The sequence below is a fragment of the Cavia porcellus genome, unplaced genomic scaffold, assembly GCF_034190915.1.
Source record: "Cavia porcellus strain 051 isolate PalLab524CR breed Dunkin Hartley unplaced genomic scaffold, mCavPor4.1 scaffold_5, whole genome shotgun sequence".
Classification (NCBI taxonomy): Eukaryota; Metazoa; Chordata; class Mammalia; order Rodentia; family Caviidae; genus Cavia; species Cavia porcellus.
Window position 1 is genome coordinate 92602695 of NW_026947488.1, and position 54329 is coordinate 92657023.

A 54329-nucleotide genomic window follows, 5' to 3' on the forward strand; every position below is an offset into this window, starting at 1 on the left:
GGTTCAAATCAGATCTCCTCTTTTGACATAGAATGCTATATTTAGGACCCAAGAACTAGTAGTGCTAAAAGTGACTCAAAAATCTATGAAAGATGCCAGCATTATCCTAGATTTGGATAAAAATGTCTGTCTCAGGGGTCTGGGATATAGCTCAGTGGCACAGTGCCTCCTTGAAAAGCATGAAGTTCAACTCCCAGATCCCCCCCAAAAAAATGTGTATCTAGTGAATACTTGAGTCTCACAAGGAAAACTTTGTGGACTCGCCAGGGCTCTACCTGCATAGAATGCCATTTTAAGGGACCAAGACCTAATTGTCTCTCTTCATAGGCCCCGAGACAAGCCATGGGAAACCTCATGAACCCCCTGCAGATTCCACTGACTTTGATACTTGATCAAAGGAAAAGGTTTTACCCTACCTGTGTTAGTTACTGTCTCATTGCTGATACAAAATGTTCAACATCCAAAATTAAAGGAGGAAAGGTTTATTGTAGCTCACAGTTTTGGAGGTTTCAGTTCATAGTTCTCTGGCTCTAGGTTAGGGTGGCACAGCAGAGGGACATTGAAGAGGAAAAACAGGTCATGATAGGCAGAAGATAGCAAAGCAGTAAAAGACTGAGAAGCAGTGACCAGCAGTGACCATAGCAGCCCTCTTTCTGTTTCTTATATTCTATCCAGGCTATCCACCCTTGGGGGGGTAGTACTCATACCCAGGATAGGGCACCCTTAATCCTAGCATCGCACTACAAATCAATCCCAGCACTATACCATGAATCAATCCCAGCATCACATTCTTAGTCCCAGCATCACCCACTCTAGAGCTTACCACTTCTGAAAAGCTCTACCTATAACTGCATGAGATTGTGAGGGGATATCTAGATACAAGCCATAACACTGCAAATTTAAAAAGAATACCTTACCTATTATTACAATACAGGTTGGATTCAAATGAATTAGCAAGTGATAAGAGATGGTACAGGATGGCAGTTTAAATAAATACTTTTAAAACAGAAGTTGAAATCTCTTATGTTGAAGTTTTTGTGATCCTTTATCTCAGGAAAAGTCCAGAAAGCATGATATTTAGAGTGACCTCTAAAGAAAAATGACATGTATTTAATGATCCTGTCCTCATATCCCCATCCGTCTCTCAGAGAGATATGGGTCTCTCCCATATGTTTAATGAAGAAACTTCATTAGACCCCATACCCTGACATGGCTTTGTCTATGTTGAAAAATCAGGATCTGGGGGAGAGTCAAAAGACAAAGACTACTTCTCTGGAAGTTACCATTGTCAGGCTCAAGGTGACTCCTAGTCAAAGATTCTTTACTCACACTAAGATGTGTCACTTTGAAGGCCAAATGTGCATGAGTTTCTAAACGTCCAACAATGTCCTACACCCTTGCTAGGAAAATTTAATACCAAAATTGGAAACATTTCTCAAATTCCAAAAAAGAGCAAAGCGTATTTTACTCAGTGGGGCTATACCAGGTCTCTCTGATCTAATTAGCCAGCAGGAGGATCCTGTTGCCTAATATAGTGGAATGTCAAGGAAATCCTTATTCCTCTACATTTCAAAAAAGAAAGGATTTACTTTGAGCAACATGACTAGGACAATAATCCCACCCAATGACATACTTTTCAAAAAGTTAGACGGAGATGCTGCCAGAGAGCCACCCTGCCTGAAGGCAATAGCAGCTACAACTATGGTAACAAAGACTTAAGGACAAAAACTAGAAGTTCTGCCTCCCTATCAAATCAAAGCAATTTTTGAGACCAAAGATTACTTATGGTTAACAGTGTAATGGCTTACCATGTATCAGGCCATCCTCTTAAATATCCCTGAAGTTGTTATAAAAGCTTGCACCACTCTTAATCATGCCCCTTTGATGGCTACATGCCCAGAAGTTGAACTCTTGTGAACAAGTCATCTCCCAGACCTATGCAAGTAGGCAAGACATCAGTGACCTGCCCCACCAAGACCCTGAGGATGTGTGATTCACTGATGGCAGTAGCTTTGTGTAAGAGGGACATTTAAAAAACCAGTTATGCAGTTGTCAATTCACCATAGATTACTCAGACCAACTTTCCCAGAGACCTCTACTCAAAAAGCAGACCTCGTAGCTCTTACTTGGGTATTGGTACTAGGAAAAGGTAAAAAGCTAAATATCTATGCAGATTCCAAATGTGCCTTTCTGATGCTACATGCCCATGCAGCAATCTGGGAAGAAAGGGGGCTTACTAATTAATAAGCAATCATCTATCAAGCACAAGTAGGAAATTCTACAACCCTTAGAGATAGCCTACCTCCTCAAACAGGTCACATGCCTTGTAAGGGATCTCAAAAGACATATCTAAAGTCTCTTTAGGAAAATCAAAAGGCTGATAAGGAGGCAAGAAAGGCAGCCATGCAGCTCCTCAAGTTCCTAGCCTTATTCAGAGTTCCTGAGGAACCATTCTGTTCCTTCCTCAAGAGATGTTGCAACACGCTATGAAAATACGATACAGGAAATGGTCACTAAATTCTCACAGGACCACGAAAAAGCTGTTCCTGAGAACCTGAAGGGCCTGGAAGGTCTTCTGGAAGACCTGAGTCTCCAGAGACCAAGACTCCCTTATCGCTCTAGGTACAAATAAGTATAGTCACAAATAACCCTAATTCACCACAGTTTAAATGAGCACCTGCATAGAGATGCCCACTTTTAGTTAGATACACTATGTGGGTAATCTTACTAAGGCTATGGCTCTTGGGCTTTTGATAATTTATCTAACCTCCTTTGTCATAATTTTTCTCTACAAGAAGCTTGCAAATCTGACCTGCTTCTCATACTTGGATTTTATATTCCCAAAATAATAAAATCACTTTCTTTCTCCCATAAAACAGCCCAATAGTCATTAACTCTTTGCTTATTGTCTTCTCACAGGGTTTTTTTTTCCTTCAAACCAGCCAGTGAGTCACAACATCCCAAGGTAGTTGGAGAGCACTTACTCCCCAGAAGGTAGGGTCTAAAGCCCCTTCTTGCTGGAAGAAGCTATACAAAATAGACTTCCCTTCCCTCAGCAAATATGGAGTATGTGTAGCTCTTGGGAGAAATGAAATAGAAGATTAGGGCATGGCAAAGCTGGCTGGAGAAGTAGAAAATATCAAAGTAGGGTGGGCCCACACTATCCCCCAAGCCCAGCCTGTTTTGCTGCCGCGCCTGGCCATCGGTGTGCAGAGGAAGAGCTGGGCGGATCTGGGGTGCCTGCATCGGCCTCTCCATGTGCCTGGAGGTCTGTGGATATCTCGGCCCAGACTGTTTTGGTCCCTCCAGGCTTCCAGGTGCAGTGAAGGGGAGAGGTGGGTTTGAGGCCTCTACATCCGCCTCCCCATCCCGGTTGCACTTGGAGAACTGCTGAGCTCCCAACGGGTGGGCAGGCCCACACTATCCCCAGAGCCCAGCCTGTTTTGCTGCCGCGCCTAGCCATTGGTGTGCAGAGGAGGAGCTGGGAGGATCTGGGGTGCCTGCATCGGCCTCTCCGTGTGTCTGGAGGACTGTGGATATCTCTGCAAGCAGGGAGGGATCACAGGTTCCTGAGGCACCGCGGCCTGTGGTGAGTACCCTAACCCGGCTGCGATTGAAGAGCTGTGGAGCTTCCAAGGGGCAGGTGGGCGCACAGTGTCCCTGAGGCCCAGCTTGTCTGGAACTGTGGAGTTCTGAGCAGGCAGAGGAGGGCCATTGGTTCTGCAGGCCCAATGGCTTGGGGTAGCGTGGTGCCAGAGTCTCAGTAGCTCCAAACATAGAAGGGGATTTTCAACAGATCCTGAGGAAGCTTTCAAATAACACTTGAAACACAGAAATATAGGAAAATGACAAAACGAAAGACCAAATTACAACCTCAAACCACCAGCCCATCTCAAGAAACCCTAGGAGCGATGTATATAGAAGAAAATATATCCCATCCACCTCATATATCGGACACAATAGCTACTGAAATTGACAAGCAACTCCAGGAAGCTTTAAAGAAATTCAAAGTCGAAATAATCTCCCAGATAAAAGAAGAAATGATAAAAGAAATGAAAGAGATTCTAAATATATCTAAAGAAAACACAGATTAAAAATTGGAGGAACTAAACAAAAAGATAGAATCCCTAGACGAGCAATATAAGAAACAAACAGAATACATAATGCAGATGCACAGAGATATACAGGATATAAAAAACTCCACTGAAAGTTGTAAAAACCGCCTTAATGAAAGTGAAGATAGAATTTCAGACCTTGAAGACAGGATTGCAGCTAGTGAACAGGAAAGGAAAGATCTTTTAAAAATAACAAGGAATCAGGAAACAACAATTCAACAACTGCAAGATGATGCAAAGAAGAATAACATAAGAATGATAGAGATTAATGAAAAAGAAGGAGACAACATAAAGGATGTCAAGAGGATATTTAGAGAAGTAATAGCTGAAAATTTCCCAAGCATGAGATCAGAAACTGACATTAGGATCAGTGAAGCATACAGAACTCCAAATAGTCATAACCAAAATAAAACTACACCCAGACATATAATAATCACCATCCCAGAAATCCAACACAAGAATAGATTATTAAAAGCTGTCAGAGAGAAAAGACAGATCACTTATAAAGGAAAACCTATCAGAATCACAGCATCTTCTCATCACAAACAATAAAGTCAAGAAGAGCATGGAGTAAAGTATTCCAGATCCTAAAGCAAAATGATTTCCAACCTAGATTGATATATCCTGAAAAACTATCATTCAAAATAGATGGTGAAATATGATACTTCCATGACAAAGAACAGCTGAAGAACTTCATGAAAACCAAACAAACCCTGCAAAAAATATTGAAAGACAGTTTAGATACACAAAGGAAAAAACCACTAAGCAAAGCAAATAATTAAACAGAACAGAAAGATAAAGATGCAACAGCAGAGAGATAACATTCCTACAATTAACCAGCATTTAACAGTAATAACCATTAATGTAAATGGTCTCAATGCACCAATCAAAAGAAACAGACTAGCAGAATGGATCAAGAAACAAAATCCAACCATATGCTGTTTACAGGAAACCCTTCTAACCCAGAAAGATACTCACAGACTGAAAGTCAAAGGATGGAAAACAATTCTTCATGCAGCAGGAATCCAAAAAAAGGCAGGAGTAGCCATTCTGTTTGCAGACAACGTGAACTTTAAACCAACAATGACCATAAAGGACAAAGAGGTCACTACATACTCGTAAGGGGAAAACTCCAAGAGGAAGAGATAACTATCTTGAATATATATGCACCAAACTCCAGAGCACCCAGTTATATAAAACAATTATTAACAGAAATGAAAACTCAAATTATCAGTAACACAATTGTAACAGGAGACCTTAATACGCCATTGACACCAAGGGACAGATCAACCAGACAGAAAATGAGCAAAGAAATAACAGAACTGAATCACACCTGTGAACAAATGGGTTTGATAGACATATACAGAGTGTTCCACCCAACAACATCAGAATACACAATCTCTCCCTTATTCTTTAAAAAAATTATTTAGTTATTTCTTATGTTTGTTTTAATTAAGGGTAAAAATTTTTAAAATTAGGATATATAATAGTAACTCTATTTGATTTCCTATTAACTTGTTTTGAAGTCCTGTAATACTCCCATGATCTTGTTTTGACTGATGAGACTCTGTTCCATTCTGTATGATAGTATCAAGTTTGAGGATATAGGCAACTACTTTGAAGGCAATAAGATTCACTAAGATGCCCATTCTAGTTTGACTATTGTCTCCTTTGGAAGTCCTGTAATGTTTACAATGCCTAAGTTTTATTGGTCTTGTTCTCTACTGTTTTGTCCAACTTTATAATATCTAATGAGATAGACAATGCTTTTTAGGGGCTGGGGATTTAGCTCAGCGGCATAAGTGCCTGCCTTGCAAGCAGGCAGTCGTGAGTTCGATCCCTGGTACCAGTAAAAACGAAAAAGAAAAAAAAAAAGACAATTCTTTTTAAGGAAACAAGAGACAATGTTGATAACCATTGTTGATAACCTTGTACTCTGTTCTACATCATGTGCTATGTCTATCCTTGGTTTTGACTGACTGCTTTGTTTTGCCATATTTGACTTTATTCTCTGCCCCCCAAAAAATTAATAAGAACTAAGGAGTAATAAAACCCAAAATGTGTAAATTTTGTTGTAAAAAAGAGAGGGGAAAACAAAAGAGCTCTAACGGATATAACAGCAAGTGTGTTTAGGGGTGTTAAATAGCTGACTATATTAATGTTTTTGGATCATTGAACACAGCTGTTTGCAGTCTCTCTGTTTGAATGTCCACTTTGTATTCTTTGATACTGTGATTTGAGCAACTATTTCCAAGATGATAATATGTAATCTATTAACTGGTGGTTTCTTACTGTTATGTTTTTTTTTTTTGTAGTTCTGTATTACGTGTACCCTTATACCGCTTTGTTTTGTTTTGTGTTTTTCTCTTTTTCCTCTTAAATAAAATTTTTTAAAAAAAGAAAGAAAGAAAATATCAAAGTAGGAAATATGCACAGAACAGTTCCCAAAGGACTGTTTCACACGGACTTCTTGTGGGAGCTCCAGTGTATTTTTAACACGATGGTCTACACTTGATTTCAGTCTGAGGCACGGGTGATTCAAGAGTCCGCACTGAGTTTTGGCCACTGTGTTCCCTCTTGCATGGTGGCACTGCCATGCTGTAGGGTGTACTTTTCCTACTTTTACTTGGCCTAAACTTATTCTGCAGAGAATTTTTCTTTTCCTATTTTTAATAAAACTTTGCTACTTTTTTAAAACTTTATTTAAAAGGAAAAAGAGAAAAAACAAAACAAAACAAAGCGGTGTAAGGGTTTGTAATACAGAACTACAAAAAAAAAACAGTAAGAAATCACCAGTTAATAGATTACATATTATCATCTTAGAGATAGTTGCTCAAGTCACAGTATCAAAGCATACAAAGTGGACATTCAAACAGAGAGACTGCAAACAGTTGTGTTCAATGATCCAACCAAAAACATTAATACGGTCAGCTATTTAACACCCCTAAACACACTTGCTGTTGTATCTTTTAGAGCACTTTTGTTCCTTCTCTTTTTTACAACAAAATTTACACATTTTGGGTTTTATTACTCCTTAGTTCTTATTACTTTTTTGGGGGGGAGAGAATAAAGTCAAATATGGCAAAACAAAGCAGTCAGTCAAAACCAAGGATAGACATAGCACATGATGTAAAAAGAGTACAATGTCTCTTGTTTCCTTAAAAAGAATTGTCTATCTCATTAGGTATTATAAAGTTGAACAAAACAGTAGAGAACAAGACCAATAAAACTTAAGCATTGTAAACATTACAGGACTTCCAAAGGAGACAATAGTCAAACCAGAATGGGCATCTTAGTGAATCTTACTGCCTTCAAAGTAGTTGCCTATACCCTCAAACTTGATACTATCATACAGAATGGGACAGAGTCTCATCAGTCAAAACAAGATCGTGGGAGTATTACAGGACTTCAAAACAAGTTAATAGGAAATCAAAAAAAGTTAGTATTATATAATCCTGCTAATGTTTTTTAATTTTTCCCCTTAATTAAAAAACCATAAAAAATAACTAAATAATTTTTTAATGAATAAGGGAGAGATTGAGATAAAAGAGGACATAACAACATAACAATACAGGTCAAAGCATGACTGTTTCAGCAACCTAGTGCTTCATCATCAAATAACCTGACTTAATAGTAGTTACCATAGTGTCTGTCTTTTTCCTTGAAATATTTGAGTAAAACTTCATATACTATAGCTTCAAATATTTCCATATCAAGAAGCCCAGAATAAAGCCTTTCAATTAATAAGTGAAAACTTTATAAGGCTTCAAGGCCACATAATGGGGAATCATGATTACCACATATTTTTATATATTTGAATCATTACTTACATTAGGGAAACTATTTGGTATTCATAAATGTGAGATTGATTTATTTCACTTATGAGTATGGTCTCAAGCTGCGCCCATTTATTGATAAATATCTCAATGTGATCCTTCTTTATAGCTGAGTAATACTCCATTGTATAGAAATACCACAACTTTTTTATCCATTCCTCAGTTGATAGACACTTGGGTTGTTTCCAAGATCTGGCGATTACAAATTGTGCTGCTATAAACATAGGTGCACATATATCACTGTGGTATGATGCCCATTTTTGGATTGGATCTTTGAATTTTGGGGGTCTGAGTTTTTTAATTCTTTATATGTTTTAGACAAGAGTCCCTTGTCTGAGAGAGAGTTCACTAAAATCTTTTCCCAGTTTGTGGGTTTTCTTTTCACTATGCTGGAGATTTCTTTTGACATGCAGAAACTTTTTAATAAGAAGTGGTCCCAGTTATTGATTCTGGGAAGTATTTCCCGTGAAGTTTGAGTCCTGTTCATGAATTCTCTACCTACTCCTATGTCTTCAAGGTTTCTACCCAACTGGTCTTCCAATAGATTTAGTGTTTCTGTTTTAATATTCAGATCTTTGACCCATTTAGATTTTAATTTAGTACATGGTGATAGACATGGGTCTAGCTTTAGTTTTCGGCAAATGGAGAGCCAGTTTTTCCAGCACCATTTATTAAAGAGACTGTCGTTCTTCCAGTGAAGCTGCTGGTTCCTATTTGCCAATATTTTATTGAGGATTTTTGCCTCTGTGTTCATTAGGGAGATCGGTCTATAGTTCTCTTTTTTAGTTGGGTCTTTCTCAGGTTTTGGTACTAGAGTATTATTTGCTTCCAGGAATAACTTAGGAAGGATTGCTTCCCTTTCAATTTCATTGAATAGTTTGAAGAGTGTCGGCATTAGGTCTTCTTTGTATTTCTTGTAGAATTCTACAGTGAATCCATCTGGGCCTGGGCTCTTCTTTCAATTTCATTAACAGAAATTGGATTGTTCAACAGTTTTACATCCTCTTAATCTAGCTTTGGTACTTCATATGCTTCTAAGAATCTGTCTATTTCTTCTGTGTTATCAAACCTTTGAGAGTAGAGGTTTTTGAAATAGGTGTTGATGATCTTCTGTATTTCTATTGGGTCTGTAGTGATTTCACCTTTTTCATTTCTTATTGCATGAATTTGAGCTTTTTCTTCCCTTTTTAAAATAAGGTCAGCTAGGGGCTTATCGATTTTATTTATTCTTTCAAAAAACAAACTCTTTGATTCATTAATTCTTTGGATTGTATTCTTAGTCTCAGTTGCATTGATTTCTGCTCTGATTTTTATAATTTCCTCTCTTCTTTTCGCTTTGGGCTTGACTTGCTCTTCTTTTTCTAGCTGTTTGAGGTGTAGCATCAAGTTGTTTATTTGTATTTGTTCTGATTTCCTGATGTGGGAATTCAGGGCAATAAATTTTCCTCTGAGGACAGCTTTCATTGCATCCCACAAATTCCGGTAAGTTGTTTCTGCATTTTCGTTTTCTTTTAGGTATTGTTTAATTTCTTCTGTGACCCACTGATTACTCGAGTGTGTTATTCAGGTTCCATGTGTTTGCAGGATTTTTGCAGTATCTTTTATCAATAATTTCTAATTTCAGAGCGCTATGATCTGATAACATGCAAAGGATGATTTCAACTCTTTTGCATTTGTTTAAATATGTTCTGTGAGTTAATATATGGTCTATTTTAGAGAATGATCCATGTACTGCTGAGAAGAATGTGTATTCTGATGTTGTTGGGTGGAACATTCTGTATATGTCTATCAAATCCATTTGTTTGCAGGTATGATTCAGTTCTATTATTTCTTTGCTCATTTTCTGTCTGGTTGATCTGTCCCTTGGTATCAATGGCGTATTAAGGTCTCCTGTTACAATTGTGTTACTGATAATTTGAGTTTTCATTTCTGTTAATAATTGTTTTATATAACTGGGTGCTCTGGAGTTTGGTGCATATATATTCAAGATAGTTATCTCTTCCTCTTGGAGTTTTCCCCTTACGAGTATGTAGTGACCTCTTTGTCCTTTATGGTCATTGTTGGTTTAAAGTTCACGTTGTCTGCAAACAGAATGGCTACTCCTGCCTTTTTTTGGATTCCTGCTGCATGAAGAATTGTTTTCCATCCTTTGACTTTCAGTCTGTGAGTATCTTTCTGGGTTAGAAGGGTTTCCTGTAAACAGCATATGGTTGGATTTTGTTTCTTGATCCATTCTGCTAGTCTGTTTCTTTTGATTGGTGCATTGAGACCATTTACATTAATGGTTATTACTGTTATATAGTGATTTATTTCACTTATGTGTATCTCTAGTTGCATCCATTTACCTGTAAAAGTATCAAGTTCACCCACTTTTATGGCTGAGGAGTATTCCTCTGTATAAAAAGATTGCATCTCTTTTTATCTGTTCCTCAGTTGATGGGCATTTGGGTTGTTTCCAAGATCTGGCCATTACAAATTGTGCTGCTGTAAACATGGGTGTGCATATATTGCTGTGGTATGTTCTTAATTTTTCTGGAAAAAAATATCCAGATGGTGGAAGCTAGGTTGAATGGATGTCTAATGCTATTTTTTTTAGGAATCTCCACATCAACTTCCAAAGTGGTTGTACCAGTTTACACTCCCATCAACAGTGGAGAAGTGTTCTTTTTTCCCCACAGTTCCGCCCGCATTTGTTATTGCTTGATTTCTTGATAATAGCCATTTTTTCTGGGGTGAGACGGAATCTCAGTATGGTTTTAATTATTTATATCTCCAATTACCAGTGATGTTGAACATTTCTGCATATATTTATTTGCCATTTGTATTTCTTTATCTGGAATTGTGTGTTCATCTCAGATGCCCATTTTGGATTGGATCTTTGAGTTTTAGAGATCAGATTTTTTTTTTTTAGTTCTTCGTATGTTCTTGATAGTAATCCTTTGTCTGAAGAACAGCTAGCAAACATTCTTCCCTACATTGTAGGTTGTATCTTCCATCTGCTGATGGTTTCTCTTGCTATTCAAAAGCTTTTCAATAAAGTATTAAAGAGGCTATCTTTCTTCCAGTGAGTGTGATGAGCACTTTTATCAAGGAGGAGATGGCTGAGTATGTCTGGAGTTGTTTCTACATCTTCTAATCTGTCCCACTGAACTTCATGTTTTTATTTTATTTTATTTTATTTTTTGAGACAGGTACTCACTTCAAGCTGGCCTTGAGTTCACTTTGTAGCTCAGGTTTGTCTCAAATTTGCAATGCTGCTCCTACCTTAGCCTCCCAAATACTGTGATTACAGACATGTGCCATCATACCTGGCTAACCATGATTTTTTTTTAACACAGTAGTTTTATAGTATAATTTCAAGTCAGGTATTTTGATGCACCTGCCTTGCCTTTGTTGCCCAGAACTGCCTTTGCTATTCTAGATCTCTTCTGGTTCCAAATGAATCTTAGGAATGTTTTCTCTAATTCTGTGAGATATGCTTTGAAATTTTGATTGAAATTGTAATAAATCTATGTAAGTTCTTTTGAGTATGGCCACTTTCATATTGTTGGTTCTTCCTATCCAAGAGCAAGGGATATCTTTCCATTTTCTGATATCTTGTTCAATTTCTTTTTTCAAAGTGCTGTAGTTTTCAATGTAAAGATCTGTTACATCCTTTGTTAGATTAATTTCTATGTATTTCATTTTTTGGATGCCATTGTGAGAGGTGTTATTTCCCTAAATTTCTCTTTCAGTGAGTTTTTCTTTTGTGTAGAGAAAGGCTATTGATTTTGTATCCAGCTATTCTACTAAATTTGGTTATTAAATCTAGCAATTTTTAGTGGAGTTTTGTGAGTTTTCTATATAGACTATCACGTCATCTACAAATAATAATAATTTAATTTCTTTCTTTCTTATCTTTTCTTTAGTTCTTTCGCTTGTCTAATTGCTCTAGCTAAAGTTTCCAGAGTACTACTCAGCTATAAAGAAGAGTAAATGCAAGGCTTTCATAAGTAAATGGATGCAATTAGAGATCATACTCATAAGTGAAATAAATCAGACTCATGTGAACATCATACTGGCTCCCTTGTGTAAGAAACTGAAAGAGTAAATGAAGTTCAAAAGATACCTTAAATATTGTGAAAAGGAATGAAACTGCTCAAAAGGAAAGAACAGGTCAAGGATTTAGCTCAACTGCTCAAGTACCTACCTGGCAAGCACAAGGTTGTGCATTCTGTCCCCAGTGTTAAAAAAAAAAGGAGGGCGTTGGCTCAGCAGCACAAGTACCTGCTTGGCAAGCGCAAGATCGGAGTTTGATCCCCAGAACCGAAAATAAATAAATAAAATTTTTAAAAATGAGAAAAGGTGGGGCTGGGGATTTAGCTCAGCGGCACCTGCCTTGCAAGCAGGCAGTCGTGAGTTCGATCCCTGGTACCGATAAAAACGAAAAAGAAAAAAAAATGAGAAAAGGAAAGAACAACTAGAATGGAGAGAAAAGAGAAAAGAACAAAGGTGAATACATATACATATATATGCACATATTTACATATGATAGCTAAGATGATTACACTACTTTACTCCATTGTACAAAAATACCGCGTTTTTATCCATTCTTCAGTTGATGGGCATTTGGGTTGTTTCTAAGATTCAGCTATTACAAATTGTGTTGCTATAAACACAGGTGCACACATATTGCTGTTCTGGGAAAATACCTAAAAGGAAGATATCTGAGTCAAATAGGACTTCTAATTCCGGTTTTCTGAGGAATCTCTACACTGATTTCCACAGGGGTTTCACCAGTCTACACTCCCACCAACAGTGGAGAAAAGTTTCTTTCTCCCCTTGACCACTTCAGCATTTGTTATTGGCTGATTTCTTAATGATAGCCACTATTTCTGGAGTGAGATGCAATCTCACTGTTATTTTAATTTGCATTTCTAAAATTACCAATGACGTTGAACACTTTTTCATGTATTTCTTTGCCATTTGTATTTCTTCATCTGAGAACTCTGTATTCTTGCCCATTTTTGGATTGGGTCTTTGAATTTTGGGGATCCGACTTTTTTTTAATTCTTTATATGTTTTAGATAGGAGTCCTTTGTCTCAGTGATATGTGGCTAAGATTTTTTTTCCTAATTCATGGGTCTTCTTTTCCCTCTGTTGTTTATTTCATTTGGCATGCAAAAACATTTTAATAAGATGGGATCCCAGTTGCTGATTCCGGGAAGTATTTCCCATGCAGTTTAATTTTTGTTCATAAACTCTCTACCATACTGTATGTCTTTAAGATTTCTACCTACTTTGTTTTCCAGTAGATTTAGTGTTTCTGCTTTGATATTCAGATCTTTGATCCATTTTGACTTTAGTTTAGTGAATAGTAATAGGTATGGATATAATTTTAGTTTTCAGCACATGGAAAGCCAGTTTTTCTAGCACCACTTACTAAAGAGGTTGTCTTTCTTCTAGTGAACATGTTTGTCCCCTTTGTAGAAGATAAGGTGCCTGAGTGTGTTTGTAATTATGGCTGTGCCTTCTAATCTATTCTTTCAATCTTCATCTGTTTTGGGTTGTTTGCTTGTTTATTTGTTTGTTTTTGCCAGTACCATACTAATTTTATCACACTAGATTTTATTTCTCTGTCTTGTCTAATTGCTCTGGCTAATGTTTCTAGAACTATATTCAATAGGAGTGGTGATAATGGACATCCCTGTCTTCTTCCTGGTTTTATGTTGAAGGATTTCCATTTTTTTCCATTTAGTCTTGCACATGTGTGTTGCTTAACTTTCAGACCTCACTTGCGAAACTCTTTCTTGGGTCCCCCGAGCAGACTGAGCATAATAAAGAGAAAGAAAGACTGGGACCAAGGCTCAATGCTAAACTGCTTGCTTAGTATGCAGCTGGTCCTGGGTTCAAGTCTCCAGGAAAATAAAAATTTTAAAAAAAAACCTTTGGTCAGCTCTGTAGACACATGTTTGTACTCTCAGCACTCAGAAGGCCTTGTAGAATCTACTTCCTCATTCATTCAACAAAAATTTAATGAGCTAGGCACTGAGGATGTACAATCTGTCATTCACATCTTCATCGGGACAAGTATTAAACCTTCATGTCCCAGCTCATGTTCACTGACATTGCCCCCCTCCCCGTTCCATCCTCTGCAACAGAATTCAATGCACTCATCTGAATTTTTTTTAAAAATTTGAAATGGTGTCTTCCTTAGTTGCCATGAGTGGGCAACTAATTGTTCTAATTTTCCTGCTCAGCTGCCCAAGTAGCTAAAATTACAGGTATACACCATTTTACCTGTATTAATTTTTAAAAATACATATTTATAGGATATAGTGTGATAATTTTACACATGGAGACAGTACATTGTAATAAAATCAGAGTAAACAGTGTTTCCATCTCCTGAAACATTTATCATTTCCTTATGTGAGGAAATTTCAAACTCTTCCTCTCTAATTCTTTATAAAATATATAATAAGTTATTATAAACTGTAACTGTCCTACTGTGCTGTAAAACACTAGTTTATTCCTCCTATTTAACCGTATTTTGGTATCTGTTCTTAGACATCCCCCTATCACCTCTCCCTGTGACCCTTCCAAGTCTCTATTGTCCACTATTCTACTCTCCTGTTTTGTTTTGTTTTGTTTTGTTTTGAGCAAGTTAGGGAGGCATCTATTGAAAATGTAAGAAGAAAAATAAGCCAAGCATGGTGTGCATGCCGATAGCTCCAGCCTTTGGGAGGCTGAGGCATGAGGACTGCCAAGAGTTCAAGACCACTCTGGGCTATATAATGATACTATTATAGGCAGTCAGTCAGACAGGGGTAGGCCCTCAAGGAAGTCAGTGCAGAGGTTGAGAATGCATTACATCTGCTGGAGACCAGGCCAGCATGCCTCTCTCAGGGATAAACAATGTATGGAAGATTATACTCACCTAGTCCAATAAAGTCTAAATAGACATCCATCACCCCAGTAGGTGACTAGGATCTCCTGACCCACCTCTTCCTAATAAGGTCCTTGTTCTTTCCATATGCACTTGCTACATGATCTGCTTCCCCATTAGATCAATGTTATCTAAGTGACTACACTTGTAATCTTTTAGTTGATCATAGTTTTAATTTACCTTGTAACTACCTCATGATTCTACCCTATAAAACGCCCTAAGAAGTAAGGTCTGTGGTAACCATCTCTGTGTCCTCTCCTTTCTCAGGAGATATCTCTCTCAATAAGTTTTTCCTACTCTTAACCTCTACTGATCCTTAAAATTCATTCTTCAATTTTGGGGGACACAGCTCAGCATGTCTGACATCTAACAGAGAATTACATTTATTTCCCCTATATCACAGTGGCTGTTATCACAAACTTGTGATCATGTGATTTATGTACATGTGATGATCTAATTGATACCTCTTTTTGCTAAGAAACTGACTATTCACTAACTCCCCAAAACAAACATCACTATTCTGAATTATAAGCATGTGTGAAGAAGGAGGAGGAGGAGAAAGAAAGACAAACGAAAGAAGGAAGGAAAAAGAAGAAAGAAAGAAAGAAAGAAAGAAAGAAAGAAAGAAAGAAAGAAAGGAAGACAAAGAAATTGTTAACCCCACGCAGGAAAGAAGGGACACAAACACAACAGTCTAAGCAGATCTATCAATAAACCTGAGAGGGACCTATATATTTGAGCAAAACACAGCAGGTGTCTCTTACAGGCTAAGAAGCTCTGTTTTACAGCATTCATTGGCAGGTTTTTGAGAGCTGAATTGGAGAAATAGAAGGCTTGAAGCTTGCTGATGTGTGCTCTGTGACCTGCTGATGTGTCCGCTGGAGACTGCTCATGACCTAAATATAATGAAACCTAGATTTCTCTAAGATGGTGGCAGGAGGGAGGGTTCATTTGAACCAGCGGTGTTCCTGTTCAGGTTCTGTCAAGTACAGTGTAGGAAAGGAGGGTCTGTTTCACTTCTCCACAGTGTCTGATACGTGATTGATACCTAACAAAAACCTGTTGAATTAAGAAGATACATATTTCTGGCAAACATAACAATCCTGAATGTGTGGTTAAACAATGTTTACAGCATATTTGTGTTACAGAATCCAAAGAGATCAGAGAAACTAATGGGGGGAAAGGAGGAATTATTTCCCAGATGTTAGATGCACATCAACCTAGCTGAACTCACATCCAAAGGAGAGGTTCTAGTTGTATACATTCAGCTGAGGGGTTTGGTCTTTAGAAACTGGCTGGGGGGGGTACAGAAATAATATGAAGTAATTAATACTTAGTCTTTAAAGAATACAGAGCCTTATGAAGCCTGTGAGAACAAGATGACCTAAACATTAATTACAAGACATACTTGCCAACCTTATATGTACCAGAACAAGAAATTATAGCTGTAGGGAAGAAGGGAGAGTTCAAGGGGATTGTTGTTCAAGTCCCACTTCATCTGAAGCTCTCATCTAGCTCACAGAGAGGGTGTTCATGATCATTTCTATCAGGTTTTCTCTTTAATCTTTAGAATCCTGTCCTAACTCCACCAGCCTAGAAAGCAAAATAGAGGCAAGGCTCCCGCTCTTACCACCATTATCATCACAATTACTAACCAGAAAGGTATTTTTAATATAAAAGCATTTAATTGAGAGATGAATTTTTTTCTCCCATCCAAGTACTAACCAGGCCCGACCCTGCTTAGCTTCCGAGATCAGATGAGATCGGGTGTGTTCAGGTAGTATGGCCGTAGACAAGGATGAATTTTTTTCTAAAAGAAAGAAGCTGTTTTTCACAGGGTATATTCTTTTTTTTTTTTTTTTTTTTTTTTTTTTTGAGAAAAGGTTCCCCTCTGCAGTTCAAACTGGCCTTGAACTTACCTTGTAACCCAGGCTGGCCTTGAACTCACAGTGATCCTCCTGCTTTAGCCTTCCAAATGCTGGGATTACAGGCATGAGCCACCATGCCTGGCTACTTTCTATTAATCAGAAGTCTATAGTTTTTATTATGCTGCTAAATTATTAGCTTTATTTTATTTATATAATAATTTTATTGATGATATAGTATATTTAACACTCATATAATTTATATGATCTATCCACGAAGCAGGCGATTAGGATATGGGCAACCAGCCAAGCAAGTGGACTTGGCATGCCAATCATGGAGATCCAGGAGATCTACACCCAAACCCTATCCCCAGAACCAATCAGAAAGTGCAATCTTCAGTTCTTCTTCAGATAAATCAAGCAAGTTTCTGATGGGACAGTTTAGACCTAAGGAGCAGGAGACACAGAAGAAGGCTGACATCAAGCTCTTGGTCACTGTGTCTTTCCTAGTGGACTGGTCTCACACAGCAGAATGCACTTCTCCTACTTTCAGTAGGTCCAGGTCTTCTCTGTGGAGCGTATTTCTTGTCCTGCCTTTAATCGACGTAAATCCTCACTACCTTTTGTGGTTGTTTTGTCCAATTCTTTGTTCAGGACAAGAACTTAGAAAGTAGTATAGCTACAAACAATGGAACTCAAAGAGTCACTCCCTTCCCCCCATTTAATTCTAAATAGTACCCTATAATTCTTCCTGATTTCATTGTCCTAAGAGGGTTAGAAAATAAAATTGCAAAAACCTAGGAGATCTCTGATGCTGTAGGTGAGAGCACATGCATGTTGGATCTCTCAGCCCGACCTTCTACCTCCTCTACTCATACCTCATTATAGGTTCATAAATATGTGATACATATCATAAACATAATTAACAACAGAGTGAATTATAGGACAAATGTGTATTGAGAGCCCCGAACATAACACTTCTCTGTCAGTCATTTCTGTCAATCACACCTAGAGATTTGGCGGGACACACCGAAGCAGAAAGTCTTGGCTTTTAAATTCCAAAACCCTGATTTATTCACAGTTTTTGTTGCTTTGTTGCTGTTGCTACTTTTGTGTGCTTTGACCTGTGTGCAGTGCTTTTCTGTCTGGGTTTTAGCTTATGGTGCCATGGATTTGCCCCAGCACAACTTATTGTGACCTTCAATAAATATATCTATCTGCTACTTAGTACTAGGTATACACTTGATAGTTCCTTCTTTGCCAGAACCTGGACTAATATCAGTCTGATCTACTGCAACAGAAAGAATCTCTAGGAGTCCCCAGCACCGTAGAACTTGGTAACAGCCAGGTATGAGCATTATTGATTTGAGTTCAATTTTTATTAACCCAGTAGAAGTAGAATTACACTTAATTGATTGAATAACAAGATATAGTAATAATTTAACACTAAATGTACCTTTTGTTGTTGTTGTTGTTGTTGGTACTGGGGATTGAACTCACAACCATGTGCTTTCAAGGCAGGCACTTATACCACTGAGCTAAATCCCCAACCCCAAATGTACCTTTCTTTAAAAAAATTTTCTTTGGTTCTTTGAGACAAGGTCTTGCTATGTAGTTTAGGCTGGTCTTGAATTCACTATGTAGCCCAGGTTGGCCTTGAACTCATGATGACCCTCCTGCCTCAGCCTCCTGAGGGCTGAGATTGTAGGCATGCATCACCACACCCAGCTCTTGTTTAAATTTTTATTTGTTCATGTTTGTAGTATTATAGGCAGCCAAGTTAGATAGAGGTTAGTATGCAGTCAGGATCTGGGCTCTCAAGGAAGTCAGCAGAAACAATAATATTGGAATTGTGACTGGAGGTACATCTGAAGACTAAGCTTCAAGACAAAGATGCAATGGCCAGGCCTGCACACCTCCCTAAGGAATAAACAGTGTTGTAGTCAGAGGTTGTGAGGAGAACAATTAAAATCGGGACATGGAATTTATAATACTATTTTCTGATGGTCACCCAGAGTTAACACAAGAAACTGCAGGAAATCTATCCACAACATTAAAGACATAGAATATTCAGCCAAGGGCCTGAATCCCACAGCAATGTCCTGCATGAGTCCAGATGAGAACTGAGAGCCCATGACAATGCCTCCCACGAGTCCAATTGGAGATCTAGAGCCCACAAAAAGGATTCATGCCAGTCTCTTTTACAGATCCACGCTGGGAAGGGCCAAAAGTCCATGTTGGAAGCCAGAAAGTCTACGCCAGCGGGGTAAAGGAACTGTGCTGGTAGATTAGGGGTTCTATGCTGGAGCCGAGAAGTCACACTCATAATAAAGACCAGGGCTGTCCTGAAAATTACCATAGCCATCCTCAGTGATACGGAAGTTTCAAGCTTCTCTGACAATAAGCACAGTTGAGTGCATACCAAGAAGTCAGCATGACGAGTTTGTCCTGGAGATTAAGTGGCACATGTCTTCTCCTCCAGAGCCAGGAAGCAATGATCGGTATAAGGACCAGAGCTCCTCCAGGAGAACCAACGGCTCAAACAGCAACACTTAGTGAAACCCACAATGCCTCCACGCCTCCTTCTCTACATCTCTATTTATGCTGGCAACTTTCCTCAGGTGGAACATCTATACTCAGTACCATGGTGATTTAATTCCACTAGCATTAAGTTGATCACCAGCTTTTAATCCATAACAAGCAGTAACTCTGAATTATACTATAATTAGCACCAACTGGTCCAGGGAGTCCAGGTAGGCATCAGTCACCCAGGTGGATGATCAAAGCATCCAGACTCATCCTTTCCCAAAAATGCCTTTGTTCTTTCCATGTATCCTTGCTACGTGACCTGCTTTTCTATTGGATCAGTATCAGCTAAGCAACTATACTTGCAGTACTATAGATTGGTTATAGTTTGACCTACATAATACCCACATTGTGACTTTGCTGTATAAATTAATTCTAATAAAAGACCTCAGTGGCAACCTGATTCTGGGACTGCTCCTTCTCTCAGGAGCTATTTCTCAATAAATTTTTCCTACTCCTTCGCCCTTTGGAATTCATTTTTCAATTTCAGGGGACATAAACTAGCACATCTGAAATCCAGTATGTTAGGAATTACACTTCTCCTGTATCAGTAGTACCTAATGATAATATTTACTCTGAGAGTAAGACTCAATTCAGACATATCTCTCCCAATACTCAACCTGTCAACAGAGGCATTATTCTGAGCCCAGCACCAGGCTGCCCTCAGCAAACAAAGGACATAGAAGAGACATGATGCAGCCTGGGATCTTTCAAACAGCCAAATATCTGAAGACACTCGGACATTTACACTGGATGCCTCGAAGACTTTGCCCACTGAGGCACAAGATGTACAGAGAACTTTGACCACTGATGTATAGTAAGATCTTCCTTTGGTAATGTCCCTTGCTTTCTTTCAAGCCCTATTAAAAAAAAAATCTGCTTCTCTTTGTTCTTACCAGAAGGTATTTTCACCCTCTACCTGCCTGCACCCAGGCACAATAAACTCCCTACCAAGTTACCTGTACACAAGCCTGGTTGTCTCTGTCTCATGCTGTTCCTTACAGTGGGGTGTTGGGACTTGTGCATGGGCAGTTCAAATTTCCAAACAGACTGCTATGTAAGACTGGTCCCTAAGTGGGTGGGGCTGTAGCACTGTATCAGGAGGCTCAGTTCTTACTCTACACTTAGCTGTGCCACCTTAACAAGTTACTTTGCCTTTCTGAACCTCTGAAAACCAATGATAAAACTGCCCTTTCAGACAAGAAAGTGCCTATACACTGTTGTTCACAACAGAGAAAGGAAGTTTCCTTCTTATGCAATCTCGGGGAGTCATGTTGACATAGGCTGTGCTACACAGACAATAACTACTTGTTTTTCTATGATGACACTGGAGCCCACGTAAGCAGGTCATGTGCTGGGTGTTTTTTGTCCCCGTTGTGCAAGTGGATTTTGTTTACCTAAGCCCTCCTTCCCAGCTTCCCTGCTCCTACTGATTAGGGGCAGAGAGAGCAGGAAGGACACAGTGCATTGGCTCTGTGCAGAGAGCAAGCAACTGCATTTATTGGAATGTGACTGGAAGTGCATCTGAAGAACACATAGAACAAGGTTAAGCACAACTCAGAGGTAGAGATGTGTTTGTGTGTCCCCTCAACTGAGTAAACTGGGTGGTGACATGATAATGAAGGCAGTGGAGAAGATTTTCAGAAAAGGTCAGATATCTGAGTATCGCAGAGAATATCTTGCCTGGGAGACTGGGAAGAAAAGAATGTAAATGCAGATGCAAGAGGTAGAACTAGTACATTAGAAGCCTAAGCAGCTCCTCGGGACCCTCCTTGTAGGTTAAGCCTGCTTGCTATCCCCAGTAGGAATGCTCAGAGATATCTTTGGTTTCGGTCCTTCTTCTACCCCACTTTACTGGTAATCGACTTATTTTAATATATGGCATTCTCTTTACAAGGATGAACAAGATTGACTCAGTGTTAGGGTCCAAGGTGTGATTTGTACAAAGTCACCTCTTTGAACTTTCTCCACAGTTGCCAGAGGTTAAGTGTTGCTATCCCCACTTTACATACCAAGGCCGAGGAACATGCTCAAAGTCATGTACTCAGTAAGTGGAGTAACATGCTCAAAGTCATGTACACAGTAAGTGGAGTGACATGCTCAAAGTCATGTACACAGTAAGTGGAGTGACATGCTCAAAGTCATGTACACAGTAAGTGGAGTAACATGCTCAAAATCATGTACACAGTAAGTGACTGTACACAACTATGTTCAAACCAAATTCATTTCCCCATACTTCCTCTCCTACACTGCTGGGTTTGTCTTCCGATTCTAACTTTTACAAACCTAGTATGAATGTATATGTTTACTGAGCTGTGGGAATTCTGAGCTACTTTTATGCTTGAGAACATCAAGACTCATAGAACTTTCAAGGAGGCATCTAATTCAATTTATTTTGTAAATAGCCTGAGGCCAAAAGAAGTGGCTAGTTTGTCTTTTCTGTAGATTTTGATATCTTAGTGCCCGCATTTTGTATTCTTAGCCTGCACCATCTACACTCACCCTAGTGAGTCTTTGCGATGTCTTCACCAAAAATAATAGCCACTCTGTGCTGAGCATTCTTCTTTAATAAATATTTACTGACTTCTATGAGCTGGGAACTACTAAAAAATGCTGTAAGGCGAAGACATTCACAACCCTGGCCTTTTGGAGTTTACATAGCGCAGGATGGGGCACAAACCAGTGAGAAGTATCCAGGTAATTTTAGATGCTAGAGAGGAAATAAAGCAGGGCAGGGATGGAAAGGCCAGGAAAAACCTTATCATCTGGTATAAGAATTTTTAATTCTCACGACAACCCTCAGAGGATTTTGCTGACAAGGAAGCTGCTGGTAACAGGAGTCGTGGGTGCACAGACAAACCCAGACGCCTAACATCATTGCTCCACCAGCGCTGCAGAACGCCTAGCGCCACAGCCCTGGATGATGAAACCCTAGGCAAGGACTACACCATCTCGAGCCCGTATTCTTGCAGGTGATGGGAGGTGAGGTTCGTGGAAAGAGGCAGGATGCGTCTCCACGGCGAACTGCAAACACTTCTAAATTGGAACAACCCAGCCCCGACAGCCCAGGTCAGACAGGCCTTGGGGCCCTTCACCCCTCTCTAAGTCCCCTTTCCACCTCCTCCAGAACAAAGAGCCCACCCAGCCCGAGCCAAACCCTGCAAGCTCGCCCGCCTCCTGCCCGGCCCCCGTCAGTTGGCGCGATGCACCATGGGACTTGCAGTCCATCTGGCCCTGCTTTGGCGGCGGTGGAGTAGCAAGCGGACTACATGGCCCATGAGGCAACGCGCGGGCCGGGTGGAGCCGCAGAGGTGGGTGTGCGCGGTGGAGAAGCAGCCTGGGGCCTCTCCAGACTCGCTGGCCCGGCGCATACTGTGTGAACGTCTGGTGCTCTGTGCGGCTGGTTCGCGGCGAAGGGGCCCCACTGCCGGGGCATGGCGCCCGTGCCCGCAGCGAGGGTGGCACCGCTCACCCGAGGAACCTTGGGCTAGGCGTGTGAGGACGCAGGCAGCTGCCGTGGGCCGTGCGCGACGCGTGTATTCCCCTTTGTGCCAAGACTCCCGGTGGCGCGCGATGCAACGGGCAGCGGTGCTGGTGCGGCGGGGCTGCTGTCCCCGCGCCGCGGGCGCCTGGGGCCGCAGTTGGAGCAGCGCACCTGCCGAGGCCCCGGCCGTGCTCCCGGTTAGGCGCGGACGCATCCTGACTCCGGAGTCCATGAACCCTCAGGTGCGCGCGGTGGAGTACGCCGTGCGTGGGCCCATCGTGCTCAAGGCTGGCGAAATCGAGCTCGAGCTGCAGCGGGTGAGCGCGGGCGGGCGCCGGGCACTGCGGAGGGAAGGCTGCAAGCGTGCTAGGCTCCCTAACCCATGGACTCTGTCCCACTCCCTGACCGGTGGAACGAGAGTACGCCCCGCCGACCCGTCTCCGGCTAGTGCCTGGAACTTGGCACAGAGTAGGGCCTTCTGATACGGTTCACTTGTTGAATTATGTCCAATTATTGACCAACCCATTCTGTTAGGAACTACATGTTCGTTGTGTGAGTTACCCTCCCGGAACCAGGATCCATTGGAGGAAAGAAAACAGCAAGCGAACCAGAGAGAGTTGACAGCGAATAAGTGATTTGAAAAAGAAAATTGGAGGAGGTGGAATACTTTTCTTGGATAGGGTGATGAGAGGGAAGCCGTGTTAGGTAGGAGGGGAAGGAGACTGAGGAGAGTTTGTTCCTGAAGCTTTTCTCTGTCTGAGGTCTGTTGGGTCTTTACTAGTTATAATTCCCAGACAGCAATGGAGTGTAGAGTAGGGTTGAAAAGAATTCCTTCTTTTAGGCCCCTCTGGAATCTTGATAGGCTGGCCCCTTTTTCTATGTGAAGACAGGCATTAGCTGTGGAGATTTAGAGGGTTGTGCCTTTGGTGGCCCTTGAACTTTCTTCATCTTGGTAGCCACATGACATCTTGGCACATGTAAAGTGACCAAACAGCTAGGGGTGATTCCTGCCTTCCTATGCCAGGTAGATTCCCTGGCTTTCTCTCAGAGGCACCGGATCAGTGTCTCCCAAGCAAAGTGATTACTCAGTGTCCTTGAGTACAGTAAAGAAGGTCTCAGGGAATAATGACATTTAACCCCCATTCCCAAGAGGACTTGCTGACTCAAACCAGTGCATTAGACAAGTCAAGAGTACATTTCTTTCTGACACCTTGCAGGGCTAAGTTTAAAGCTTGGCTCAGGAAAAACTTGGCTCAGTTTCTGTGCCTCCTGGCCCATGGGCCAGGAGCAAAGATTTCGTGTTTTTGCTCCTCTGTTCTTTATTGGTGTGTGGTGATCTGCCCCGGCCCTCCTCAAGGCAAGGAGCAAGGTGGCGATCTCCCTGCTAAAACAAATCTGGGATTAAAGTGTTCCCAGTTTATCGCAGCACAGCACAGGTCCTGATTTCTTGGTTCCAGCTCTGAGAAGGCTTGCGGGAATTATCTGTACCTTTTGTTAGACAGCAGCTTCCACATTGGCTCCAGTAAGCATAAGGAGGATGAGGACAGAGAGGGCTCTGTTGTGGGGAACTGACTGCCATATTGTTCCCTCAGCCTCTGCCTCTCCTCCCCCAATTCATTAAGTATGGTGGGATCTTTCACAGGCACAGAAAATACAGAACAATCCAAGTGGAAGTGGAGCTGTGACCAAAGACAAGGGATCGGAAAGTTCTGGCATTCAGGCAGGGAGGTGGTGCTCCTAACAGAGCTGTTTGCTGGAAGGCCTGGGAGGCAAAGGAGATGGAGGCTTGTACTCCAAGTTCCACACTTTACAGAGCCTTTGGGGGACCGGGGCAACCAAGAAATATTCCAGGCAGGGGGGACTCAGGGACTGGATGTGGACACGTTCCTTGGTCATTAGGCAGGAGGCATTCTCTGATTTCTAAAACAGGTGTTCCACACCCCGTATCCTACCCTCCAAGTTAGTTGAGTGCTTTCTGTACACCCATATTCTCTGGTGCTTTTGCTCTGGGTGTCCCTTCTGATTCTCTTCTCACTTAAGTGTCTCAAAGTGTCTTTTTAAACAGTTGCATATTGTGGATGCTCCCGCCACCCCACCCCACCCCACCCCACCCAGCATCCCTTGGCATTATACAGCTTTGAACTGTAGTGATCAAAGTTGGATTAGCATATAAGGGCTTTGATTTGGCAAGAGATGGATGGAATAGGATTTGTAGGGAGTAGAATGACCCGAGGTAGGTCCCATATCTTCTCCGGGCCTCTGTTTCCATAGTTTATGAAAGGAGAGAAGAGGCGGGTTACACCCATAATCCCAGCACTCAGGAGTGCTGAGGCAGGAGGCTTGCCATGAATTTGACGCAAGCGTGGAAGCACAGAGTGAAACCCTGCTTAAAGAGCTTGCGAGTGAGCAAGCAGGAATGCAGATGAGAGCCTAACTGGCCTACAGTGCACCCAGGTTTCACACCTATAAAAGTGGCCTGGGGAACCTGAGATGACTCCAAGTAGTACCAGCACCCTCATGCCGCCTTGTGGAATTGTTTCACCAAATGCTCTGCAAAAGGTCAGACACACACATGTGGCTCTGGTGTTTGACTTTGGGGTGGTGGCAGACCAGAGAGCCTGAAGGAAGAGGAGATGGTGGCTCAAGGGTGTGAAAGGGGTCATTCTTCTCCACCCCAGGCTGTTTGCTCTTAGGGAGGCTCTGTTTCTTCCAAGAGTAAAGAGCAGCTGTCTTAGCTTTTTTCCTCTAGTACGGCTAGGAGCATCATTTAAAAATAAGCTGCAGTTAAAGGAGTTTTGAAAAGAACTGACAGTTCCTCAACCTACTTCTTTTTCTCATTTTACTGGGGGCCAACGGTTAGGAGTTGGCACAAGCTGAGACCGAGGAATGGCTTTACTGTTTCCACACATGAGCTGGGTGGGAGTGGCAGTGAGTACCTGTAGTCCCAGCTGCTCAGAAGGCTGAGATGGAATTCTTGAGCACAGGAGTTCAAGGTCCTCCTGGACAAAATAGCAAGACACACAGGCCAAAGTGTTCAGAAATAGAGAAGACTGATTACTGCTGTCAACTTCTGCTTGTGTAGAGTCTAAGCACAAATTAAAAACAGGGTGCTACAGCGCACAGCTATAGTCAGCTAGAACTAGGATTGGTACCTCTGGATGTGCCAAGCACAGGTGAAATCACACTGGTCATTTAGATGCTGTCTCAAAGTATGAAAAATTAAAGAATAATAATTAATAAACCAAGATGAGTAAGATAAGGACAGGTAGTGTAGGCTTCCAGCAGGATGAGCCCCTTCCTGTCTCCCCCTCACCCAGCCACAGGTGCGCACCTAGGCTCTGTCTTTAGGTGCTGTGTGCCTAGGACAAGTTACTTGGAGCACTTTAGCCTCAGTTTGTTTTTCTGTGAAATGAAACCAATTTATTTCTTCTGAAAACTAGTTTGCAGCGTTAGTGATAATGCTTCAAACATCCAAAAGCCAATTAAAATGATTGAGAGGCTTTGTTTTTAGCCCAGTGTGAAGTGTAGCCAAGGCTAAAGGCAGGGGCCCAGGGTCTGAGAGACTCGAGGGTGCCTGAGCCCAGTCTGTGCCACAGAAAGAGAGATACTGTTTCAAAAAACAAAAGCTGACTTTTTGGCCTCAAGCTTAGGGGATGGATGGCTTGAAAGTTCTGAGGGTAGTCTTTCCTTTCCTTCCTCCCAAGTCTCCTTTGTCAGGAAACCTGCCCTCAGGGTGGGTCTGCTTTTCCTGCCTGGTGCTCAGCCTGGCTTTCACAGAGGATCCCATTTAGAAATAACTAAGCTTTTGTTCCTGCTTCTGTTTACAAATCTGGATTTCTGCAGTTGGCCCCACCTAGGTTTAGGGGCCTATACCCAGACTTCCCTGCTGTATTTTTTTTTTTTTTTTTTTTTTTGAGACAAGGTCTCGCTATGTTGTTCACGTTCACAAGTGATCCTCCTGCCTCAGCCTCCCAAGTGAGATTACAGATGAGCACAACCATACCTAGTTAAAGGTAACCTCTTCTTTAATAGTTAGGAAATTTGGCTGTTGGAACACTCACCTAGTTTCCCGCCCACAGATGTGTATTGCTGCTGCTCTGGGCTCCTCTGGCTTCACCTTTTTCTTTTTATGTGCAGCACATAACCCAGGGCGCCTTACATGTCCTGCATGGCAGCCAAGTGCTCTACCACTGAGCTGCACCCCCAGCCTAAGTTTTATTTCAAGCCAGTTTTTTGCTAATTGTCCAGCTAGCCTTGAACTTGGCGATCTTCCCACCTCAGCCTCTGGAGTACCAGGATTACAGTTATGCACCACCTGCCTTTTCATGGTAGGGCTAAACATTGTGCTGAGCCTTAGTTGCCTTCTCTGTAAAATACCCTGTTTTCTCAGGACCCCGTTTTCAGAGTCTGTTTGGACTGTAGAGCCCTGTATCACTCCCTGCCTGCCCCAGTCCTGTTCATTCCCATTGAGGGTCAGGAAGCGTGGGTCCTTTTTCACATGACCTGTCTCCCACTCGCTGCCTCTCTTCTCTGCACTCACTTTTTATTTACTTCTATCCTAGGAACAGATCATCAGTATTTGTCTTGTTTAGTGTGTATGTGTGCACGCTGAGAGTACTTGTTGAGCTAAAGAGAGGTTCTTTGTTAGTTAACCGTCCTACCCGGATTTCCTTTCCCATTCCTTGCACAAGGAAACTGTCTCATTATTGAAGTATAATTGACAAATAAAAATTGTGTATAGTCAGGGTGTACAATGTGATGATTTGATATATGTATATACTGTGAAATTATTACTACTGTCAACTTATTTACACAGCCATCATCATACATAGTTACTTTTGTTGGAGAAGTCTGTAAACATTTAAAATGTACTTTCTTAGCAAATTCTAAGTAAACATTATATTATTGACTGTAGTTACCATGCTATATATTAGATCCCTAGTACTTACTTATACCTGAAAGTTTGTATACTTTGAACCGTATTTCTCCTGTGGCAACCGCTGCTCTGAGTTCAGTTTATTTAGATTCCACATATGAGTAACAACAAACCTTATTTGCCTGTTTCTAGCTTATTTAGCATAGTATCTTCCAAGTTCATCTGTGTTACCTCAAACAGCAGAATTTGCATCTTTTTTTGACCAAATAACATTCCATTGTATTTGTATGTACCACAACATCTTTGTACATTCATTTGTTAACAGATACCTAGATTATATTTTGAAAACTGGGTAATGCTGCAGTGAACATGAAAGTGTACATTTCTTTGAGATACTGGTTTTATTTCCTATGGACATGTACCCAAAAGTAGGATTGGTGAATCATGTAGTAAATCTATTTTTAATTTATTGGAGAACCTCCACCCTGTTTTCCACAATGACTGCACCAATTTGCATTCCCACCAACAAGTGCACAGGGGCTCTCTTTTCTCCACACCCTCACAATACAGAGTCTTGACTTTTTAATATACCCTTCCTAAGAAGTATGTGGGATAGGGGCTGGAGATTTAGCTCAGCGGCATAAGTGCCTGCCTTGCAAGCAGGTAGTCATGAGTTCGATCCCTGGTACCGATGAAAAGGAAAAAGACAAAAAAAAAAAAAAAAAAGAAGTATGCAGGATATCTCCATGTGATTTTGATTTGCATTCAATTAGTGATGTAAACACCTTCTTCACATACCTGTTAGTCATTTTAATGTCTTTGTAAAAATGTCTCTTCCGATCCTTAGTCTACCTTTTGTTTTGTTGTTGATTTGGATTTCCTTACATATTTTGGGTGTTAGCTCATTATCAGATATATTTTTCAAATATTCCCTTTCTGTAGGTTGTCTTTTTGTTTTGTTATTTCCTTAGCTGTGTTATTTCCTTGTGCCTATTAAGAGTCGCCCATCAGCCTCTTGATCTCCATGATACTAGGCCTGTAGGCTGCAAAAGACAATGCTACAACATATGATTGAAACGTGGTAAAAGTTCTAAAAATGCGTGGCAGTGAAAAAGGCATTGCCGTTAATACCTCTCAAACTGCTCCTGTCTTTGAACACACATCCTGTCATCCTTGCTATTTTCTAAGGCGGTTTTGGAAGTTTGTTGATTTTTTTAAAGATTTTTTAGAGAAGTTCTCTAATTCAGGTTGGCCTTAAACTTATGATGTAGACCAAGCTGGCCTCCAATTTGGTGTAACTAAAGATAATCAACCTGAATGCAACAGGATTTTATTGGTTAAGCGATATATTAGATCAGCCAACTCATGTTCCAAGGCAGAGCACACACAGAGGGGAACTTCCTTTTATGTCTTCTGTGGCTCAAACAGGCAAAAGCTACAAAGCAAGACAAAGGCAGTCATTCCCATGTCACCTCCTTATTTTAGCCTATTTAGCACCAGGGATTACCTGGGTAATCCCCGAGTGCTGGGATTACCAGGCACACCACCAAGACACATCTACTCTATGGCACGGGCTCTGCATAGACCACCGAAATGGCCTGTCTTCCCCAAGCTGTATCTCTGGGAGCTGAAATAATTCAGCAGACTTACTGGGTCCTGTGCCGGGGACCAGGCCAATGTCAGGAGTGAGTTAAGCCTGCCCCTTTGCCATAGCAACTGAAGTAGCTGCCCCACTGCCAGCCTTCCAGGCCCCTGCTGTGGGTGAGCCCCAGGGGCCACACGCCCACACCAAGTGTCCAGGGTGTCTGTGCTTGGCCATATGTTGTAATTACAGATTTTTAAAAACAGCTTTCCAAAGTTGGCCTTATTCACACATCATGCTAGGTGGGGAAAAGAACAAGTGTCAAAGCCATAGAATTACATCTTTACAATTTGTATATAGGGTACCTTTTAAGAAATGGTGAATGGAAATGGGGAGGTAACGAAACCTTTCCGCCTGGGTCACCCCTCATTCCTTGGCCAGCTTTGTAGGGTGATAATATTTGTACTTTACAAAGTGTTTCCATGCTATTTGTCTCAGTTTATCCTTTCAGTCCCTGTGGGAGGTCTTTGAACTTGATTCCAGTTCTTTCAGACTTATTAGGAGGCTATGCAGAATTCTCGTTTTATTATGTCTCCACAGTTCTTTATGTCAAACTGTGTTTTCACCTTTGCAGCAGCTGGGGTGTCTTAGTCACCTCCCTGGAGTTCCTCTTTCTGCAGTTGAGTTCCTCTTTCTACAATCTCTTCTCTGTGCCGAACACCTTGGTCAGGCAATAGCCTAAGTTTTGTTCTTCAGTGTCTCAACTCAGCCGTTTTAAAAGAAAAAAAAAGGTGAAAGTCAGCCTATATTCTACATTTTGCAAAAGTAAGGTTGCAAGGGAATGGCCCTCAGAGTTTCCTGAAGGATCTGTCTCCTTGGTGTCCCTGGTTATTGACATAAAACTGTTTTAATGGAACCAAACTTGGGATCAAGGTGCTGATGTATCTGCAGCATCCAGCCTGACATTTGGCATGCATCATTGCTAGCCCTACCACTTCCTAGGACGTTTGCTCCAGAGCCATCTTTTAGACATTCTTGTGATATGACAGGTCATGGACCTCTAGCACCCAGGAAATCTCTCCTGGCCTTTCCAGAAAGTGAAAGCTAGTGGAACACAGTAGTGAAAAATGGTCCTGGGATTGTGTTTCCTGGGTTCAGGTCCAGTACTTGTATTTATTATATAACACTGGACAAATTTCTTAGCTTTATGGAACCACAGTTTCTTCATCTGTCCAGTGAGATAAATACCAGTTCTCCCTCATGAGATGGTTGTGAAGGTTAAATGAGAGCAGGCATGTCAAGGCCTTGGCACTGTGCTTGATGCTCAGTAAGGCTCAAAATAGGACAACTTATTAATATCCTATGTGATCATTGCTTGGTTCCAGGAATCCTGGGACTGAGAGTGTCTAAATAACCATCTGTTGCCTTCTCTCTGCTCAGGGTATCAAAAAGCCATTCACTGAGGTCATTCGCGCCAATATAGGGGATGCCCAGGCTATGGGCCAGCAGCCAATCACCTTCCTTCGACAGGTAAGCCAGCCCTTGGGAGCAGGGATTGCTGAGAAAGCAGGGTACTGGAGACTGAGAGGATCCAGCATGGGTTTCTAGGGCAGCCTCTGTCTGCTTGTCCCTTGGAACATAACAGATACCAGAATCCCTCATCGAGGTCCCTTTGAAGTAGAGTCCCAGAAATTCCCTGGTTTAGTCCCCTAGCTCCTGTCCTTCCAAAGCTGTCAAAAGCTTCTAAGTCTCTGGGCCTAGTAGTACAGCCTGTCATCCCAGGTGCTCAGGAAACTGAAGCAGAAGGATCAGGAAGTTTAGTAAAACCCTATTTCAAAGTTAAATAAATACACAGAATTGGAATGTGACTTGGTGGTGGAGTACTTGCCTCACATGCTTGAGGCCCTGGGTTCAATCCCCAACTCTGCAAACAAAACTGAAAAATTGCACGTGTCTGAACCTATTTTGGGTTTGCTCTAGTTTAGGCAACTCCAAGAAAGCTCAGTACTCAAGCCTGGATCCTGAGTTAGGAGTTTGGTAAACAAAGGTGTGCTTTGGCCTGAGAGGTAAAGTCTAGTGGGCTGGGAGGTGGTGCATGAGGCACCTTGAGTTTGAGGGTGGCCTTGGGCAGGTGGACATCCCCAGAGTCTGACATGCAGGATGCTGGAAGCCTTGGTACGTGACAATGTGAGTGCCTCCTTTACGCCCCGCAGAAGAGTGCAGGCCAGGGTACCATTGTCCCCTGCTGTCTCCAAGAAGCCTCTGCTGTGAACCATAGGGCTCTAGGAGGAGGCAGTGCTAGTGCTTCAGCCTAGACACCAACCCTAAGTGTGCTGCACACGCCAGAACTGCAACAGGCCAGAGGCAAGTCTGGAGGACAACGCAGGGCAGCCTGAGCAGCTGTGGGAGACCTGGCTGCTGATGGCTTTCTCTGTGAGGAGGAACAGTCATTGTACGTGGCTTGGGTTCTCAAGCTGAAACAGGTGAGGAAGTTGAGCTTTGGTGCAAGAGGAGCAAACCGTCTCTTTGGGGGCAGAGAGTTACTCTGGCCTGGAAGGCTCCTCCCCTGGCCGTGTGATATGTAACCCGTCTGAGTAGTGTGGTTGCCACACTGTTGACCCTCAGAGAATGCCCACTGTGTGTGGATATTAGATCCCCGAGCTGCACCCAGAATAGGGAAGTACATCGGATCAGAGAAGAACACAAACAGCAGCTGCATCAGAGAAGCAGACACGGGGCTGGCAAAAGTCCCCAATAATGGACACAGGTTTTGGAGGGAAGGAGCCAAGTGTAGCCTCCTGCCAGAGGTTCCCAACATGTGCCTGGAGCTCCAGGCCACGTGTACCCTGCCCTTTACTTTGCTGTTTACTGACTGTCCAGACATGTTCCCACCAGTGCCCTGGGCCACAGCAGGTGCATCCTCCTGCACAATGCTGCCTGGTTGCAGCCCTCATGCTCTGCCTCTGGTTTACATAAAAGCCCCTGGGCAGAGGGCAGGCCCTGTCCCCGCTGTGGTGCGGAGAGAGGAAAGCCCGTCTCCCAGAAACCAGACTATTGGTGCCCTGAGCCCAGACTCCCCCACTTTAGTGAACTTAGCTAACTGGCTTCCAGCTGAGGCTTGCCTGGTGCCCCGGGGTTTGCATACTCTGGCATGCGTAACCCTGTGTGGACATACTGTCCATCCTAGGACAGTATGAACCCACTGTCCTAGCTGTGGGTAAGCTGAGCTGAAGCCTTTAAGGCAGCCTGTGTCCACTCCTTGGTTGCTCTTGCAGCAGCTCATGCTAATTCCCCAACCCCAGGTCAGGAATGCACTGCAGCCCTCAGTGTCTCCCTGCTGTTACAAAAACCTGGTGTCCTCCCCCATGCCAATCCCATATGACCAGGCCCCCTGCAGCACTGGGAAATTGTCCCCTTCCCAGCAGCCCTGTGTCCCTCTGACAGTGACCTGGGGCTCTGGAGTAGGGTGCTGGGAGCTCATTCCCCACACTTGCTCTTAGGTAATGGCCCTGTGTACCTATCCAAACCTGTTGGACAGCCCCAGCTTCCCAGAAGATGCCAAGAAACGCGCCCGGCGGATTCTGCAGGCTTGTGGCGGAAACAGCCTAGGTGAGGCCCAACTTGAAGGTTCCTGAAAGCTTGGAATGAATGTGTGCTGCCAGTGTGGACATGGGCCCTGCCCCAGAACAGAGTTACGTGTGCAAGTGTGTGTGAGGTGGAATGCAAAAAAGTAGCATTTCTCTCCTTGTCCACACTGTTAGCCTGTTTCCCAAGTTGCTGGCATCACTATCACCTTGTGGTAGATCAGGACACTCAGGAGCATGTGCTGTACACTGCAGAGTCTGGCTGTCCTGTACCTTTCAGGAGTGACTGGGTAATGAGCCCTGGCAGCAAGAGGGGAGTGGAAGGGTAGCACCCAGCTGTGCACTGTGCCCAGCTTTGCAGCCCCTAGCCACAGATATGTCCCACATCACTGCCAAGTGCTGGGGACAGGAAGTGCTTGGCAATCCCTGCCCATGGGCCCTTCTGTGGCTTCCTTTGGTCTGACTCTGCCCTTTACCCTCCAGTTTCACTGTGTTCCTCACACCCCAGCCTCCCCTCCCCATGCCTAGCTGTCTGCTTCCTGATGGAACACCAGGGCTCCAGGGAAGGAGGTTCTGGAATTTGGTCCCTGTAGATGTGAACATGATATTCTCTACCCCTGCTGAGAAGGATTTGCAGCCCCTGGGCCTCTGGCCTTTGTTTGCATATCATTTTCTTTCATCTGTTTTTCTTTCCCCAATTCTTTACCCAGTAACTACTGGGGAATCTGGCTTCCTTTACTCTAAAGAAACCGGTTGGTTCTAGGACACTCGCAGTATATGTCTTAACACTCTGACATATGTAGCTAGGAGTTAGGGATTTCTGTGACTTATGGGCTGCAGTCTTCCTGCCTCTCCCCATATTCTTTTTGGGTTTTTTTTCTTTACTGTCCCTTTTTTGAGGCCTGGGCTTACCTTCATGGCTGTGGTCACCCTACCAGCCCTTGCTTCCCTGCCTTAGATGAGGTGTGACACAGGCTCCTCTTCCTCTTGCCCTCTCTGCCCAGCCTGGGGGACAGGAAGCTTCTTACAGACACAGTGGCCATGGTCCTGAGGCTCCTGGAAGTCCCAAAGAGGGATGGAGCAGGCTGCTTTCCATGCCTCTTTTAATGTGACTGTGAGGGTGTGGGGGAGGGGATCTTTGTTTGCTCTTGCAGCTCTGTCAGCCAAAGTTAGAGTGGGGTTGGGAAGCTGTGTCTGGGGGTTCCCCTTTTGGAGTGTTATAGCAAGAGACCAGTTGACCTTTAGGGTTTTTGTGACCCTGGGTTCTGTGCTAGGCACTCATGAACACAGGCAGGGAAGTGAATGCTCACCCCCACCACCTAACCCTTGAGCAAGGGAGTGTTTGTCCCTACCTTTGAGCTTGCCAGGAAGGTCACTGTGGTGGGGGAAGATGTCTGTGTGTGTTTCTGTGTCTGTGCGTCTCTGTGTGTGTGTGCCAAGCCCCTTATGCAGTTGGAGAACCCCCACTGATTTCTTATTGGGCTTTATTTATTGTTGGTTTGACAAGTAGTTAAGTTCTTAGGCTGAATCCTGGATCTTAAATAGGATTGAGGTCAAGACATAGCTCATTAGCTGGGTTTGGTGGTGTATGCATGTGATTCTACCCAAGAGGCTGACACAGGCGGATCAATGTGAGTTCAAGGCCAGCCTAGGCTAGAAAGTGAGTTTAAGGGCAGCCTGCACTCCATAGCAAAACCCTGTCTCAAAGAAACCTAGTATACTGCCTACGATGGTAGGATCTCTGTGCCCTTGTCCAGCCCCTGCCTGAGCATACACCATGAATTAGATGCTGTTTCAGAAACAGAAGGACACTGGTGACCAAGGCAGGTGGGGTTGCTGTGCTTGCGAAGCAAGTTTGGCTGTCATTCAGGGCAGTGGGCCTTAGGTAGGTGTATGATGGGGTTCGGCCCAGTGGTCTTAGGGGTGCCCAGGAGAGATGTATTTTAAAAAGATAGATACTAGTTCTTCTCTAGAGAGCATATGGACAAGGTGCGAAGACAGGGCTTCTTCTCCATTAAGTAATTAGAGAAATTCCAGCCCAGGAGGAAGGCCAGGAATGGTGCAGAATCTTTAGGGAGAAACTCCTGCAGACAGACTAGAAATGAACCTCAAAGGACCAGTGTGGTATGGTTTGCAGCAACAGATCTAAAGGCAAAAAAAAAAAAAAATCTCTGGAGCTTTCTTGAATGAGTGGGAGACCCGAAGAGAGTGCTTCTTGGGGGACTGAGAAAGTGGCAGACTGAGGAGCAGAAAGGTGGAGGCACCTGACTGGCATGTTGTGGCCAGACTCGTGGAGTGAAAGGGCAGCGAGAAGACAAAGGGAAGGATGAAGCCCTGTAAGCTCCAGATCTGAATTACCCCTTTTCACTAGCAGAATACTTCAGATTTATAAACGTACCCAAAGTCCTGTCACAGAAGCCCCTGTACTCACCAGCCAGAGGAGACACGTGTTTATGTTTGTGATTTGGCATCTAGCCCCTGGTTTCACAGCTGGTCGGGGGGAAGGACTCGGCCCAGGCTGCGTAATGAGGCTGAGGCAGAGCCAGAACTAGCACTTTCCACGCTGGAGCGCTCCTCTGGCTCCACCACTTCTCTGGCTCCAAGTGTGGAGTGCATGTGTGGAGGCTCCAGGTGGAAGCTGCTGCTTTCAGAGCCCCAGCCTGCATCCTAGTGATGGTTTTGCAGGAGTCAGACATACAGAGAATGGGCTGCTTTTCCTTTAAGAAATTCAAAAGGGTGTGTGTAACAAAGACTGTACCTCCCACCTCTGACCCTGGCATCCTGGTACACTTAAAAGAATTCAGCTCTGTAGTTGAGCCTGGTTTCAGAGAGCTTTTATATATGTGCAGATTCATTATTTCCACCTTAAATGTTTCCACTTAAAAACGTATTGAGCTGGCCTCTTTAAAAAACTGTTGTACTGGGGATGCGGTTCAGCGGTAGAGGGCCTACTCAGGGATGGCAAACCCTTTAGAGCTTTCGGTGTTCGAAACAGCAGGCTGCAGCATGCGTGCCGTAGGTTCGCCACCCTGGCCTAGTGTGTGAGGCCCTGGGTTCAATCCCAAACAGCATGGAGCTATAACAGGCGTATGTAAAATATGCCAATACTAATATACAGCCTGAGTAATTGAGTAATTTTTTACATAGACATACACCTTTGAACCCCCTTCCCGGATTAAGCACCTCAAAGGGCTCCTGGGTACTTCTGTCCAGCCAGTACCTCTGTCCCTCAAGGTGTTACCACTGTTCTTTTACTACCTTCAAGTATAGTTTTGCCTGGTTTTAAATTTCATATAAACAGCAACCTGAGGGGCTGGGGATTTAGCACAGCGGCATAAGCACCTGCCTTGTAAAGCAGGCAGTTGTGAGTTCGATCCCTGGTACCGATAAAAAAGAAAAAGACAAAAAAAAAAAAAAAAAAAAAACAGCAACCTGAATTTTAACCCTAAATAGCAGCAGTCTAAGGATATTCTTGGCATGGCACAGAAGAACAGGACCAGGGATCTACAGTTGGTGCTGGTTAATGTTGCCCCAATCTTTCAAGTTCTGAGCAGCTGTTTGTAGGCAACTGAATAAAAGCATATGGATCCCAGATGCACATCCCAGGAGTGCTGGTAGGATAGGTATGGGCAGTACTTGACTAGTCAGAAGCTGGGGTCTAGGATAGTGCTTAGACTACAGTAGATGCACAGTAAATATTAGGTAGATGAGTGCGTGGAAATAGGGATAGGAGGATGGAGCCCCGATAAGCAGTTAAACAGCTTTCCACAATTCCAGGGCCCAAAGCACTAGGAGTAGGGTCCTACCTATGACCTTCCCCTTGTTCATTATTCAGATATTAAACTGGCTCTGCTTGCTGTCTTGCCTGCTGTCTTACAGGGTCATACAGTGCCAGCCAAGGTGTCAACTGCATTCGTGAAGATGTGGCTGCCTACATCACCAGGAGAGATGGTGGCGTGCCTGCGGACCCTGACAACATTTACCTGACCACTGGAGCTAGCGATGGCATTTCTGTATGTGTGAGAGGGGTTCGTTCCTAGTCAGTGCCAGCTCACCTAAAGAACAGCCTCACCTGTTGGGGCCAGTGAGGTGATGGGTCCCGCTCTGGTCCTGTCCTGTAGCATGCAGTCTTCATCTCTTTTAGTTTTCCAGGCCCTGGACATTACTGAAATCTCAGTCTTCCTGCCGAGTCCCCACCAGCAGGTCCAGCTGGAGAGGAGCCTTGGGGCACAACAGGGTGCCTGATGACCTCTCTGTCACTCAGCATATACTGGAAGCCCCTCTGCCAGGCACTGTGCCTGGTGCTGGGGAGCCAAGCTCATCATTTGACCTCTAGCATTGGCACCCCTTAAAAAAAGTCACAGCTCTAGTTTTCAGTTTCTTTTCACAGTGCAAAGGGCAAAGGAGGAGGGAGCAGCAGAGACGCTGAGCTGGTGAGGTGGCATCAGGTAGGCAGGAGGACAGGAGAGAGGGGTGAGGGCTAGTGTCTGACCCAGAGGGCACCACGTACAGAGGCCCAGAGTTGGGAGAATCAGGGTGTGAGGGGACAAGCATAGTGTTCTAAACAAGGCCAGAGAAGCAAGTGACTGCAGGGCCTCAGAGGTGTGAAGCAGGAGGGGCACATACTTTGCTAGTGCTCTGCAGCCTGTCTGGAGGAGCTCAAGGACCTCAGCAAGGGAGGAGGAGCCAAGGGCTCAGGTCATCCACAGTGGAGGAGGGGCTGGTGTTACCATCACTCACCTGGAGGTTTCTAAACTCCTGCCCTTAGAGACCTTGCAGCATTTTTGTAGTTAAGGGGCTGGAGCCTGGAGCCTCCCTCCTGATGATGTCTGGAGATACTGTCCCTGCATCCTTTTAAGGTCTCCTTCCAGGAACAGTTTGCCAGGAACGGTTTGCTGTTTTTTATCTCCTAGCCCCAGTGGCCCTTGTTTTTGATGTGTGCTGAGTGCTTTATTCCTTTCCCAAAGCATTTCAAATCATTAAATTGTTACTGGAGCCCTTAAAGAAACAGGCCCAGAGACATTAGCTGGTGCCTGCTTTGAGCCAGTTCTGACAACATTTGGGATTTTGATATTACAACTCCTATCCCAACATCAGCATCCCCCACTGTTTTCTGCTGCCAAAGCCCTTCTTGGTTCCCAGAGAGGCCTAGCACTGGCAGAAGAACCAAGTCGTTGCACTCTTCAGTCATACTCAGAGCAAGGAACAGCTCCTGAGAGGAACCCTACACCGCATTAGGTGGAGACTCACCCTGCAGGGGGTTGGCTTATTAACTTGGTGAATCACTGCTGCCTCCACCAACACCCCGCAGGGTTCCAACTGCCTGGTTTCTCAGGAATCCTACGAACATGCGCCCTGCTCAGCTTTGCAAGCAGGTTGAAGTGCCATCTGGTGGCAGGGCATGGGTATTCATCCTATTTCAGCTGTCATCAAGGGTCCTAGCCATTGGCAACTGATGTTATCAGAACTGGCTCAACTGATGCTTATGATAAGACAGATTCTAAATCTGGGTCTCTGAGGTGGGAACATTATCATTCTGAGATGGGACTAGTTTGGGGGTAAATGTGTTTTAAGAATTAAAACAACTAGCCGGGTGTGGTAGCTCACACCTGTAATCCCAGCACTCAAGAGGCTGAGGCAGGAGGATCCTTGCGAGTTCGAGACCAGCCTAGGCTACAAAGTGAGCTCAAGGCCCACCTGAACTGCACAGTGAGACCCTGTCTCAAAAAGACAAAAGAAAAAAAAGAATTAAAACAACTAACAAGACTGGGCATGGTGGCACAAGCCTCTAATCCCAGCTACTCAGGAGGCTGGTGCAGGAGGATCAAGTTCAAGGCTAGGATGGGCAATTCAGTGAGACTTTATGTCAAAATTTGAAAAAAAAAATAAGGCTGCAAATGTAGTTCAGCTATGAGGCTTTGGGTTCAACCCCCAGTACCCCAATATAATTTTTTAAAGGGCTAGGACTATAGCTCAGAATTCCCCAGTTCAACCCCTAGTGCAACAGAAAAAACCTATGCATTGAGTCTTTATGTGCATGCAGTGTACAGTGCACTGTGCCAAGACCTATAAGCCATTCCATTTTGTTTATTCCTTCTAGTGGCCGTGGTTCTACAGGTGAGAGCATGGCATCTTGTGAAGTGAGGCTACTTGCTTGAGTGACACTGGAAGCAGGGTCAGGGTGAAAGGCTAGGTGGGGCCAGTGGACTTGGCTGCTTCTCAGCTCCTAAAGAGTGGAGAGTAGCAGAGACCTTCTAACCGGTGACCTTTGATTGCAGACAATCCTGAAGATCCTCGTCTCTGGGGGCGGCAAGTCTCGGACGGGTGTGATGATCCCCATCCCACAGTATCCCCTCTACTCAGCAGTCATCTCAGAGCTCGACGCTATTCAGGTGAATTACTACCTGGACGAGGAGAACTGCTGGGCCCTGAATGTGAATGAACTCCGGCGGGCCATACAAGAGGCCAAAGACCACTGTGACCCCAAGGTGCTCTGCATCATCAACCCAGGGAACCCCACAGGTCTGCATTGCCCTTCCATACACATTTCTTTGGAAGTGGGTTTGACATTTAGACACACTCTGCACCCAGGTTCCCATGCCAGTTCCAGATTTGCCAACAGAGAGCCAATAAGATTTGCCTCAGGAAAATGCAGGCATTTTCTTGACAGGATTCTATGAAAGATCAGTTTTCCTTTCCCATTCTTGCATATGTGGCTGTTCACCATGAGATCATTCACACAGACTCACCACTATCCTAGACCTTATTTTCTCTCCCACTTATTTTCCTGAACCAGTTCTCAGAATGCTGGTACATGTCCTTTTTTTTAAATCTAACATTGCTGTGTGTGTACCTTGAGTTCTGAGAAGGAATACCATATTGAAAACAAAGCAAACCAGAAAACAAAAAACCTGTTTCCAGAAATTGAAAAGCACCCCCAGTCTTACATATTTTTCTTTTCAAACAGTGCACAATTCTGCCTGATTTAATCTTTCTGGGCTGCTGGCTTCCTATGCCCATGCTATTTGGATGTAGAAAACAAGGGCTCCTCTCTTCGCCTTTGTTGAGATAAATTGTGCCCGGGCCAAAATGCATTGGAGTTGATTGTGGAATCTGCTTCTCGGGAACATCAAATGATGCTTCAGTCAGCTAAAAGCACCACTTGAATTCCTGAGCACAGAAAATGGGTGCAGCTGGCAGTAAAGCTGGTTTATTTACCTCAGTGCCTTGGGGAAAAGAGATAAAGAGTTTAACCAGGATGCAGCAGGAAGACAACAGAACTGGGTCCCTAGGCCTGCTGTATATTAGAAGCACAAAGGGAGCTTTTGAAAAAAAAAAAATCAGAAAGGCAAAGCCATACCTCAGACTCTGAGGATGAGGCCCAGGCATTAGTTGTCAGTGCAGCTGATGAAAACTGTCCTTTCCACAGTAGTTCTCAAACTTCAGCTTGTTAACATGCAGATTTGGGGTCCCACTTATAACTGTTCTGATATGATTGGACTGCATAAGGCTTGAGGATTTACATTTCTAAAAAGCTCCCAGGTGCTGGCCCCGGGACCACATTTGCTAGTCCTGCAACATGTTAGGAAGGTTGCATACCTCACCCACTTGAGTCAGCACTTTCATGGCCAGGTATTTGCATAAATCTTTTCACCTAGTTGTCTGGGAAGAAATAACTGCACCAGAGACTTTCCCATTCTAAGGAAGGAGGTCATGTGAATGTGAATTAATGTAGGTAATTTGTGTAAAGAGTAACTGTCATTGGGAAGAATCTGGTTTTGCTCTTTGGGTCTTAACATATGAAAATCAGTCAACTGCTAGAGGAGGAGCAGTGGAACCTGAAAACTCAGCCATGTTGATCATGTTTCTCGTCTGGACAACACTCTGACCAGTTTGATGAATAGGGTGGCAAAAGTACACGAGGCTATTAAGCCAGGGCTCTTTTGGTTTCAAGACAAAAAGCAAACTCAAGGCTCAAGAGATTGGATCATTGCACTGTGAAGTCCAGGTAGGGGTCAGCAGTACACCTAAACCAGTGCCGCAGTCAAAGAACTTTGGTGGTTCTAGCCATTGTCCACCAGCTTAGCGTTAGAGGGTAGTTTCTTCCATAGGTTGACTGAAAGTCCCAGACCAGACTCGCTGGCCTGCATTGGATCAGCTGCCTGTGCCTGAACCCGTCAAATGAGGACTGATGGTCAGGTCTGTGCCAGTGCCCCGTACCAGAGTTCTCCATAGCACAGTTGTGACCTGTTACTCAGAAAAAGAAAGGATGCTCTGTCAACACAAGCCACACATACTCCCCTCATAGCTCACTAGGAATTCAGACTGATTGGTACTCAGAAGCCCTCTCCCACGTTTGAGGATCTATATCAAACCCAAGTCTCCTGTCTCCTGGCCCCTTTCAACCTGTATGTGACTTTCCCTCGTCCTCTACCACTGTTAATGTGTTTTTCCTTTCAGTAGCTCAGCTAAGAGATTGCTGTTCCCCAGGCACTGGAGAGGTATAAGGTGTTTCCTTGTCCTCCAGTTTTTGTTATGTACACCAGTAAAATTATTTGCATCCATTATTAGCTCATTTCCTCTACCAAGCTGAAGGCTTTTTGAGGCTCTGGTCCTTCCTTGGCTTCTCTTCATATTTGCCGTAGCATTTAGTGAACGTGTGGTGCACATTCTAGTGTTCATGCCCTTGCTTGTATTCTGACAGGACACAGCGGTGAGACAACGGTATGAGAGGGCAAGACCAGGGGGCCTTGCAGGCAGATTCTGCACTTGAGATGGCCAGCTCCTGTCTATCTGTGAGAACAGTGCTAGCTCCTTTTGGAAACTGGGGCCTGCTACCCTCTTGGATCCCATTGCCCTGAGTTGCTTCATAGGAAGCCTAGTGGGTGAGAGAAAAGTCAGGTGCTTAATAAAGAAACTGGGTTAAACTGGACACAGTGGCACGTGCCTGTAATGCACACTCTGGAAAACTGAGGCAAAAGGATTGCTAGTTTGAGTCCTGTCTAGGAAACTGTAAAACCCTGACTGAAAATGAAAACTAAAAAGAGCTACAGATATAGTTCAGTGCAGAGGCCCTGGGTTCAATCACTAGTACTGCAACAAAAAAGACAGAAAAAGAAAAAGAAATTGGTTTATTACTTATATAATTCAAGACAGAAATCCTGGCTGAGCCATACCATGCTTTTACATGATACATAGATATTTTTTTCCAGACATTTTTTTACATAAACAAGTGCATCTTTTTTTTTTTTTTTTTTTTTTTGGACAAAAACGTAATGTTGTGTGTACTGCTTTATGTAAGATACAGATATGCACATGTGTACATAAACTCAGATTTCCACAACACACATAGGCACTCATGTGCATAGAGTAATGAAATATCACTTTTTTAAAGAAATCATCAAGCCCCATGATACTGGTGGTTTTGCAGAGGACATTGTGAAGTATCACAAATTCCTGATGCCGCACTCAAAGTACGTCTCAGAAAATATTGGGGAAAGGTCCCATCGGCCACCTTATAACCTTTATTCCTTTCCCGATCTGTCTTGGGACATTTCCTGTGAGCTGCTAGATTACACCTTGCTCTTTGCCCTCATTTCTCTAAAATGGGTGGTGGATGTTTTCTCTGTTAGTGCAAAGTCCTGAAGGAGGGCAGCCACACTAAGGAAGCCTGCAAGGTGCTTATCACAGTGGTCTTTAGCAATGCCTTGTTCTCTAGGAGTAACTGGCAGGAGACACCACACTGTTGCCCAGGACCTCCCATGTAGTGTTGTTCTGCAGATATTTACTGAACACCTGCTGAGTGCCAACTTTGAGCCTAGATGGTGAGCAAGGATAGACCATGTCCCTGCCTCTTGGGGTTTGCATGTTCCTCTCTGAGGAGAAGGTATTCCTACACATTGAAAACCCCCAGTTTTGCTCTAGTAACTCTCATCGAATTACCGTAGCAGCCATGAACTTCTCCCCATTGGTCACTGCTGGTACACAGTGAGGTAGAGACAGGGTGAGCTGATAGATTCAACTCCTTAACAGCCATGAACTTCTCCCCATTGGTCACTGCTGGTACACAGTGAGGTAGAGACAGGGTGAGCTGATAGATTCAACTCCTTAAGTTTCATTTTCCTCTTCCTCATGACACTTCCTTGCCTTCCTGCCCTCCAGAACAGACAGATCCCACACACACATACCATTCACTCAAAGATAACAGGCAAGTTGAGTAGGAAACACTAGTACCTCACATCCCTGGCTTTGGTGAGTCAGTGAGAGGGGACTGACCCTCCAGACGTCCCTGAAGGTTGACTACACTGTCATGCATTGCAACTGGTAGTGTCTCTTGGGACCTTAAGGGAACACAGGATACCCCAGTGATTCTGGGTGGGATTCTGACCTGGGAACAGTTTAAACATTACAACCTACATTTTGGTTTTCTTGGGGATTTTATAGGCCAGGTACAGAGCAGAAAGTGCATAGAAGATGTGATTCACTTTGCCTGGGAAGAGAAGCTCTTTCTCCTGGCCGATGAGGTAAGAGCAGTCCCAGCCCCCCAGAGAGGTGCAGAGGTGAGCTTTGCTTTTTAGGGGAGAGCTCCAGGACTGATTGCTCTGCAGCCAGAGAGGTCGGTCAGTCTTCTAGGTTTCGGAGGAATGATTCTGTCCAAGGATGAGCATGATTATTGTACCACCTGTGACTCTAACCTAATTGTTCCTGTATTGGTTTGGACTGATAAAGTTTAGAAATTTAACTCAAACAATTTTAAACTTACAGAAAAAAAAGTGAAAGAAAGGCAACCATATCATGTGACTCAAGCCATATTCCAAACTCTCTTTCCCTTTTCTGTCTCTTAGTGTTGTCCTCATACTTAGGAAAGTTGTGTTCTCAGCCCAGAAAGAGTTTTCTTCACCCTAGTTGTCTATCAGAAGTCTCACGTTATACCTCATTGGTTCAGCTTGAGTCACACCCTGTTGCTATGGCCTACAAGTTACAATATGCAAATAGGGTATAGGCTTTCTGCCTGTTTTCCCCCAGATCTGCAGGAGGACAAGTGGAAGGGCCATTTCCTGAGGGCAGATTGAGGGACTCAAGCTAGGAAGGGAGCCTGGGTGCCAGTGTGGCGGAAAAGGCACAGAGCTGCAGTTCTGAGCCTTGTGTACACTCGTATTTCCTGCATCATTGAATTCTCTCATGAGACAGGGTTCTTAACCCCATATCTGGTGCCTTTTGAGCCCCACTTCTGAAGTTGAGACCTGCTTTTTCATTTTCTGCTTTGCAAGAAAAATTGAGAAACCATAAAACCCCACTTCCAGTCCATCCTCGTTTCTGCATGATTTCTGATTAGTCACAGCTTCTAACATTGCTTGTACTTTTATTTCTTTGCTCTATAGCATCCCTTAACCACCACCACACATACACAAAGGTTACCCATTTTGTTTCATAATTAATATGTATAGACCTGAAAGCTTCTTTTCTAAAGGAAGCAGCAACAGAGACCCATACGTCTCCTTGTGACTTGTGCCTAATTACCCTGATCCCTGGGTCTGGGAGAAAGAGGAGTAGGATAGCACCTGGCCTTTTGCAGGTGGAGCCTGCCTTACCCTTGGGGCCCACGAAGCCACCCTGATCTTCCAAATGGGTGTGAGAAGTTACACGTAAAGGGCAGAATAGGGTGCTTGGGGCTGTGAATGATAGATCTAAGGACAGAAGAACAAAATGGGTATGAGGGTCACTCTGGCACTGAAAGGAAAGCAAAAAGCAATCCCAAACCAGGTAAGTGTTAATAAGGAAATGCAATGGGGTTAACTTCTCAAATAGGGAGGTCAGAGGGCAGGTGCACTAACTGCTGTTGATAGTAATGTTATTAAAGGGAGTAAACATGTTTTAGGAGAAATATTTGGGGGGAAGATGAGAACCCTTGGTATCAGCACTGGAAATTTGGAGGCTGGGCATGGTGGTTCATACCTGTAATCCCAACACTCAGGAGGTTGAGACAGGAGGATCACCATAAATTCAAGGCCAACCTGGGCTACATAGTGAGTTCAAGGCCAGCCTAAACTACCTAGTAAGACCCTGTCTCAAAAATGTTTTTAAAAATTAAAAAAAAAAAAAAATAAGAGACCTGTAGACTGGGTGGGGATGCATATGGGAGAAATCAAGTGAATTGAGCCTCCAGCCTGACCTCCCCTCCTCATGGAGGCTCTGGCAAGCATATTCCAGGCCTTCCCTCGCGGTGGACAGGAGGCCGGACCTCAGACCTAACCTGCTGCAGGTGGACCCTGAGCGCCTGTGCCACATCTCTTCCAGCTCTGCTCCTCAGCCACTCTCAGCAGCACCTACGTGGGCCCCTAACTTTCAGAGGGGCTCACAGTGACTCTCTGTCCACCCTCCTCTGCAGGTGTACCAGGACAACGTGTACTCTCCAGACTGCAGGTTCCACTCCTTTAAAAAGGTGCTTTATGAAATGGGACCCGAGTACTCCAGCAATGTGGAACTCGCCTCCTTCCACTCCACCTCCAAGGGCTACATGGGCGAGTGAGTATACGTCAGCTTCTACCTCCCTAACTGCTTTCCAGATAGAGATGGACGTTAGGGCTGATGTGTTGGCTTATGTGTTCTTAGCCTGCACATCTCACAGGTGAGAGTAGAAAAGAGGTCTGAGGGCTGGGTGTGCCTGACACCATGGCTCTGGATGAGAAGAGAGAAGAAACTTCAGGGGACACCAAGAGGGAGAGGTTGTCAGTTTGCTGCTCTAGGTGGCTGTGGCTGCTAGGCATCAGCATAGGATGGCTTCTCATTTGACTGGCTGGAGGCCACTGGAACTGTGAAGCTGAAGGCTGGAAGGTCTTAGCCAGGTTAAGGGGGCTTCCTTTGTCCTGCTCGGGAAAGTGTTATTGGCTTTGTCTGATGTGGGCTGGGGTTAATTTATCTTTTTGGTCTAACTGGGTAGCAATGCTGCCTCTGTGCCAGACTTTCAGGTACTGTGTAGATCTTTTTCTAAGTGAATCTGTTCTCTGTCCATTTTTCAGCTGCAGGTATGTTTATCACATACCTGTCTATCTCTCCCCCACTTGTTATTGATTACTTTTAAGCAGACAGTCTGCTGGCTGCTGGTGATCTGAACTGTGCCCTGTTGTTCACAGATCCTAGTTACCTAGGATTAGAGGCTTTGTGCAGTTTGATTTCTGCTCATCACAGAGAATTAAATATCATGGTGGTGAACCCATAGTGATAAATAAGTGGGTTTTATGTTGGGTAGTTGTCTCTAAAAGGTTTGCCATTACTGTGATAGAACGTTCTTACTCTCAACACTTGTGGGAAATTCTCCTGAGATGCCAGAGTATCTTTCTGCCTTGGAAAGTCCAGACCGAGGATCAGATCAGGATGTGTCTTGTAATCAGGGGTTGCAAGACAGTTACATACAGGACACAGAATTTATAACATTTTTTATGATAGTCACCCAGAATTAAATACAAGAAAGTACAGGAAATCTTTCCCACGAGTCCAGCTGGAGGCCCAGAGCCCCATGACAAGGACTCATGCAAGTCTGTTTTATGAATCTGCACTGGGAAGGCCAAAAGGTCAGTGGTAGAAGCTGGAAAGTCTATGCCACGAGATGAAGGATCTGAGCCAGCAGGGTTGAGGATTCTGCAGTGGAGCCAGGAAGCAACGCTCAAAATAGGACCAGGACTCCCACAGCTATCCTGAGCAACAGTGAGGTCCCAAACTCCTCCAATGATGAGAACAGTTGAGTACATGTCAGGAAGCCAGCGTGACAAACATGGAGATTAAATAGCACACATCTTCCCCTCTGAAGCCAAGGAAGCAACACTCAGCATAAGGACTAGGGCTCCCCCAAAGTGAACTGCACCCATTCTCAGTGACAAAGTCCTGAGCTCCTCCAGTGAGAATGGGCAAGTTCCCATCAGGGAAGCCAGCATGACAAGCTCCTGCAGGAGAATCCACAGCTGTAAACAACAGCACAAGAGAACCTCTAACTCTACACTGTTCCTCTCCACGTGTCTTTTTTATGCTGGCAGCTATCTTCAGGTGGGCCACTATACACAGTGCTCTATGTGTAGTGGCCCACCTGGCTGAGTTCAGCTGGTGTTCAGTTGCCTGTAACAATGTCTTTGCCAGTTTGGTTCAGCTATGGGATCCTGCACATCTCATCGCATCAGATGCGGGCAGGAAGGGCGGGGTGCTGGAAGACGGTAAGCACGTCCCGGGCCCAGGTTGCCTGCATTTCTGTGGTCTTCAGTCCAAACACTGGCTAGACTGGACCAGAGAAGGAGACAGAGTAAGAAAGTATGACTGATACTGCTGATTTAGCTAAGAAAGATTTTTTTTTTTTTTTTTTTTTTTTTTTTTTATGGTACTGAGGATCGAACTCATGACCTTGTGCTTGCCAGGCAGGCACTTATGCCGCTGAGCTAAATTCCTGGCAAGAAAGATTTTTTACACTCATTTTATGTCAGTTTATTTCATGTGCTTTGACTCCATCAGTCCGGATGTTTGGCTATAGATTACAGAAGTCAGTTTGAACTGACTTACACCAAGGAAGCATTTTTTTTTTCCCAAATCCAAGCGTAGACTTTAATCAAAGTGCTTAAAGATGTTTTCAGCAAGACTGGAGATATGTGGTTCAGGAGTACAGTGTGTACTTAGCATACACAAGACCATGGTTTCAGATGTTAGTGGGACTGTCTCAGTTTTCTTGCTTTGTCCTGTTTTCTGATTTTGGATTTGCTTTGTTTTCATGTAGCAAAACTTATTGTAGAAAAAGGTGCTCATTAGCACCAATGAATCATGTGCCCATTTCTGGAACTTGTGCCTAGGAGGAAGTCCAAGGTAGGGTCAGTTAAGGACAGAGTGCCTGCTGGTGCTCCAGCTTCTCAGCATGTGACACCATCTTCAGTTCTGGTCTCAGGAAGTAAGGGCAGAGCAGGGGGATGCACCTTCTCCGTGTATGGAAGTAGGCTGGTACATATCACTTCTGGTCACTATGCAGCAGCAGGGGCTTTTGGTGTTGGGGCGGGATGGTGATAGAGTCTGGTGTCCAGACTGTAGTTGGTAACCTTGGTGTGATCGGTGGCTGTGCTGCATCTCCAACCTCCAGGTGTGGCTACCGCGGAGGCTACATGGAGGTGATCAACCTGCACCCTGAGATCAAGGGCCAGCTGGTAAAGCTGCTCTCGGTGAGGCTGTGCCCACCCGTGTCTGGACAGGCCGCCATGGACATCGTCGTGAACCCCCCGGCCCCAGGGGAGGAGTCCTTCGAGCAGTTCCACAGGGTGAGTCTGCTGTGAGCCATCTGCATCACCACAGCTGTCAAGTCATAGGTGAATTCCTGTTGTGGTTAGTGGTGGCCCTGTCTCCAGCTGGCCACATACTCACATGAGCAGGAGGCCTGTGGTGGGGTGATCCATATGTCTGTCTGTCCTTTGGGGGCACTCGGGGTCCTCTCAGTGCCTAAACCACCCTTGCTAGTTGGCAAAGCCAGAGGATGTGGCAGGATGTGTTTGAGAATGGGAGGATTGTGACTGCATGAAGGCAACTGGACCCTTCTTCCTCATCCATGTGTTACACGTGGGAAGACCCCGACAGAGGAAGGGAGGAAAGTGGGCCACAGCATGGGTTGTCCCTCTGGCCCAACCAGGCATCTTCCTGGCTCAGTGTGATCCACTCAAGACCCTGTCAGTTGTGTGACAGAAACCCAGCACTGCCAAGGTTAAACGAAAAGGGGGGGATGGGATTTAGCTCAGCAGCATAAGCGCCTGCCTTGCAAGCACATGGTCATGAATTTGATTCTTGGTACCACTTAAAAAAAGAAGTTACAAACTTCATAGTTATAAACGAAAAAGGACCTTAGGGAGCTGGGTATGGCAGCGTGCTCCTGCAGCTGCGGCTATACAAGAGGCTGAGGCTGGAGGACCACTTGAGTCAAGAAGCTCAGGACCAATCTAGGCAATGTTGTAAAACCATCTCAAAAGAAAGAACTATGGGTCATGTACCCTAGAAGTCAGCTCCACACTGGTCCAGGATCATCTTTTTTCTTTTAAATTGTAGTAAAACACACATAACAAAAATTCACCATTTCTAAGTCCAAGGGTGGACTTGGGCTACCCTTGGCAGTAGGTACATTCCCATTGTTGTGCCACTGTTTCCACCATCCATCAAGAATTGTTCTGTCAGACTGAAACTCATCCTATCAAATGCTAACTCGCTACCCCACCTCCCACAGCCCCTAAGTTCTGATTCTGAATTCATCTGCTTTAGGTATCACATACCAGTGGGGGTGACAGTGTTTGCCCTTTGTGAGTGGCTTGCTTCGCTCAGCGGTTTCCTCCAGGCTCATCATGCAGAGGGCAGAGGAAGGAAGGAAGGTGTTGTGCACCCTCACCACTTTCTGACAGCACTTGCTGAAGCCCTGGGCGGCCCTGCCCCACCCCCAGCTCTGAGCAGCAGGGACTGTCACTACTTTGCCTGAGCCCTGAGTCCCATGCATACACATGAGCTGACGGTGTGGCAGCGCCCCCTAAATGAGGCCCATGGCTCCTTAAAGTGCTTCTGGGATGTTTTGCTCAGGGCCAGGTCCATTGATATTGATGCGCAAAGAGTGTTTGGTCTGGTTTAGTTTGGTGAATGAGTACCTGGTACGAGTGCAGAGTCCATGACGGAGGCCACCCGTGTGGGTCGGGGCCGTGTGCACAGCAGCCTCCAGGGCTGCAGGTTCACTGGTCTCCGTGACGGGGCGGGGGGGCAGACCTTACTCCTGCTCCTTCTGTCTTCCTCAGGAGAAGGAGTCTGTCCTAGGTAACCTGGCCACAAAAGCGAAGCTTACAGAAGACCTGTTTAACGAAGTGCCAGGAATTCACTGCAACCCCCTGCAGGGTGCCATGTACGCCTTTCCTCGGATCTTCATTCCCACCAAGGCTGTGGAAGCAGCTCAGGTCTGGGTCCATGGGGCTGGGTTCTGCTCCCAGGGCTCCCTGAGACAGCTGGGTCAGGGGCTGACTCTGGCTGTCAGAAGCAGAGGTGCTGGCCCTTGGGCTTTGAGTTCTGCGGCCCTCGTAGCCAGATGCTGCTTACCGTGAACGAAGGGTGACAGGCCCTCGGAGGCCCAGGAACAGCAGTATGCCCGCAGTGGCGCACACAAGAGGCCAATACCGCTACCCCAGAGGGGTGATCCATGTGATGCTGGGCAAGTGGCACAGATGTCACCTCCCCACCACTTCTCAGGCATGGCCACATATACCAGTCACTTGGGGTCTTGCTAATATGCCATTTGGGGATCAGTGAAAGTACGAGAGGCTCAAGACTGCATTTCCAGATTCTTGGGTGGTGCTGCAGACCTCACTGGGGGGAAGGAGGGCAGAGCAGCATCTCTGAAAGTGGTGTCTCCACCCACCCAGAACCTACTGAATATCCTATCATGTCCCAGACACATGGAATTGGTACCCTGCTTTGTGGCCTGAGTGCATGCGTATGACAGGCTTCCTGGTAACTATTGTGCAAAAACAGTGTGAGCAGCAGTGGCCCCAGGGACACTGTCCCTGAAAGCTCACTGAGTGCAGACCCAGGCCTTGTTTCCAGAACGCCAAGTAGCTCAGCTCTGCGGAGCCACTGTTCGTGCTCATCACGCAGTTGTTGGGAACGAGACACAGCAACGGGCGGGTGCTGCCCAGTGAGGAGCAGCAGCAGCACCACCAGCCCTGGATGGCGCTGTGCTCCCTTGGTCATCGGCAGCGGAGGGGCTGCTACAGGAACAATAACCTTCCTTCCCAGTTATGTCTGGCGCTGAGTTCTGGGGATGTGTTTGTAGCTCACCACACTGGGAATAAATCTTAAATCCTGCCCTGCTTCCACAGGCCCATAAAATGGCTCCGGACATGTTTTACTGCATGAAACTCCTGGAGGAAACTGGCATCTGTGTGGTGCCCGGCAGTGGCTTTGGGCAGCGGGAAGGCACCTACCACTTCAGGTAGGACACCCTCTGCACACCCTCACCGGGGCACAGGCCAGCTGCAGGACTGAGGAGAGGAGCTAGCTCCACCGAAGAGACGCACTCAGCTCTGTCCTGCGAGTTAGGAAAGCCAAGTGGGTGCCAGGCCTGTCTCTAAGAGTCTCCCTAGGCTATCCCTCCACTGCCTTTGTCTCCCATGTCACAGGGAAGTGTCCCCAGGAGTGTGTTCATTTACTTTCCGTTCCCTTTAAACTCCATGTGCACAGCAGGTGCTAGATAGTCACACCAAGCCCTGTGGCCTGGTTCCTCCTTCTAAGAGCCGTTTCCCAGGTGCACCCTGGCCAGCCCTTGGGGATGCATGGCTCAACCAGGGCCCCACAGAGGTCCAACGTGTGCTGAACAGTGTCCTCCCCATGTGTGGAGTTCTCATGTCTTTGCATAGGTTGTGGCTGGATCCCCCAGGGCACATAGTACATCTGCTCACCTCAGCCAGGCTCAACTCTGGACCCACAGTCCACTGAGACTCAGTGCTACGAGTGGGAGTCGGCATCGAGCACGTTCCAGGCGGGCCCTGTGTTCCCTTCCAGCACCACAGAAGCAGTGGTATCCTCAAGGAGAGCTGTCTCAAGGGCAGCAGGCTGGCCACGGGGGCTGTAGGGAGAGGTTGGCTGACCATGCCAATGCAGGAATAAAAGTCTTTGGAAGGAAAGCTTTATTAATTAATGGAAGCTATCTCACTGTCAGAGACCAACTGCTGGAGAACAAAAATCAAAAACCAAACTCCCATCCGGCAGGAGTAAAATCTTTGTAGCCTTCTTTGGTAATCAGTGGCTGCCTGCAAGTGAGCCTGAATGCTGTCCTGCCTTTGGTTTATACCTATTACCAGGGGTGCATATCTGTAGTCCTGGTTACTTGGGAGGCTGAGGCAGGAGGATCACAGAGCCCAGGGGTTCGTGGCCAGCCCAGGCAACAGCAAAACCCTGTCTTGAGTGAGTGAACATGTGAATGTGGGTGAAAGTAGTTTATCTGATGCCAGTCACTGTCATGCACTGAGCTGCTGCAGGGCCAGGCCCAGCCTGTGCTCCTCAGGTTGTCTCCGTTCCGAGCAGAGTGAGGTGAGTGGCAGGGCTCATTCTCCCCCTTTCCCTGCGTGGCCAGGCTGATGCAGCTCTCTTTCTGGACAGAATGACCATCCTCCCTCCAGTGGAGAAGCTGAAGACAGTGCTCCAGAAGGTGAAGGACTTTCACATCAAGTTCCTGGAGAAATACGCCTGAGAATGGCCCTTGGCTCTCTCCTGACCCTGCCCGTCTCCCCACTGACTCTGGCTCAGGCCCCCAAGGTCGCTGGTCATGCTCATGTCATCCTGCACCAGAGACTCCTTTCTTTGTGCCTTGATGTTGTTGGCAGCAAATGTGAATTCACAGTGTGTCACAGCCCCTGGTTTGGCGATGCAACCAAAGTAGAGGGATTCTCAGTGAATGTGGCCAGAGGCCTCTATCATCCACTGTTGCTGCTTTTGAAAAGTTCCCTTTGGGCTTTCAACACCCAGACTGTGTTGGATGAGGTGTTTGAGGCCTGGAGAAGCAAGCAGGTGTTGGGAAACATGATTTAACCACAATGAGGACTGGAAACAATTTACCAACACAATCTATGAAATAAAACCCTTAGTGGTGTGGAAATCTAGTCCTTTGAACAGCAGGGCCTCAGGGAATGTCCATCCTTGTGGCCTGGAGAGGGGCAGCCTGTCTCAGACAAGGGCAAGATGCCCAGGCAGCACAGGATGCTGGGCAAGGTTCTGATGGCTGTGGGGTCACAGCTGAGGTCATAGGTCCCACGGGGAGGAGTGAGTATGAGCCAGGCTGCGGGCGAGCTCAGTCTCCTCTTTTGTCAGCACGGCAGATCCTGAGGGCCCTGTGCACTGAGGGCTTCAGGGGCCCAGGTTACAGCCCAGCCATGTGGAGGCCTACCAGTCATCCTCTGGTGACCCAGTGGCAGTGTTTTCTCTAGAAGGTTTGAGCCATTACACACATTGTCCCCCTGCTGGCACCCCCCCCCCCCAGTGGTGCAGGTCCTTATGGAGCCCAACCAACAGCCCCGCCCTGCAGTTTCTTGCAGTGTTTCAAACTGGTCCATTTTCTAACCTGTAAACGATAGGAGCTCCTGGGAGACAGTGCAGGAGCAAATGCAGTAAGATTGCATTTAACGAAGTGTTCTGACTTCATGCAAAGCATTTCCCTTCATGTTTACGCCTGCCTCCCCTCCACTTCTCTAAGCAGCCACAGGCATCTCAGCCTGGAGTCTAGCATCCCTGCATTAGCAAGCCGCCAGTACTCTCAGCCCCTTTGGTAGCCTGGCCCCTGTCATCCACACTCACCAGTGGGAAGCCGGGGGAGTTGTGACCAGCACAGAAGTGGGGACCCGGTGGCTCCCAGCATGACCTGAAGGAGCCAGAGAGGGTAATGTGGAGGCGCTAAGGGGGAGGTTGGAAAGCAGGTTCCTGTGCTGATTTCCACACAGGGAAATGTGCTCAAGCTTTGAGCAGTCTGTACTGGCATTACTGTACCTGTGAGGGAAGCACCCACAGTTTCACATAACAGAAGGGAATGCGTTGGAACTTTTCCTTCCTGAAAAAACTGACAAAGTTGTGCTTGTGCTTACTGTATGGTATATAAACCAAGATGTATCCCAGAGTCCTAAGATTACTGGTGGGAAGGTTAAATAGTACAAGCTATTATATTTTTTGTATTTTTGTAACAATTGCTTTTTCATAAGGGAAGGAAGTTAGTATTTATAGTCTTAACAAGTCCAATAATTTTTATAAGCCTCTTCAGATTATAAATAACCCATAAAAACTTTGCACCATTTACATGATTTTTTAGGAGATGCTGTATACACTTCGTTTGCTTTTAAAATAAACTAATAATGTAAGGTCAGCTAGTTTGGGAAATTACTCTAAGGTCGAAACGCCATGCAAGACAGATTGGATTTCCTGCAGATGCCGTTCTGATGCGTCTCCTCTCCCATCATTGCCCCAGAAAGCTGGCTTGGCTGTCTCATGTTGAGGCCACACCTGTGCACTTTCTGTTGTTGCCCCTTCTCCGCCTGTGGATTTCAGGGCACCTGTGCCTTGCCAGGCCTGGGGGTTTCCTCACACACCTGCTGGCCAGCTGCTGTGAGGTGTGAAGTGCTGGGGAAAAGCCACCCCCGGCTGTTTCCCAGTCTGTTTTCACAGGCATCTGCTTTACAGAGGTACTGGGTGAGGGGAGCTCTGCTGGAAACTTCTGAACAATAAAATCTGTGTCCCAAATGATAACTGTGTTTGATTTTCCAAGTTTTCTCTGGAAGTGGAGTGGCCTGACTTGGCGCCATCCCTCGGCAGTGTGTTCCCAGCAGTCACAGGCTTTCTCAGCGGTGACAGTCACCGCTCCTCGGCTCATGTGGCCCAGGCTTTGACCCCTGTGTGGCTGGGGTGCTGGGGGTTCCTGTTGTTGCAGACTTCATAGGTTCTCTGGAATAGGA

At 44.8% G+C, this 54329-nt stretch overlaps 1 protein-coding gene across 1 annotated transcript; it reads left to right on the forward strand.

Annotated features, from left to right (window-relative positions):
* Positions 1 to 22651: 22651 nt before the first annotated feature.
* Gpt2 (glutamic--pyruvic transaminase 2) lies at positions 22652 to 54123 on the forward strand. The gene is made up of 11 exons (XM_003469350.5): positions 22652 to 23128; positions 30710 to 30799; positions 32770 to 32878; positions 36733 to 36866; positions 39132 to 39375; positions 43297 to 43376; positions 45242 to 45378; positions 47963 to 48137; positions 49641 to 49796; positions 50715 to 50827; positions 51994 to 54123. Exons 1-11 carry the CDS (start codon positions 22901 to 22903, stop codon positions 52082 to 52084), a joined length of 1557 nt encoding a protein of 518 aa, XP_003469398.3. The 5' UTR covers positions 22652 to 22900; the 3' UTR covers positions 52085 to 54123.
* Positions 54124 to 54329: the final 206 nt, after the last annotated feature.

Coding starts and splice junctions, on each gene's coding strand:
- Gpt2 (XM_003469350.5), top strand. CDS start 22,901: ATGCAACGGGCAGCGGTGCTGGTGCGGCGGGGCTGCTGTCCCCGCGCC. Junction 30,800..32,769: donor CAATCACCTTCCTTCGACAG/GTAAGCCAGCCC, acceptor ACTTGCTCTTAG/GTAATGGCCCTGTGTACCTA. Junction 48,138..49,640: donor CCTTCGAGCAGTTCCACAGG/GTGAGTCTGCTG, acceptor TGTCTTCCTCAG/GAGAAGGAGTCTGTCCTAGG.